Source organism: Somniosus microcephalus, chromosome 1 (genome assembly GCF_052327205.1).
Source record: "Somniosus microcephalus isolate GS21.2 chromosome 1, FLI_Smic_1.0, whole genome shotgun sequence".
NCBI lineage: Eukaryota > Metazoa > Chordata > Chondrichthyes > Squaliformes > Somniosidae > Somniosus > Somniosus microcephalus.
In genome coordinates this window covers 169,431,149-169,503,237 of record NC_140987.1, presented here as the reverse complement: position 1 = coordinate 169,503,237, position 72,089 = coordinate 169,431,149, and the positions used below count along the sequence as shown (strand labels likewise).

The window sequence follows — 72,089 nt, the reverse complement described above, 5'->3', positions numbered from 1 at the left end:
CTACGAAGGCCAACATACCATTTGCCTTCTTAACTGCCTGCTGCGCCTGCATGCTTACCTTCAGCGACTGGTGCACAAGAACACCCAGGTCTCTTTGCACTTCCCCTTCTCCCAATCTATTGCCATTCAAATAATAATCTGCCTTCCTGTTTTTGCCACCAAAGTGGATAACCTCACATTTATCCACATTATAGTGCATTTGCCATGTTTCTGCCCAATCACCCAATCTGTCCAAATCGTACTGGAGTTTCACGACATCCTCCTCACAGCTTACCCTCCCACCCAGCTTTGTGTCGTCTGCAAACTTGGAGATATTACATCCAATTCCCACGTCTAGATCATTAATATATATTGTGAACAGCTGGGGTCCTAGGACCGATCCTTGCGGTACCCCACTAGTCACTGCCTGCCACTCGGAAAACGACCCATTTATTCCAACTCTTTGCTTTCTGTCCGCCAACCAGTTCTCTATCCAAGTCAATACCTTGCCCCCAATCCCATGTGCCTTAATTTTGCACGCTAATCTCTTATGTGGGACCTTATCGAAAGCATTCTGAAAGTCCAAATGCACCACATCCACTGGTTCTCCCTTATCTATTTTACCAGTTACATCCTCAAAAAATTCCAGTAGATTAGTCAAGCATGATTTACCTTTTGTAAACCCATGTTGACTTTGTCCGATCCTGTCACTGCTTACCAAGTGCTCTGCTATTACATCTTTTATAATAGATTCTAGCATTTTCCCCACTACCGATGTCAGGCTTACCGGTCTATAATTCCCCGCTTTTTCTCGACCACCTTTTTTGAATAGTGGGGTAACATTAGCTACCCTCCAATCCATGGGTACTGTTCCAGAGTCTATCGAGTTTTGGAAGATGACCAGCAATGCATCTACTATTTCTAGGGCCACTTCCTTAAGTACCCTGGGATGTAGATTATCAGGTCCTGGGGATTTATCGGCCTTCAGTCCCATCAATTTTCCTAACACCATTTCCCTACAAATACTGATTTCTTTCAGTTCCACCCTTTCATCAGGCCCTATGTTCCCCGGCATCTCTGGGAGGTTATTTGTGTCCTCCTTTGTGAAGACAGAACCAAAGTATGAATTTAGTTGGTCTGCCATTTCTTTGTTTCCCATTATAAATTCCCCTGATTCTGACTGTAAGGGACCTACGCTTGACTTCACCAATCTTTTTCTCTTCACATATCTATAAAAGCTTTTACAGTCAGTTTTTATGTTCCTTGCAAGCTTACTCTCATATTCTATTTTCCCTTTCTTAATTAATCCCTTTGTCCTCCTTTGTTGAATCCTAAACTGCTCCCAATCCTCAAGATTATTGCTTTTTCTGGCCAATTTATATGTCCTCTCCTTGGATCTTATGCTATCCCTAATTTCCCTTGTTAGCCATGGTTGAGTCACCTTTTTTGTTTTATTTTTATGCCAAACTGGGATGAACAAATTCTGTAGCTCATCCATTCGGTCTTTGAATGTTTGCCATTGCCTATCCACCGTCAACCCTTTGAGTGCCATTCCTCAATCAATCCTACCCAACTCGCTCCTCAGACCATCGTAGTTTCCTTTATTTAAATTGAGGACCCTAGTCTCTGAGTCAACTACTTCATTCTCCATCTTAATGAAGAATTCGATCATATTATGATCGCTCAGACCCAAGGGGCCTCGGACAACAAGATTGCTAATTAATCCTTTCTCATTACATAATACCCAGTCTAAGATGGCCTGATCTCTGGTTGGTTCCTCGACATATTGGTCCAGGAAACCATCCCGTAAACACTCCAGGAATTCCTCCTCCACAGTATTGTTACTAATTTGGTTGGCCCAATCTATATGTAGATTAAAGTCACCCATGATGACTACTGTGCCTTTTTGCACGCTTCTTTAATTTCCCTTTTAATGCCATCCCCAACCTCCCTTCATCTAAGTCATTAATATAGATTTTAAATACCTGAGGCCCAAGCACTGATCCTCAGTAATGGTGACCATGAAACTACCAGATTGTCATAAAAACACAACTGGTTCACTAACATTCTTTTTTAAAATGTGTTTATGGGATGCGGGCGGCGCTGGCAAGGCCAGCATTTATTGCCCGTGCCTAGTTGCCTTTAGGGAAGGAAATCTATTGTCCTTACCCGGTCTGGCCTATATGTGACTCCAGACCCACAGCAATATGGTTGACTCCTAATTGCCCTCTGAAATGGCCTAGCAAGCCACTCAGTTGTACCAAATCACTACAAAGAAGTATAAGAGCACTATGTGAAGACAGATACAAAATATTTGTTTAAAGTCTTTGCTATTTTCTTATTCCCCATTATAATTTATCCTGTCTCAGTCTCCAAGGGACCAACGCTTACTTTTGCTACTCTCTTCCTTTTTACATACTTGTAGAAGCTCTTACAATCTGTTTTTATATTTCTTACTAGTTTACTTTCATTCTATTTTCTCCCTTTTTATTAATTTTTTGGTCATCCTTTGCTGCCCCAAAAAGCTCTCCCAATCCCCAGGCTTACTACTATTCTTTGCAACATTATAAGCCTCTTCTTTTAATCAAATACTATCCTCACCTTCTTTAATTAGCCACAGATGGATCACTTTTCCGATGGAGTTTTTACTTCTCAATGGAATGTATATTCATTGAGAATTGTGGAATATCTCTTTAAATATTTGCCACTGCTTATCTACCGTCATACCTTTTAATCTAATTTCCCAATCTACCTCAGCTAACTTGCCCCTCATACCTATGTAATTGGCTTTACTTAAGTTTAAGACTCTAACTTCGTACTTATTTCACTCTCAAGCTCAATATGAAAGTCTATCATATTATGATCACTCTTCCCCAGAAGATCCTTTACTATGAGATTACTAATTAACCCTGTCTCATCACACAGTAAAAGATATAAAATAGCAACTTGAATGCCAAAAGCCCCTTCTCAATGCAGAGCCTATAATATACAGGAACTGTAAGGAAAAGTTATCCCCAAGCTATATAAAGCATGTATCTGAGAGCAGCTCTTGATCCCTTTAAACACCATTTGAAACACTTGCCTGAGATTTTCTACCACCTGTGATTAATAAGTGGGACCAGGAAGTGGCATTATTGAAGCAGACAGATCAGGAAAATGCATCTGAGCCTTGAAGCTATCACACAACTCCAATTTGCATCCATCCATGAGGCTTCTGCTTGTTTCAGGCAGGAACTATATGCCAGAAACCCCCAACCCCTCAGAAAATGGGGCAGGACCAGAAACCAGTGTTAAGTGAGCAGGACCAAATCCTGCTGGATTTCCCAATGGCTAATGCTCCAATTTTGGGTGCAAACAACACAGTGAAGAGAACAAAATAGGTCCCATAGATTTTTCCAGCATCTCTCCTGTGCTGGTTCTCTGAAAGAGCTATCCATTTAGTCCCATTCTCCTGCTCTTTCCATGTACCCTTACACATTTTTCTTTCTCATAAATTTATCCGCTTTGGTTTTTAAAGTTATTACGGATTCTGCTTCCACCATTGTTTCTGTAGGTCATTCCTTGTCTTAATAACCCTTTGCAAAAACATGTTGGCCCGGATTTTGTGTTGAGAATAACGGTGAAGTTAACAGTGCTCACCATTATTATGGAGTAAATTGGACAGCAACTTCCAAAGTATGCATATGCGCAGTTAAACGTGGACATCTGGAAGTTGCGGTCCAATTTACCCTGCTCCTCCACAAGCTGCACTATAACAGTACCTCGCCAGTAAACTCGGCATTGAAATACATGCAACGGCGTGAAGGTGGGGTACTTACCCACTAGTTACCCACTAAACACAGCAGAAAAAGTTAGGTCTGGTACATTCAGGAATAAATGATTTTTTTTTAACAGCGTTATAAGTCATAATTACTGCCAAATAACCTATCTGGCCCTGAAAATTTAATTTTACAAGTGTTATGTCTCATTTCTTCAGAATTTAATTAGTGTTGGAGATTTTTAAAAATATACTTTTTTTTTAACTTTTTCTGTCTGTCTCTTTTATCTCTCTCTTTTAATCCCACCTTTCTTTCCCAATCTTTATTTTGCTTTCTGTACATGATTTAAATCTAATTTATACTTCCTGGTTTATACTCCCTGGTTTAAACTCTGTGTGGCTCAGTGAGGATTCTTTCATCTGATTGGTTGAAGAGCCTCACTGTTGCTTGACCTGCCCACAGACACCACAGATCCTCTGTTGAAGCCGTACACTGGATCAGATGCCCGATGACAGCAAGCCTCCGCTCAAAAGCCTACAAAAACTCTATAGGCAGCTGTCAGCATAGTGAATGGTGAGCACCGGTACTTCACTGCTGACCACAACATCTGGGGCAATGCTCCTAACCTTTCCCTTCATTCTTTTGGTGCTCTTAAGTTTATGTTCTCCAGTTACTGATTCACTGACTAGTGAAAATAATCTTTTCCTATTTACCTTATTAAACCCTCATAAAGCTGAACACTTCTATCAAATTTCCTCTTGACCTTCTCTATTCTAGTGAAAAAAGACCCAGTTTTCTAGTGTCTACTCATAATGAAAGTCTCATACCCGATATCATCTTAGTCCCAAAACTGAAAGGGCATTATACTGCATCACAGTTACTCACAACAATTTGTTCTTTATTTGTATGACACTGCAATAAAAAGATTAAAATGCTAGCATCACAAAGATTTCAAAGATATGTCATTTACTATGTTGACTATGTCCCAAAATTATATAGAAAATGCTTAGAAGTTTACACTCTAAATGATGGAAATTACTTTATCTATATATCTGACAATTTAGATGTTCTGTTCCTCTGCTTTTTTAATATTTAGAGCTTACCCGAGTGTAGAACATTACATTGTTCCATTAGGTGCTTCACTTTTAGGACCAGAATAAAGTTGTAATCACTTTTTAGAAATATTGTGTGGGTGCAATCTGGTTAGATTAATTGGTATTCCACTTACACGACACACCGAGGTGAGTCATCTAGTTCTGGAAAGCATGTGTCTGAGCAATTGGGTATGACTGAATTTCATGAGCTTGCAATGCTGGTCATCAAAGTTCCATAGCACTATTCAATCATTTCTGGTAAGAACAAAAAATAAACCTGAAAAATCATGCTGTAATTTTCAATGTTTTTTTTATTATTCATTCTTGGGATGTGGGAAAACTCGCATTTAATCTCTAGTTGCTCTGAGAAGGTGGTGATACAACTAAGTAGCTTACTAAGCCATTTTAGAAGGGAGTTCAGAGTCAACCACATTGGTGTGGGACTGGATTCACTTATAGGCCAGACCAGGTAAAGCTGGCAGATTTCTTTCCCTAAAGGACATTAGTCAACCAGTTGGGTTTTTCCAAAAATCTGACAGCCACATGGTTACTTTTACTGATGCCAGCTTTTTATTTCAAGATTTAAAAGAAAACTGAAATCAAATTCTCAAACTGCCATGGTGGGATGTGAACTCACAATCTCTGGATTATTAGTCCAGGTCTCTGGATTACAAGTACAGCAACATAACCACTACACTCCCATACCCTGAACATTTTGAAAGCATTGGGCCAGAATTTTCTGTCCAAATAATAGCAAGTCTAACTAATGGCGCTGGCCGTTATTTAGGGGTAAATGGTACAGCAACTTCAGGCAAGGAGCAGATGCACAGTTAAATGTGAACATCTAACAGTTGCTGTCCAAGTTGCGCCACTCTGCAGTTAGCTTTGTGAAAACGGCATCTCACTCTTAGTCTCTGTTTTTTTAGGAACTTGCTGTATTTGCTCATTAAACTCGCCACAGAAAGCTAAATCTTGTCATTTAAAGCGTAAGTACCCGTTTTATGACGTGATAAGTGTTAATGACTGCTAATCAATTGATCTAGCACTAAAAATTAACTATTATGAGTGTGGAGTCTCATTCCTTCAGGTTTTGAATTTTTAGGGGCGAGTTTACATTTCCTTTCTGTCTCTTTTTTCTCTCTCTCTTAATTCAATCTTTCTATCCCTTTCTTTATTTCTCTTTCTGTACCTGATTTGACATTGAATTCATCCCTTTTATTTCACCCTCCTTATTTCCCAATCCCTAAATCTCTTTGGTTAAGGAGATACCCTGTTGGTTGCCCTGTTCACTCAGGTCCCAGATGCCCCGTTTCCCAAACTGTGCCGTATCAGCTCGCACTTTCATATGACTTTGTGGGCAACAATCTTGTGAGCTGAAAGGTGCAGGGAGGGGCAAGGCTAACGAACAGCAGATGCCATTCGATGCCCTGCTACAGAAAATTCTGGCCCATTATAATATAACTTCAACTAAACAAATTCTCATTCTCTTTATTCTGCCCATCTTTTTTGAACCTTTATGAATTCATTGATGTAACTCATTGATGATTCATTGTTGTTTCTGGAGTTTTAAAGGGCAAAGCATTTATTTGGCCATTTACATAGGCAGTTGGTGCTGGTTCCTCCTTTGAGAGATAGAGCTACTCACTACAAAAGAGGCAGATATTGAAGCAGGGCTATGTAGCAAAAGCTTTAACAAAGACATCCTGAGTCCTATGATGGCTTCAGTTCCTATGAGAGTGTAATTTGCCATGAATTATTTACTCTTCCTGTATGCCCCTCCACAGATTAAAGTTCTCTTATACTTCTGTAATTCAGTTCTTCACTTTTAAGCTATTTTAAGGGGTTGAGTTCTGCTATTTTCTTCTACGAAGAACAGCTGGAACAACTTTAAAGTTTTTTAAGTAAAAGCTTCTGAATAGTATTTGTGGGTACCAGATATGCTGAGTCAATCTATATGTATATTTTAACCAAGGGACTGCCCCATTGAAGCTCGAGTATGAGTCACAGTTCAAACATTTAACTCTGATGACTTACAGGCTAATTAAAGACCTTTAAATATTTCAAGTGTTATTCAAACATGTTCTACTTAAAAGATGCGTCACTATCGGATACATGGGCTTGAACCAAATAAAAATTACTTATTGATATCTTGCAGTGTAAATGTGGTCATGTATCAATAAATGCACCAACAGTTTGTATTGGGACTTATAGCAACTCTTTTCACAAAAATGAAATAAGAAATGACTAAAATCTGACAAAAATTAAATCATGTATTATAATGGAATAACAAGTACCAAGTAATGATTTTAAGGCCTTATGGTTCCACTATTTCAGGAAAATACTATCTAAGTGTTTGCACATTTCCATGGATGCCAGTAATAATGCTTGTCGAGTGACTTGCCAGGAGACTTAGTTAAATAGTGGATGAATAAACCTGGCCAGCCTTCTCTCTTTCTCTTGCACAGTTTGTCTGAGACTGACAAAACTCATTTTCTAGGTGAAACCAAAGGGTGAAATGTCAGTCCAGATGAGAATAGTTGAGAATTCAGCATATGACTATTATAGCTGGTAGGTTGTACACCCACACTTACTAAATTTGTACTTATTCAAATGATTCATCTCTGTCTCACTATGTAAATTCCAACTTCTAAGTTTCAAATATACAATGCAGGGGAATATTGAAGAGGCAGGGGGGTGGATAAGTTCAACCTTCCCTCACTTAGGAGCCTCAACCAGACTCCTGAATCTCTGTGGAGATAAGACAGGCTTGAATTAAGATTTTTTTGTATGGTTAATTTAATTAGATTATTGTGCATGATTTGCTATATAAATATATACAAATAGATTGTTTTTCAAGGATCATATAATAAAGTTGACAATCATTTTGAATATTACTGTGAGATGCATGGTACAATTATAAAGCATTAAACACTGCACAAAACTGTTGTGAGCCAAAGCTCAGTAGTTTTGCAATAGCTAAGGCATTGTTGTAACTGAGCGCTTTATAAAGAAGATGCAGGTGTATTGATCTATTGATGTAGCATAAAAGCAATGGATGACTTCTGGATGACAAAGCCTATCGCCTGCTGCCATCAATAAATACCCTACTAAGAGTGCCTCAAAAAGCAGCCGAGGAACACTACGGGCAGGAATTTCCCTGCGGAGGCGGAATGGCGGCGGGAGAGCCGGTTGGTGGGTTCTGGTCCCGCTCCTGTCTGCAGCCGCTCTCTGAGAATGATTTTCCATAGATTGGCCTTGTTAAGCCCGCCCGACAGGGTTCCAGGCCAATTAATAGGAAACAGGTCTGATGACATCATTTGATGACGCGTCATCAGCCGGTTGCCTTAAACGGACCACGGCCACATTGATTTTGACAGTTGTGCTGTCAGTGTTCTACAACATCTACAACACTGACAAGCACTGCACAAAGGTGCACATCTGCACCCAGACTCACGCAGGGAGGTTCTCTTCCCTTCCCATGGGCGGAAGAGACCTCCCCAGGACACCAATGCAGCCTGCTTGCACATTGCACAGGAGGGCAAAAGCAGGGATGTTGTCAGGAGGACCAGGCTGCAGTGGCGCAAACTTTTCAATGGTCTCAGCAATCACGAAATGTTATTGCAAAGCCATACTCAACCTCATCCTGCTGTGCCACTCATCACATCCCCATCACTCTGCCTTCTCTACCCTACTCCTGTACATCCTTACTCACACCAACTTACCTTGCACCTCCACCCATCCCTCTCTATCTGTATTATCATAACCCCATCTCACCAGCCACCCCTCACCCTCACCCTCATCCTAGTGCAATCATACCAACTAACAACACACAAGGGTAGCACTTGGGTGTTTTGTGCAATGTTCATGTAAAGTTTCTGTTAATGTGGTGTCAAACATTGAAACCTTAATTTTTAACATTTTAGGCTGGATTTTGTCAGTCCTGAGGAGGTGGGTATGAAGGCGGGACTGCCGGTAAAGTTGCAGAATTTGGGGGTGGGTGGCAAACCCGCCCCCAACCCGCCTCTGTGCCCTCTTGCCAGGAGGCAGGAAGCTGTCCTGCCCTGGGTCCCGTCTCCTCGAGGCAGGAAAGGGATTAAATCCTATTAACTGCCTGTAAACAGGTAATTAACAGGCAGAAAATAGGATTATCCCTATTTTTAGCTCCGAAGTGCAGACTTCCTGACCTCAGAGAACCCCGCCAGGGTGTAGGAGACGAGAAGGAGGTCTGCGGGGATCGGAGAGGTCTGAAAGTGAGATGTAGAGGTGAGTGATGGGTGCAAGTGTGGCGGGTTAGTATGTAAGGTGAGTGTTAAGTGTTATACAATGTTCACTTACCTTTGTTTCTGCCAACAGCCTTCAGCCGCTGTGGATCCGGAGTCCCGACATCTTCATTGTAGATTTTACAAACTGGCTGTTGGATCCTCCAAACCAACAGCCAGGTGATTTCTGCAACGTTGAAAGGTTTAATGAGTCCTGAACACAAGGACTCATCAAACTACACAGAATGTCAGTGTTTGACAGCTTCACAGAGCTGTCAAACGCTAACATTTCTTCTTTCAAGAAATCTTGACATATGGCACATCAGACGTTGACGTGCTCTGTCAGTGACTTCCCCCTAATAGGCCTGCTGAGCCCGCTGGGTGGGCTTAACAAGGTCAATCAGGGGAAAGTCCCGTTGGTTGGCCAGAGGCTGATGGAGGCGGGATTGAAAGCCGGCAAGCAGCACTCTTACCTCCAAAAGCCTCTCATTGACAAAATCCAGCCCTTTGCGTTCTTGAACAGATTTGTGTGCACCTTTGGAAGTGATTTAGTGAGTTGCAGTGAATGGTGAGACATAACGGTACCCCCTGCAATGGTGCTGAGTGTGAAAGGAATGGCTTGGGCATTGTAGGGATGCTTTATGATGTTGGTGTTGGGGCTGATCATGGAGGGATTCAGAGGACCAAGGTGAGATTTTTTCAAGGGCACCGATGTTGCTGGAATAGAATGCAGCTGAAGTTGAGTTGGCAGAAGCGATCTGTCAATGGTGAGAGAGCTTGCTCCAAGAAGGTGACAGTGCATATAGAGTTAACACCACACACTTACAGCCTCCAGACAGATCAAACGTGTCATCCAAATTCTGAAATCAGATACCTCTGGAACTGGAAAGTGACCAGATGTGAGAGTTCAACTTTTATACTGCAGATGCAGCTGTGAACTATGTAGCTCGCTGCTACTCCCGACATACTTACCTGACGTGATCTCGGAATTCGTGAAACCCATTTAAAATGTGGAAAAATAGGAAAGGGCTGTCCAAATAGCAATTAACAAGCACTTAACAAGGAGTTAAGTGTCTTAAATCCCTCACCCGCCGCTTGGTGTCAGGTCTGTTCTGAAATTGCAGACCCGACACTCTTGAAACTCACACGGAGGCGGGGTCGAGGCGGGTTGACAACCCGCCGTCAATCATTTTGAATTTAACAGCTGACCTACCTCCGAACCCGCCCTCTGAGCGCCGGCAAAATCGCGGCCTACAAGATTGGTTATTTGAGAGGACCTTTGAGACAACCATTGAAGTATTTAAGGCATGCTTTGTTGCCTGGATAGGTTGGAAGGGGCTCTGCAGTATGCTCCACATCGTGTGTCACAAATAGTTATAGCCTGTTGTGGCCATCACAACGTCACCAATCAGGAAGGGCTGGACTTTGATATTTTTGGCAAGAAAGTCCTGGCTCCATTGGAGCTGGAACTATGTGGCAGCAAGTATCATGACCACCTGTACTCACAGGGGTCCTCAGTGACTCCTGAGATCAGCTGTGATCTAATTGAACCGGCTGAAGGGCTGAATGGCTTACTCCTGTTCCTATGTTAAGGCAGGGATAACAACTTCATCAAAACTTATTCCATTGTGACAACAATGAGTTTCTGCCTATGTTGGATTTTTTTACTTGCATTTTGTATGGCTAGAAACACCATGTAAAGGGTTAACACCCAAGGTCACACATTTTGAACAGAAAAGCAATCAGCTCAGAGTCCTGACAGGCTGCCTGCAAGGGCTTCACAAGGTGCGAAGTCTTAGGTGAATGCACAATAGGGAGTCCATGGTGTTAACTGTTTGCATGGCCAGAACCACGCTATACAATTGCTAGTTTCTTTGGAATTGTCAAATATTGGCTATCCATTCAATATTGATGGATGGCTGTTGATTAATGTAATTATGAGAAATGCAGTCATCTATTGCCTTTTGTTTCTGTAAAACTTCAAAGGAGTTTAGATCATGTTTCTGTAGGTAAGCTCGCCCAAGAAAAGCAAGTATGCAATAAGTATCAGTTTTGTAGCTAGCAGCTGGTCTAGAAAGGAAGGTAGGCCAGACTAACGCTACAGCAAGTAAACTCCAGCTTAAAATAGACGTTTGGAAAGAAAGCAAATGCCATCTTTATTATTTTATGTATCAGGAGGGCAGTGGATTGTATGTTTCATTGTTTTATATGTTTATGTATACCGTTCATTCACCTGTTTTATTTAAATAAAATCATTTGTTGGTTCAGAGTCTGTGGCCGCGATTTTACGAACCTTGGCAGGTACGTGGCAGGCCATGTTGGTGGCGGGTCACGACCCTGCTGCTGTCTCCATCTCGGCCTCTGAAATGAATTTCCCCTGATTGGGCTTGTTAAGCCCGCCCAGCGCATTTCCACGCCAATTAGAGGAAACGGGTCTGGTGACATCATTTGATGACGTGTCATCAGGCGGTTTCCTTAAAGGGACCATGACCAAATTTATTTTGACATTTGTGCTGTCAGTGTTCTACAGCATTGAGGTGCTGCAAACACTGACAAGCACTGCACAGAGGTGCAGGGCTGCAGCCAGGCTCTCCCACGACTCCCTCCATATCCTTATGCTTTAGCGACCGCCCTAGGAGATCAATACAGCCTGGTTGCACATTGCAAAGGAGGACACAAGCAGGGATGTGGTCAGGAGGGCCTGGGTGCAGTGCCGCAAACGTTTCAATTATCTCAGTAGATCACGAAACGTTAATACAAAGCCACACACAACCTCATCCTGATGTACCTCTCATCACACCCTTCTGCCCTCCCTACCCTACTCCTGCACATCCTTACTCATACCAACTTATTCCACCCATCCCTCCCTATCTACATTATAACATCCCCATCTCACTAGCCACCCCTCACACTCACCCTCATCCTAGTGCCATCATACCAACTAACAACACACAAAGGGAGGCACTTGGGTGTTTTATGTATCAAACATTGAAACCTTTATTTTCAACACTTTGGGCAGGATTTTAACTCAGGTGCGGGATGGTGTCGTGTTATCCGAATTTCGTATTTCCCACACGAATCTAAATGGATGTGGGAGATTGATGCAATTTTAACTTAAGTGGCCAATTCATTTCCAACGTGTGGGAAGCCTTTGCAAATGGGTTTTTCATGACTGAAAGTCCCCTCCGATGATGTCATCATTGCTGCTGCATTTAAGGTCTACAGCAAGCCTTGCTTCTTTTGCAGGCTTCCAAGCTTTCTCCATTTGGTGTCAGAGGGACCTGCAGGAAAGATGACAAGTGGGAGGCCCAGATCAGCTCCTCGTTTCGACGAGGTGGCCCTGCAGGCATTGGTGAATGGGGCTAGGGCCAACAGGGAGGTGCTCTTCCCTTCCTCAGGGAGGAAGAGGCCTCCCAAGCACACTAAGGCAGTGTGGATGCAGGTGGTTGAGGAGGTCAACTCCTTGGGAGTCACACGAAGAACCTGGATTCAGTGCCAGAAAAGATTTCATGACCTTCAGCGCACTGGAAAAGTGAGTATGAATTTCCCATCACCCTCAATCTGACCCCCATTGCCTTTCCTCACCAGCACTCAGCTTTAGCAATCTCTACCTCCACATCCCACTTGACACTGACATCCATGCACCCTTACCCATTCCCTCTCTCTCTATGCTCACATTCACATAACTATTTGACTATGCAGTCCTCACACTCCCTATCACTCTGATGTTATGAAAACAACTGAGAACACACAGGGAGGGCCCTTGGTCTTGCCACCTCACTCCATCTTTGTCTCCTTCTAAGTATGTATGCTATGCAATCTCTACACTCACTCCTTCATTCTCACTCAACCTCCACTTGTCTCCCTCATTGCAGGAAAAGAGAGCTCACAACAAAAGAGAGCGAACGAGGACAGGAGGAGGGACAGCCTCAATAGTCCACCTGACCCCCTGGGAGGAGGCGGCACTCGAAATAGTGGGACTGGAGGATGATGCGCATGTGGGGGACGGACAGATGGGTGCAACACAGCAAGCTGGTGACAGAAAAGTTTCCCATCTCTCTCTTTGACATTGCATGAGTCGCTGATAATGATTGTGAAGCTCTAACAGATGGACTTATGAGCATCTGCAAAAAGCAATGTGCATGTAGCCTTGGCATCACATCTCTGACTCTTTCCTTTACACCCCCACAGGACCATCACAAGCATCCTTCCCCCCTAGCCAGGAAGAAGAGGCTGAGCAGCCAGACTCCTCAGAGGAAGCTGCAACCTCTGAGGGCGCAGCGTCACCAGAAATCTGCGCATCCAGCACCAGCGCAGACACTCACAACTCGGTGGGACCATCGTGGCATACAGTAGTGTTGTCACTTGGTGTATCACAGCTCACAAGTGAGCATCAGCAGATTGTGGAGACAGGGACAGCAGTGGAGAGTCCTAGTCGGAGGGCGCAGGACTCTGTCAGCTCGGCTCCGCAGCATGTCGACCCTCTGCCTCTGGGTCCATCCATAAGATCAGCGATGATGGAACTCCAGGCACAGATGCAGGAGTCTCTGGCAGGTTTTGTCTCTAGGGTTGCTGCGAGTGTGGAGCGAATGGAGGAGTCCATAGCGACCATGACCAGAGCCTTTGTGGAGTCATTGGTGCATGAACACATCACCACGGAAAGGATGGCAACTTCCATGGAAAGGATGGCTACCATAGAGGAGAGGATGGCTACGGTAGAGGAGAGGATGGCTACGGCCATGGAGGAGCTTAGTCGCCTGGGTATGGAAAACATGGTCATTGTTCAGAATAGAATGATATCTCTTGAAGAGCGATGGGCATCTATTGAACAGAGAAACCAGACTTCATGGAAGTCCTTCTGAGTAGGACTGCCATTGCAGATACGGGACCCCATGGGCCCCCTGATGTGCAGCAAGGTGCTCTCCAGCCACTTGCAGGCGCTGAGGGGGACCTGACCCATGAGAAGGAGGTTGGTGGCAGACCTCAAGGGAGTGGAGGCTCCTCTCCAAGCGCTCACACTTCCATGCCACTGCAGAGCCCTCGGTCAGAGCCCCACCAGAGTCCACACCCAAGTAAGATAGGCGTCTCAACCCCTGCACAGCTGCAGGAGCAGCAGACTGTTGACGAGCATTCACAGGCTCGCCACCCCAGAGGACGCCCGCCAAAGGTGTCGAGACAGGAGCAGCAGCAAAGTGTGCAAGGGGCCTCCACATCTGCTGAAGCCACAGGGGAGGCACCACGTAGGAACACGCGTAAGAGGAAAATTCTGCACAAATAGTCACAAGTGTAGTCACTTGGGTGCAATTTTGTGTTTACTGCAAAAATGCCATCACTTCGGTAATGTACATAAAATTTCTGATGGCAACTTGTATCGTCTGTTATTTCGCTAGTGGGACTTCCACATTGAGGGCTTAGACATACTTGCAACTGTCAGTATGGTGGTCAGAGTACTAGGAATCTTCTGGTTCTTGGCCATTGTCAATGCTCTGGTAAGAAGCTGCGAGGCAAAAGTGTTTGTTTGACTAGGCTAAGCAAATCTGGCCAGGATGAGTGCGTCCCTTGCATTCCGGGCAGCAATGTTGTCACGTGCTGGCGCCTTCTGGCCTGTGCATCTTCAGGTGGGTGACTAGTAGCTTGCCGCTCCTGTTGATGCTCCTGCTGTTGGTGCTGCTGTTGCTCATGGTTCTGCTGCTGCCGCAGCTGGTCTGCATCCGAATCTGATGTCCAGGAGGAAAGGAATTAAATGTTTGCCATGCTTCTGGAATATGCCTCAGCTGAAGAAGCGCTGAGTGAAGGTGGCGAGAGGGGTTTCCCAGGAGGTCACACTGGAGATGAGTTTCAGGCTCCAACCTTCCATAGGTGTGGTTAAGCCTTCTAAAAGTTGCCCCAGACCTGAGACCACTAAGTCCTGCCACCTGCTGTGAGGGTGCCAGTCAGTTCCTTCTGTAACCTCTAGATGGCACCTTCACTTGTTTGTTCTCTTTTGGTGGGCCAAATAAATTAAACAAGTAAACTGTAACTAAACCAGTAAAAAATCTTTAAATAAACCTTAACAAATCAAATTAAAATTTGGTCGTTTAATCCAATTATGCACTCCAGTCCCCGCGGCGCCCACCGGTCATGGAAGTGCTCGAGCGCGCCGGCGGACACCGTGTGCTCCATCTCCAGGGCCACCCGGGCGCGAAAATGGCCACGGAAGAGAGGGAGGCAATCTGGCTGGATGACCCCCTCGACTGCCCGCTGCCTGGACCAATTGATGGCTTTTTTCGCCAGGCCCAGGAGCAGACCCACGAGGAGGTCCTCCAACCTGCCCGCTCCCCTCTGCACCGGGTGACCGTAGATCAAGAGCGTGGGACTGAAGTGCAACCAAAAATCCAGGAGCAGCCCCTTCAAATAATGGAAGAGGGGCTGCAACCTCACACACTGAACATAAACATGGAAAACGGACTCCTCCAGACCGCAGAACAAACAGACGGTCTGGGTGTCCGTGAATCTATTTAACAATATATTGCACGGGACTGCTCCGTGCAACACCCTCCAGGCCAAGTCCCCAATAGAACAAGGGAGGACTCCTGCATAGAGAGCCCTCCATTGGGGACCTCCGCCTCCGCCGGAAGGCAAAACGGCACGCCACGGCGTCTCCGGACGGCAGGCGAAGATGACAAAGTGGAAGGTGTGCAGGAGCTGCCCGTACAGGAAACCCCTCCGTGCGGAATGAAAAGGCATGGAGGGCATCTCCTCGAGACGGCTCAAGTTGTGAGGCGCCGGTACCCGAGGGGGGTTTCGGGGCAGGGCACCGATAAGGAATTCCATCCGAACGGGGGAAAGCTCAGACGGGATCGCCCCACGGGCTTGAGCCACCTCGATACACCTCGTGGCGCCGGGGTGCAGCGTCGCTTTCCCTGCCTCAATGGCATCGACCGCGAGCCGGACGTTGTCCCAAGACATGCGCCGCGCCAACTCCTCCGGTGCCATCCAGCCCACTCCTCCACCATTGAGTAGGTCCCCGACTCTAGTCACCCTGCCAGGCACAGCCCTGCGTTCCGCCAGCCACCCGAACTCGCGGACGTGGAGGTGCGGATTCCTGAACAGCGGCTCCCGGACGACAGCCGCCATTCCTGACGGGGGAGAGCTCCGCCTGGAGGCGACGTAGTTCCAAACCCATAGCAGTTCCTGGTAGAAGACAGGCAGCACCCGCAGGCTGGCACGCCTGCCGCCCACTTCCAAAAACAGGAGCTGCGTGTCGTAATTGAGGCCGTGCAGCTGGCGGAAAAAATATGTCACCAGCGCACACCATCTCGGAGGATGCTCGACGTACAGGTATCTCTGCAGCATCTGAAGACGGAAAGTCGCAGCCTGGGTGCGGAGGCACACCAACGCCTGACCGCCCTCCCTAAGCGGGAGACTCAGAACCGCGGCAGAGACCCAGTGCTTCCTTTTGTCCCAGAAGAAGTCGACGAGCTTCTTCTGTATCTTGGCGACAAACGCAGGGGGAGGGATCAAAGTGACGAACCGGTACCACAACATGGCGGCCACCAGTTGGTTTATGACCATCGCTCGACCCCTGTAGGACAACACTCGGAGCAATCCTGTCCAGCGTCCTAAGCGAGTGGTGACTTTGGCCTCCAACTCTTGCCAGTTCGCCAGCCAGGCGTCCTCGGCAGGGCGGAGGTAGACTCCCAAGTAGAGGAGGTGCGTGGTGCTCCAGGCGAAGGGCCTGAACTCCTCCGGCAGGGAGTCCACCCGCCACTGACCCACCAGGAGTCCAGAACATTTCTCCCAGTTGATCTTGGCGGAGGATGCGTCCGAGTAAATCTGCTGGCATTCCCGCATCCTCCGCAAGTCAGCGGGATCCGTGACCGTGAGGAGCTCGTCATCGGCGTAAGCCGAGAGGACCACCTCCACGCCCGGCCCTTGCAGAGCCAGTCCCGTCAACCTCTTCCGCAAGAGGCGCAGGAAAGGCTCTACGCAAACGGCATATAACTGGCCGGACATGGGGCATCCCTGACGCACCCCACTCCCGAAGCGAAGGGGCGCCGTCAAGGACCCGTTAACTTTAATCAGACACTCCGCGGCAGCGTACAGAAGTCGGATGCGGGCGACAAAATGCGTCCCAAACCCGAATGCGCGCAGAGTCCCGAAGAGATACTCGTGATCCACCCTGTCGAACGCCTTCTCCTGATCCAGGGAAAGGAAGGCGACCGACAGACCAGCCCTCTGGGAATGGTGGACCAGGTCCCGGACCAGATGGATGTTATCATGGATGGTCCGGCCCGGGACCGTGTAGGACTGGTCGGGGTGGATCATGTGGGCCAGCACGGCGCCTAGGCGAGCAGACATAGCCCTGGCAAAAATTTTATAGTCCGTGCTGAGGAGGGAGACCGGGCGCCAGTTTTTAAGGAGGCGGAGATCACCCCTCTTAGGCAGCAGGACAATAACCGCCCTGCGCCAAGAGAGGGGCATCTCCCCGGTTGCCGAACTTTCCCCCAGGACCCGCGCGTAGTCGCCCCCCAAGACGTCCCAGAACGCCCTGTGGAACTCCACGGTCAGCCCGTCCAGCCCCGGGGACTTTCCCCTAGAGAGCTGGCGGAGGGCGCCGGTCAGCTCCTCCAGACTCAGAGGAGCGTCCAATTTTTCGGCGTCCTCCAGGCCGACCTTCGGCAGGTCCTCCCACAAAACTCCGCGCGCATCCTCGCTGGACGGATCCGGAGAGAACAGAGCCCCGTAATAGGCGCGGGTCTCCGCGCGGATTCCCTCCGGATCCGAGACCAGAGATCCGTCGTCAGCCAGCAGCTCCAAGAGCTGCTTACGGACCCCCCGTCTTTTTTCCAGCGAGTAGAAGAAGGGGGAGCCGCGGTCCAGGTCCCGCAGGAACTGGATCCGCGACCTCACGTACGCGCCTCGGGACCCGACAAGCTGCAGGTCCTTCAGCACGCCCTTCTTCTCTTCGTACACCGGGTCCTCGAAGACTTGACCGAGACGGGACTCCAGGTCGAGCACCTCCTTCTCCAACTGCCCGACCCGGGCCTCCCGCCTCTTGGTCGACCCCTTCGCGTACTCCTGACAGAAGAGACGGATGTGAGCCTTGCCCACATCCCACCATAGCCTCAAGGAGGGGAAGCCCCCCCGCTTCCTTCTCCAGCCGGCCCAGAACCGACTAAACGAATCCCGGAACCGTGCGTCCTCCAGCAGCAGGTTGTTAAAGTGCCAATATGCGGACCCCCCCCGCCGTGCGCGCAGCGGAACGAGCTCCGCCCACACCAGGTGGTGGTCCGTGCACGGCACCGGCCGCATGGAAGCCGCCGGAACGCAGGAGACGTATGCCCGGGAAATGTAGAGGCAGTCGATTCTGGACGCTCCTCTCCCAGACCTCACGCAAGTGAAGGCGCTGGAGTCGGGATGGAGATTTCGCCAGACTTCCACCAAGTCGAGGGACCCGACCAGGTCCCTCAACTTCTCCATCGCCGCCGGGCATGGCAGGGTGCCCGTGCGGTCCCTCGCCTCGAGGGTACAATTAAAATCCCCCCCGAGGATGACGCACTCGCCCGCGTCGATGGAGCCCAGAAGAGTGGATACTTCTTCGAAGAAGCACACTAGCTGCGCACCGGCCCCAGGGGCGTACACGTTCACTAGGTGGAGCGGCACGCCCCCCAGGCGAACAGTGACCTGGAGGAAGCGGCCCGGCACGAGCTCCTTGACCCCCAAGATCTCCGGCTGAAAATGCGGGGCCAGCAAGATAGCCACCCCACTGGAAGCACTGGAGAGGTGACTCATGCTGACCCCTCCTTGCCACTCCAGGAGCCACGTGGCCTCGTCTCCCGGAACGGTGTGGGTTTCTTGCAGGAAGCACACCGCATACTTCCCGTCCCGAAGGACCGAAAAGTTATTAAATCTGCGGCTAGCTTCCCTGCTGCCGTTGATGTTGAGGCTGGCTATGGTTATCTTCATTTCAGAAGCATAATTCACCTTCTACTTAAGACTAACGGGGGAAGGGAGAGGGCGGCCGCTGGTCAACCGCCACTCCCTTAGCAGCCCAGTGAGGAATGACCGGAGCTGACGCCGCCCGAGCGGGCTTACGGCCGCGTCCGCGCCTGCGGTTCTGACGGCGGCGCGGGCCGACCCGATGAGCAGCGCCAGTCCCGACCATCTTTCGAGGGCCTACCGGGTCCTGTGACGACCCTGGCACGTGGCCACAAAGTCCCGGAGTTCCCCGATGGAAATGAGGTGCGTCCCGGCGAGGGGCGCGAGGTCATCCGTCGCCTGATCGGCGATGGATTCCCAGTCGTCCTCCGCCCCCTCCACCAAGTCCCCGTCCTCCTCTGGGGGGTCGCCACCGGCGGCCGACCCATTCGTCACGCAATGCGCAGTGAATGGCTTGGCCGCGACGGCCGGCCCCGCCTTCGCCCGGAGCCCACCCCCAGGATCGGTGGCGGAGGATTCCTCCCTGGGCTCCTCTAGGGGCGCCGGGCCAGAAGACGGCAGCGGTTCGGAGCCGCCCTCCGCCCCAGGCGCCGGAACGACCGGAGAGACCGGAGAGACCGGAGAATATGTAAAACCGAGCTCCTCCAAGTCGCCCGGCGCCGGAGACACAGACAGAGGGCCTTCCGCTACCGCGCCACCGGCCTCCGACCCAGCAGAAGGGGTATTTCTTGCGATATCCTCGACGAGGTCGAGCAACACCTGGGAAATGTCCGGGCCGCTTTGGGCGAGCTCATTATCCGCGAGCTCGCCCAACCCAGACTCCAGGCCGCCCGACTCGTCGAGGGGTAACACCACCGAAAGGGGATCGATTACGTCCGCGGGTTGTTCCGTGACCCCCCCCCACGGGCAGGGTCTCGTCCCCATCCCCGGGAGGCACGAGCTGGACAGACACCTCTGCCTGAGCCTCCCTAGGGACAGGCGACCCCTGCCGATCGCCCACGATGGTGACAGCGGTGGGGAGGGGCGCAGCACCCGCGGCAGGCGATGACTCCCCCTGTCCGGAGGGACCTTCCTCCTCCTGGTCCTCCTCCTCGTCCTGGGGGTCGCGCCTTCTTTTTAGAGCGGAGGGATAGTGGGAGAACTCCATTTCCACAGGGGCCTCCCCCACTCCCTCCGGTGGAGCAGGTTTGTCGGGTCCCCCGGGCCCGAGCCCGGCTGCAGGTTTTGATGCTCCCGCCTCGGCGGTCGCGGCCACAGGCTCGGGCACGGGGCCCCCCCCCCGCTCTCGCCTTCCCTGATCAACTCTGCGATGCTTTTGGGTGACAGGAGCGCCAAGTCCAGGGGCACGCCCACCACGGGGGGACCCACCCCACGGTGTTTATTTTCCGCGCCCTCTTCCCGACCGGACGCACTTCCTCCCCCTCGCCGGAGGCCTGGATGGCATCGACCTCCGACGACGACCGCACCTTGGTAGTATTTGTTTGGGGGGTGGCGCGGCCAGACCCGGGGGGAGGAGCGGCGGCGGCGCCAGCCTCGGCCACGCCAGACGACCTGGCGGCCTTGGAGGCAGGGCAGTTTTTTCGTATATGCCCCACCTCCTTGCAGGCGTGGCACCGCATGCCGTCCGTCGTCCAGAAGACGCGGTGAAGGGTCCCCTCGTGGAGGACCGAAAAAGCCCCGTCAGTCTCCCACTCCCGCGCCAGCTGAACGAAGGCCTGGCGCCGGAAGGCGAAGACATGGCGAAGGCTGGCTTCCCGGAATCCGAGCGGGATCGGCGTGATCCCCGACCTCACCTCCCCAAGTTGGAGCAAGTGGGGGAGGAGGAGCTCACTCGAGATGTAGGGCGGGATGTTCGATAATACGACACTCTGCGCGGTGGCCTCCAGAGGGTCCACCGGCAGGAAGGTCCCGCCCACGGTGAGCCCCTTGGTGATGGCCAGGGCCACCGCCCGCTCCAACTCCAGGAAGAACACAGCCTTCCCGTACATTTTTGAGGCGGTGAGTATGGCTGGAGGGCCGACAACCCCAGCCATGGCCTTCACGCACGCCTCGATCGTCATGTTGGGGTGGGTGTAGCTCTTCACCCCAAGCTTCTTTGTTATAAGTCGGAACGGCGAAGGGGCAGCAGCAGAAGCGGGAGCAGCCGTGGCTTTGGCCGTCGCTGCCGCATAGGTCATTGTCGGCCCCGTCACCGCCGAAGATGTGCAAGCCATAATGGGGTGGTTCTTTAAAGAGCTACACACACCCCAAGTCACAGGCCCTACGGTGTTAATGGCCTTGGTAAGGTAAAAAGTCTTCCCTTGAGCAGAGGGAGTTTAAAGTAACTGGCCCGCCTCTCCCCTTGATGGAATTAATTGGGAGAGGGGCCTTCCTTCCCTCTGCTCAAGTGGCAATTAATAGATTTAAAAGGATGTGCCTTTTCAGAGAGGCAAAGAGAGAGAGGGGGGGTGGGAAGGGGGGGGCCGCAAAGGCAGGGTCCCCACTCAAGGTGGTATTTGGTGGGTGGGTGTCGGCAGGGTGCACTCCCCGATGGAAAAACAAAGTCTTATGCAGATGGTCTTCGGGCAGGGGGAGAAGATGTCTTCGCCTGGGTAGGCTGGAGAAAGCCCAGGCTCAGCCCCACACCAGGTCTTCTCAATGTAAGGGAAAAAGCTTCACCTGGGCAGCTCCAGCCGACCCAGGCCAGGCTTTCCGGCCCGTCTTCTTTCCTCCCCCCGCCTAGAATACAAAGTCTTTAGGGGAATGCACAAAAGACACCCACCTGCAGATGTTGAAGGATGCAGCTCCTCCCCTCCTTCCAAGTTGGAGCTGAGTGGTGTTCCTCTCCCCTCTCTCCCCCTCCTGGACTGGAGGCCAATTTGGGGAGGCAGTGATGGAAGGCCTCTCCAGTTGTAATGCTGGCCTCCTCTGTCCTCTCCTCCTCCCTCCCCAGGCACCTCGGTAGATGAAGATGGTTGAAGTTGTAGATGGTAGGTTGCTGGTAGTGGTGGCCTGGGGTCACTCCTTCCCCTCCACTCGCAGGCCAAGGCGACCACACACTCTCCACTCAGCAGCTCAGCAGCAGCACAACCTGCACTACAGAGAGCAAGGCCTGCAATGAGGTTGTGAGGGTGCCAGTCAGTTCCTTCTGTAACCTCTAGATGGCACCTTCACTTGTTTGTTTCTAGCCCTTTGTTAATTGTTCCTAGCCTCCTGTGTTAATTCTTAACGGCCTGTTAGCTGTTCATGGGTTTCACCTGGTTTTCTTGGTATATAAGTTCTGTGGTTGCTTTCCTCTGTGCTCAGTCCTAACCGGGGACTAGCCTTTGCTCTGTGGCTGCTGGCTTTGACTAGCTGGCTGCCATGGTTCTCGAGCTCTGTATTTAAGATGTATCTAAGTCTGTGTTCTTGTTGTTCTTAGTCTTGATAAGGTGCTGGGCTGGACTAGCGTGTTGCCATGCTGGCGCTTGTCTTGAGCTCTGTATTGATAAGCCTTTACCCCTGTGGTAGCCCCTTGTGATAGCTTGTCTCGAGTCTCGTCTCGGCAAGCTGGTTGCGCTTGTGGTAAGCTTATCCCAGCTCAGTATGGACAAGTAGGTTGCCTCATGGAAGCTGTCCTGAGTTCCTATCTTGACTAGCTGTTTTGTAACTGGTCTCGAGTTCTATGTATGATGTTGTGTTCCTTGTATGAATCTAGTTATGTGTGAATCTAGTAAAGTACCTTAAAGATTGTCTACCTGCCTCTAGCCTGGTTTCTGCACTTGGATCCAGAACCTACCTTGCCTGGAGAGCACGGCCCTGTATCTACACGGCCCCGTGGCTCCCCACACCCGTGACACCTGCAAATCATGGCTGATCAAATCTCCTCTTTAATGGTTGACCTGCAGTTGATAGTCAGCAATCCAATAGTGCTCCCGCCAGGTTTCACATTCGTGATTCTCACCAGGCGTGTTTCATGTGGGAATAGGGTTAAATTCGCAAGGGCCTTTCAAAATAGGATTATAGAGGCCATTTAGTGGTTGTTAAGGGCCTTAACGACCAGTCCCGCCTGTTGGATGCGGGATGAAGTCGGGACCATCAGACACGACTGAGTTAAAATTGCTCGGAGTCAGGAACCAGGCCTGGGGGGGGGGGGGGGGGGGGGGGGTGGTGGGTCCCGCCTGCCAGTTTTTGCGATTTTAACCCCCCGCACGCCTCCAAGCCCACCTCCACGGCTCAATGAAAATCGAGCCCTTTGTGTTCTTGGACAGATTTGTGTGCATCTTTGGAAGTGGCTTAGTGAGTTGCAGTGAATGGGGAGTCTTAACTGTACCCCCCACAATGGTGATGAGTGCGAAAGGAATGGCTTAGGCAGTGTAGGGATGTTTTATTTTGTTGGTGTGGGGTGGTGCCAATTTGCCGCATCATGTGGCAACCAGGGTGTACAGCGTCAAGTGAAGTAAAGCCAGGGCAGCAATGTGGTCGGGTGCTGATGCCCTCTGCCCTGTGCAGCATCAGTTGATTGCGGAGAAAGTTGGTGTTGTTGTTGGTGCTGCTGGTGTTGGGGCTGATTATGTTGGGATTCTGAGGACCAAGGTGAGAGAGTATAAAGGGCACCAATTTTGATGGAATAGATGGCAGGTGAAGTAGAGATGACAGAAGCGATCTATCAATGGTGGGAGAGGTAATGAGGTCAGACTGGATGGAGACTTGTGTAAAGACTTGCAGCATCCTGAATCTGTAGTGGAAATGCAGTTTAGAGAAGCTAGTGGTTAAGGGAACATTTCTCAATCAGTTGGGAGCTTTCACTTGACATTTGAAGCTGTCAACTCAACAGCTGATTCAATGGCCACTGAACTCCCACCTCAGCTTCACAGACGAGATCTCGGCACAGCAGGAAACCGGTGGGCAACCTGTCAAATCTAAAAAGCTGGGAAAAAAAGCCATTGATAAGTGGCTGTAAACAAGCCACTAATGATTTTAATTGCCTCCCCTGCCGCTGCGTCCGGTCTGCTCAGCACTGACCGACCCAACATATGGTAAAGGCGCATGGTGGCGGGTTCACAGCGGGATCCTGACCCGCTGGGAATAAAAACACTTTCCGACCCGACCCGCCACCAATTGCGACCGCTGACCCCCCCACAAAATCCAGCCCAGAGTCTTGGTCTGATAACTGTGGAGAGGAAAATCATGCAGCGATACATGATACATTACAGTAAAAAGACATGCATTTCACAACCTCAGGACGTCCCAAAGCACTTTACAGCCAATTAAGTACTTTTGAAGTGTAGTCACTGTTGCAATGTAGGAAATGTGGCAGCCAATTTGCACATAGCAAGCTCCCACAAACAGCACTAATGACCAGATTGAGGGATAAATATTGGCCAGGACACCGGGGATAACTCCCCTCCTCTCCTTCGAAATAGTGCCATGAGATCTTTTACATCCACCTGAGAGCAGACGCAGCTTCGGTTTAATGTCTCATCCGAAAGACGGCACTTACAACAGTGCAGCAATCCCGCAGTAATGCATTGGAGTATCAGCCTGGATTTTTTGTGCTCAAGTCTCTGGAGTGGGACTTGAACCCACAACCTTCTGACTCAGAGGCAAGAGAGCGACGGCTGACACTTACAATAGTTGATTAAAGTGACAGTTTTCCGTTAGGATTCTTGGCTTACCTGGACATTGGGCATAAAAGGTACACTCATTGTAAAAGGACAGGAGGGCTGCTTATGTGTGGATAGTGACATTGAACCCAAGAACCTATCTAGTGTAAAAAACTCAAAATATGGCATACATCATTAAAAAAAATTGCTATACTTGTTATACAGGATAATGTTGAGAAGTCTATGAAAAATTTTACTTATATATTTTACATTAAATCATGGTAACATTACTGTCCCTTCCTGTAATACAACTGTTTTACAACATATAATACACAGTAACCCTTTTTTTTAAAAATTCGTTTATGGGATGTGGGTGTCACTGGCAAGGCCAGCATTTATTGCCCATCCTTAATTGCCCTTGAGAAGGTAGTGGTGAGCCGCCACCTTGAACCGCTGCAGTCTGTGTGGTGAAGGTACTCCCACAGTGCTGTTAGGGAGGGAGTTCCAGGATTTTGACCCAGCGACGATGAAGGATCGGCGATATACTTCTAAGTTAGGATGGTGTGTGACTTGGAGGGGAACTTGGAGGTGGTGGTGTTCTTTGCTGTGATATGGTCATAACTTGCAACAGGAAAAGATGAACATACCAAATCCAGATAAATAAAGTGGAGAAAAGAAGCTATGCTCCCATAAGGCAAAAGCCGTTGGTGGCAACAGAAGGTATGAACTGCAGTGAGAAAGCTCACAAATATACACAGAACACTGGCTGATCTACCCTCAACTTAGCCCAGGGACACTAAGAGCAATGTTAGCACCCCTACTGCTGTGGCAACTGAGATTAGTTAGCATCACTGACCAGAGATCAAATCTCAGACTTTCTGGTCTGTTTGGCTTTGTATCGAGCTACATGGTACATTTACCACCTAATAATTTGGGAAGCTTAATTTTCTCCATTAAGGTAAAAGTTAGCACAACTCAACTGATCTTATCAGATCCATGATGCACATTCATTTGTAAATGTAGTGTGAATAAATACACTTTTACCAAAATATACTCAATTTTGACTTTGAATATTTATTGAAGAATTCCTACTAAAATAAGCACAAAATAGTGTTACACTGAGTATATGGGGTATAACAGTAAAACAGTTGAAGGTCACATTTTCAATAAGACATGTACTTTTATCATAAAGCATAATCTTTATACATCTGCAAAATGCCACTAAAGTACTACTTTACTAGTTACACAACTAAATTCTAATCAAACATAAAATTTAAACACAGTAAATAATGAATACATGCATCAGCATTTAACAGTCAGAAACTGGAATAGTTCAGAACAAGCAGGAAGGCCTGCATGGAAGTAAGAGCTACAAAGACATTAAAATATTTCTTAAGGTGGGCTTTCAGACCATATCATACACAGCAGCATCTCATACTTGGTGGTTCTATATGATTTTGTTTAAAAGGGAGCAAACACAAAACAGCAAACATCCTTTTCTCTCCACTTTCCCCATTGTTCACAATGAGCATTTAGATCTTTTGTTCCTCAGCAAAAATGAAGGATAGCTTCTTTGGGAAAATTAAACCAAATCTGGGATAAAATGGATGCTACACCATCTTCGATTCCAAAAATGAGCTATGCAGTCAATTGCATTTACCGATCAGCTCTAAAGTATTTTCTTGTAGATTGGCAAATGTTACACGGTCATAATTGGTACTAAGACTATAAAGGTGTCAGCTAATTTGTTATTACATGTCATTTACAACAATAATTGCTTACCTGTCAAAGAGGAAAACCTATCAGAGATTGGCATAGACAAAAGGAAGTTGGCAACAGGAATCATATTCTATTGACTTGGTGGGAGTTCATCTGCTTGGCTCTTGAAGCCAATAGCCTTTCCCCCCAATCACCACCTTACTTTCAATCACCTCATTTTGAAATTATTGAAACATGCAAAATACTGTAGCTTACTTTAGTCACGTTTAGTGCATTTTATCCATTAAGGACGTCATTCAAAACAACAAAATGCCTGTCTCAACCTACAGCGGAGTATTAAAAAAATTATTTTTAAAGATTTCTTAAATCTATGAAAGAAGTACTTAAAAGGGAGAAAGTAATTAAAAAAGGTACGGTTGCAATGCTGCAATTGTCCCTTTTTCTCTCAGGCACAGTCGTGCACCCAGTTTGCTGCAACTCAACACTCCAGTCAACAGGTACTGCTCCTAGCCTAACAGATCCAATATGAAAGCCACCGAACATTCAGAAACAAGTCACTCCAGTCCAAAAATGAAAGCAATCAGAAAAGCATCAATACCCTCACAGAACAGGGAAAATAAAAATAAAAATCCATCAGAGCTACCTTGCCAAGGAGCATGTTTAAAATCCAAAATAGCACCATTCATCAGTGTCTCAAATCCCGTGGCAGCACCTCAATCACTTACCACAAGGAAACAATGCATTACATACTATTACAGTATTTCTATACATAAAATTTACATGGCTAAAATATGAGGTTACATAGGCAATTGAAGATTTCAGACATACGTTATAAACAAACAAGCTTAATACATTAAAATAAAATGTAAGGGACTCTCAGCCTTTGTATTCTATTAGTTAACAATGAGAAAATGACATGTAAAAGAGGAAACTCTTTGGTTGTACACTTTCAATGGAATAATGGAAGACAATGTGTTGCATGGTACGACCAGGCCTGAAGGCCCACCTGTATTGGTTGTAAAAATTGTTGTTCACAGTGTGTATATTTTAGTGTTTCCAGTTTAGTAAAACTGCTATTTGTTGTTTTGTGGTAATATTGTCCATGGTACAAATCAGCCAGCTTCAGAGTCCCCTCAATTTGTTTTATCTAAAAATTAAAAAAAAACACAAACTCTGAAACCGTGCCACTTCATCAAAACCCATACACCAAGTCAATACACATGGAAGAATAATGATTGAATATAGAGGGACTCCATCTTCTTTCAGCAAAACATGAATCTGCCTCCATTGAAGGAGTCAGGACCAAGACTTTGGTCTTATTTTCCCCTTCTTGAAGCCAGTTTTCTTTCTTCTGGTGGGAGATATGAAGCATTCCCTTTAATGAAAACACAACATTAAATTAAACTCAAACTGTTTATGTATACCATAGTTCCTCAGAATCAATTTCTGTATTACATTAAAAACTAAACAAAAAATTATACATCAGAAAAGAACATAAGAAATAGGAGCAGGAATAGGCCACTTGGCCCCTCGACCCTCGATTCAATAAGATCATGGCTGATCTTGGGCTCAAAGCCACTTCCCTGCCCGTTCCCCATAACCCTTCACTCCCTTATCTTGCAAAAATCTGTCTATCTCCACCTTAAATGTATTTAATGACCCAGCCTCCACGGCTCTCGGGCAGAGAATTCCACAGATTTATGACCCTCTGAGAGAAGAAATTCCTCCTCATCTCAGTTCTAAAAGGGCGACCCTTTATTCCGAAACTATGCCCCCGAGTTCTAGATTTCCCCACGAGGGGAAACATCCTCTCTGCATCTACCTTATCGAGCCCTCTCAGTACAGGAAACTTTGGTTTATCCGGAGGTTGTATGGCCGGAAACTTTGCTCTAACGGCAGAAATCAGCAGCCGTTTTAGTTAGTTTTTTTTTCTTCTCCTAGCATTCTGTTAACAGGCAGGCTCTGGAAAGCGTCTTTGGAGCTTCGCAACAGCTTCAGAGATGCTTCAAGGTACGGGCTGAGTGTTTACGAGCTGTTGCTGAGCAACAGTGTTTGTTGTCTTCAACGTTGACTTTGCATGTCCGGCACTTTTGATAGATCGGCAACACGCCAGTCCCGTCGGAACTTTTCCTGTACCTTATATGTTTCAATAAGATCACCTCTCATTCTTCTAAATTCTAATGAGTATAGGCCCAACCTGCTCAACCTTTCTTCATAAGTCAACCTCATCTCAGGAATCAACCGAGTGAATCGTCTCTGAACTGCCTCCAATGCAAGTGAAAGAACACAAATTAAAGCATTAATTAAAGATGGACCTTTACTTTCACATTCATCACAACACAGAAAGTGCACAAACCATCCAATAATGAATCACTGCCAGTACAAGAAATTTAGTTGAAACTAACTGCATCAACAAATAGATTTTTTGATGAATATGGCCTTTACCACAAGAATCTTCCCAGCCCCTCAAGTCTTAAAAGGCAGCATTTTGCTTCCACTACAGAAGAACAGCATAGAATGTATTTCTCCTTTGAGTGAAGTCCAGAAACCTAGTTTATTCAACATTTGATAAAAAGAAGCCTTACAAATCAGTGGCTTTCTTTTCATATTACTGCTTCATTCCCTTGTTCAAAAGCAAAATACTGCAGATGCTGGAAATTTGAAATAAAAACAGAAAATGCTGAAAATACTCAGCCGGTCAGGCAGCATCTGTGGAGAGAGAAACAGAGATAACGGACGGAATTTTCTTCAGAGAGGCGGGCGGGAGGCCAGGTTTCCCACAGACCCTGCTGACTTTACCGGCAGGGCCTAATTTGTACACGAGGCCTCGGTTTTCCCACCTGCAGCCAGTCAAATTGAGAGGCTGGCTGGTTGCGGGCAGGTAGGCCTTAGTTGAGAGGGGTCGGTCTGGAATTAGGAGGGGGAGGGATTGGCGGGGGGATTGCAGGATCAGCAGGGGATTGGAAGGCCGGAGTGGATCGACAGGCAAGCGGTGATCGCGGGGGGGAAAAATCGGGGAGAAATCAGGGATAGGGGCCGGATCAGGGATCCAGCCAGGGATCGGCAGGGGACCGGAGAATCAGGGCTGACCACCGGGGGATCGTGGCCGGCCTCATCGTCATTGTTGGGGGCAAGGGGGCCTGGGAATGCGATCGGAGGCCACATGGTGGGTGGGGATCTCTGATCGCGGGGGTGGGTATGGGTGAGACCCTGGGTCCAGGAGGTTGATATACATCCACTTACCTCCTGGATACAGCAGCCTCCACCTCGGTTTAGCTGCTAGGTTTCACAAATTGTGAAACCTGCCCCCAGGCAGTTAAATTCAAATTGGATGGGGAAAAAGAGGCTTCCAGCCTCATTATATTTAACTTGACATTCCGCCCCTGGGAGTGGGAAGGTGCCCGCCCCCTGTCTGCTTCTAGCAAAACCGGAAGCGGGCGGGATCAGCATGGGAATCCCACTTTAAAATCTTTAACTGCCCCCACGCTCCAAACCCACCCATTCTTAATGGGAAAATTTCGGCCAACGTTTCAGGTCGATGGCCTTTCGTCTGACGAAAGATCATCGACCTGAAATGTTAATTCTGTTTCTCGCTCCACAGATCCTGCCTAACCTGCTGAGTATTTCCAGCATTTTGTTTTTATTTCATTCCCTTGTTAGTCTTGACTTAATAGTAGCACTTTTACCTCTGAGTCAGAAGGATATGGATTCAAGCCCACTCTAGAGACTTGAGCACATAATCTAGGCTGACACTTCAATCCATACTGAGGAAGTGATGCACTGTTGGCGGTGCTGTCTTTCAGATAAGATGTTGAACTGAGGCCCTGTCTTCCCTTTTAGATGAACAGAAAAGAATCATGGCACTATTTCAAGACGAGCTGGGGAATTCTCCATTGGCCAACACTTCTCTCAACCAGTACCATGAAAACCATATACTGAAGTCATTTATTTCATTGCTGTTTGTGGGACCTTGCTGTATGCAAATTAGATGCTGTGTTTCCCAACATTACAACAGTTACTACGGCCTCGATTTTAATGGAGGAGGCGGGATGGAGTTGGGTTGCCTGGTGGATGGGTTTCGGACCCGCTGCCGGTTTCAGCTCCTCCCGATGTCCCATTTTAGTTTAACTGGACCAATTAGTCCAGTCGTGCGCGCTGCCTGCTGCAATGTGTGGGAGCAGGTCTGTTGGTCTGCACTGATGAGGTCATTGCTGCACTTGTTTTTAAGGGCTCCATGTAGCCTCAGCCTCTCATTTCTCATTACTGCTGCAGCTGGAATGGGCCAAGGTGACCATGAGTGCTGTGAAAGCCAAGGCTGCTCCCCGATTCACTGAGGAGTCCCTGCAAACTCTTGTGCAGGGAGTAAGAGGACGCAGGGAGATTCTGTTACCTCCTGATGGCCGGAGGAAGCCTCCTCAGCAGACAAAGGCAGCCTGGCTGCGCATTGCTGAGGAGGTCAGCGCAAGGTCGCTATATACACGCACCTGGGTCCAGTGCCGAAAACGCTTCAATGATCTGCTGCGAACATCAAAAGTGAGTTTCACATCACACTTCCCTTCAATCTGCTTCCCGTCTCTTCTCATCAGCAGCACTCTGCTTTGTAAGCCTGCTCCTCCACATCCCACCTTACCCTTACTTCCCTTGCACCCTTACCTATCCATCTCTCTCTCTCTCTACTGAATCACTTCAGCACCCCTCACACTTGCTCTTACTGTTACGCAATGACAACAACTAACAATGTACAGGGAGGCAGCTTCTTCTTGCCACCTCACTCCATCTTGGTCTCCCTCTAAGCTTCTAGGTTTTAGATTCTTCACACTCACTCCATCACTCTTGCTGAAATTCCACTTCTGTCCCTCCTTGCAGGAAAAGCTAGCCCACAATAACAGGGAGAGAGCAAAGATAGGAGGAGGCACACCATCCCTGGCCACATTAACAAATGCTGAGGAGGCTGCTCACGACATCATAGGAGGTGGCGAGGAGCTGGAAGTGGGGGACGGAGAGACGGGCGCAGTTGAGGAAGCTAGTGACAGAATAGATTTTCATCCTTCGCATTTACAATTCATGATTGACTGCAATGGCAGATGATGCTCATAGAGATTGACTTCTGATCATCTGCACAAAAGGATACGTCTGCTACCTGAAAATATGGGCCCAGAAATTCGGGTCCCAACGTGCGAGTGCGCACGGGGTACTCACGCGTAGGCCCAACGAAAGTGCTGGTTTTGTGCATGCACTGCGCATGTGCGGGAAACCGGCACTTCCGCTCCCCTGAAAGAAGGGGTTGACAGATGGAACGCGTGCGCCGGAGAGGCAGTGCGTGCGCATTGAACTTACGTTTTTTTTGCAGGGTTCTCCGGGAGGGTAAGTCTCCAGCAGTTACACTTTTAAAAAGCAGGCGCAAGGCCCACTTTTAACAAGGTAAGTGGTGAATTAATTAAAATTAAAACATTTTTTCCACAGGTTTATTATTTTTAAATACTTTAAAGAAAGGTAAGTTTATTTTTAGCCCCGTTAGAAAATGTAATTAATTTTTCAAAAATTTAAATTATTGTTTAAAATAGTTATTTCATGTAATTTCTAGTTATTTTAAAAATGTGATTAAAAAAAAAATTTATTTGAAGTTTTAGTGATGTTTTGGGGCTTAGAGTATGACAGCTCTTCCTGTCAAACTTATGAATGAAGCATTCCCTGCTACCATTGGCTCTCCATGGCCCACGTGATCCCAGGGGACGCATCGAACTAACTGCGCCCCTGGGATACGCAAGTACTGCGCGCCGGCAGTTGGAGGAGGCCCAGGATCGGAATCCCATGCGGGCCCACAGCTCAACGGCCGGCGCGCTAGGTAATTGCAGGTCAGAGGCTTGCACCCGCGGGAAGCCTCCGACCCGAATTTCTGGGCCATGATGTCTAGCTCATGCCTTTACTCTCTCACAGGACCATCGAGCGCCCCCCTCCCCACTGTTCAGGCGAAAGAGCCAGACAACTTCTCAGAGGAACCTGCAGCCTCTGGGGAAGCAGCGTCACCAGGACTCAGCGCACCCAGCACCAGTGCAGAAACGCACATCTCGGGGGTCCTTCAATTCAATTTTTTATTTGTCATATATGCAGCAGACGTGTGTACTGCACAATGAAATGTTGATTTTTACGAGTCCTCCAACATTGGAATAAATATGGCATAAATTCACGAAATAGAGTAGTGCTGTGAGCTGTGATACACCAGGTGACAAGTGAGCATCAGCAGATGGTGGAGACAGGGACAGCAGTGGAGAGTCGGAGGTCGCAGGACTCTCCTAGCTCTGCTCAGCTGCATGCAGATGCTGTGCCTCTGGGGCCATCCAGAAAGAGAGCTGTGCTGGAACTCCAGGAAGAAGTGCAGGAATCTCTGACAGGGTTTGCATCTAGGGTAACTGTGAGTGTGCAGAGAATGGAGGAGTCCATCTCTAACATGAGCACTGCCTTCGTGGAGGCAATGGCGCATGAACATTCTGCCATGGAGGACATAAGTCGCCAGACTCATGAAAACATGGTGACTCTTCAAAATAGATTGTTTGCTATGGGGAGAGATGGGCATCTATTGAGGAGAGACACCAGAGCTTCATGGACGTCCTTGTTATGAGGTCAGTACAGAGACAGGTCCTCATGGCCCCCCTGACGTGCAGCAAGGTGCTCTCCAGCCACTTGCTAGCACTGAAGTGCGGCTGACCCATGAGAGGGATGTTGGTGGCAGGCAACAAGGAAGTGTGGGCTCCTCTTCAAGCGCTCACACGACCATGCCATTGTGAAGCCCTCGGTCAGAGACCCACATTGCAGACCAAACTGAGATGGCCGTCTCAGCCCCTCCATAGCCGTAGTAAGAGCAGACTGTGGAGGAGCCCTCCCAGGCTCCCAAACCCAGAGGACACCCGCCAAAGGCGTCTAAGCAGGCGCAGCATCAAAGTGAGCAAGGTGCCTCTACATCTGCTGAAACCACAGGGGAAGCACCACGTAGAAGCACGCCCAAGAGGAAGTTAACACACAAATAGTCACAAGGGTAGTCACTTGGGTGTTTTATTGTGTTGTAAAGTATCGCGTATCCTCCTTTTGTGATGTCACTCAACAAAAGTGATGGCAAAGAGTTGAGGTTCTGGTCTATGTGTTCTGGAAAATGGAAGTTGCACAGTGAGGGCTCAGGGCTAATTCCATTTATAATGATGGTGTTGATAGTGATCGGAAAGCATTGTTTATTGATATTGTTAAGAATCTCGACCTTATATTCATCTCCATCTGCCAGCCACCTGTGTTTGAAGCGTGAGCTCACACGAACCTGGCATGGATGAGTGCATCCCTTGCCTGACGGCCAGCAATGTGGTGGCGTGCCGCTGCATTGGCCACATCCGGATCTGCAAGGCATGGCTCCTCGTCTTCCTCCTCTGAGGAGTGTGTGCACTGAGCCACTTGGTCGGCCGGAAGCACTAAGCCATGCTGCTGTGCGATGTTGTGCCGGGCACAGCAGACCACAATGATTCTGGAGACCCTGGCTACTGCACACTGCAGGGCTCCACCAGATCTGTCCAGGCATCGGAATCGCATTTTGAGCAAGCCGATGGTTTGCTCTATGATGCTTCTGGTGGAAATGTGGCTCACATTGTACCGTTCCTCAGCTTCGTTTGATGGCCTCCTCATTGGTGTCATGAGCCACTTTTTCAGGGGATAGCCCTTGTCGCCAAGTAGCCATCCAGAAAGTTGGGTTGGCGGACGGAAGAGCTGAGGCACAGTAGACTGCCGCAGGATGAAGGAGTCATGGCAACTGCCAGGGTACTTTGCGCAAACGTGCATAATGATCTTTCTGTGGTTACACACCAGCTGGACGTTCGGAGTGGAATCCCTTGCGGTTAACAAAAACAGCTGGGTTGTGAAAGGGGGCAGTCTATGACGCCTTGCACCATCGGCAGGCCTGCCATATTTGCAAAGTCAACCGCATGTGGGGTCACACTCGGGCCATCCGAGGAGAAGTGCATGTAAGTGTGCGACATTGCAAGAGGGCATCGGTGACCTGCATGATGCAGGTGTGTGCGACCGACTGGGAGATGCCGCTGATGTCTGCAGCTGATCCCTGGAAGGAGCCCAAAGCAAAGAAGTTTATTGCGGTGGTGACTTTGACAGCCACTGGTAAGGAGTGTCCACACGCTCCTCTGGGCTCCAGGTGTTGGTGCAGCATTGCGCAGATGTCAGTGACTACCTCTCTCAAAAGTCTCAGTCTCCTTTGGCACTGCTGCTCAGTCATGCTGAGGAAGCTGATCCTCTGCCTGTAAACCCTGTGTTGGAGGTATCTTCTACAGCGAGGTGCAGCATCAGGTGGTTGAGGAGGAGGTTGGTGCTCCTGGTGCTGGTGTTGTGGCTGGTTGTGCTGCTGATGCGGCTGCTTTTCCTCAGAATCTGACGACCAGAATGAGAGGGTGTAAATGGTTCCCATACCGTTGCTATAGATTTCAGTTGAGGAAAGAAGCTTGTAAGCGCAGTCAAAGTGGCCTGAGGATATTCCAAACAGGTGACCCTGCAGATGGCTCTCAGCTTGAACATTCAAGTTCAGTAGAGTTGCAAAATCTTTTCCAAACAACAGACAACAAAGTTGTGGCATTTGAATGTCAGCTATGTTGCAGGAGTGCTTTTAAGCTGCTGCAGCAACTGACAACTATTCATGACCTCGAGAAACCCGACTCATTGCAGCTGGCGTGTTTCTCGGAAGACGGGAAACATGGAAAAAATGCACCAAAATCGTAAATCCCTATTAAAATAGGATTAGAAAGGCAGTTAACAAGCTGTTAACTGCTGAACTGACCAGACACTTGCGAAAGTAGCGTGGAGGTGGGACGGAGGTGGGTTCGCATCCCGCTGACAATTTTTCCGATTTTCGCTGCCAACCCGCCTCCAAACCTGCCCTCTCAGCTGAATTAAATTCGTGACCGAAGTACTTCCTTGGCTGTGAAGTGCTTTGAAATACACAGATGTTACAACATGGAAACAGGCCATTCAGCCCAACCAATTTGTATTGGTGTTTACCCTCTACACAAGGAAATAGTTCTAATGACATTTACTCACCTCATTCCCATAGAACTTCAACCCCTTTTCCTTCATACATCTGTCTAATGTACTCTTGAATGTTGACATAAGTTTCTGCCTCAATAACTAACCCTGGAAGTAAATTCCATAGCCTCATAACTCTCTGTGCACAGAAATTTCTCCTGCACCTGTTCTAAATCTCTTACATTTAATCTCGTCTCTATGGGCCCTCACTTTAGATCCCTGTTACTGGAATGTTTGCTTCTATCTACCCTTTCCCATCCTTTCATAATTTTAAACATTGCTATCATATCGTCCCATAATCTGTTATCCCAATAAAAAAAACTTAATTATCAAGTCTTTCTTTGTATTTGTGTTTCCTCATAATATGCAGAATGTTATACCCTCTCTAAAGCTTTAATATCCTTCCTATAATGTGGAGCTCAATACTGCCTATGAACATGTACCCCCAAATCACTCTGCTCTTTCACAGCACCAGGGCCTAGAAACTCGCCAGGGCGCCGGAAGTACTGCCCCGGAAGGAGTCGCAGCCGCCCGCCGCAAATTCACTTTCAGCACCCCAGACGGAAGCGCGGCACTACTCGAGGCACCCCACATCCCTCTTGGGGCGCTGCAACTGAAAATTGCAGCGCAACGTGCCACAGCGCCACACGCTGCGGCACGGCGCACTGCAGTACTGCAGGCCTTCCTCCCCTTCTTAAAGGGGAGGGGCCTGCTGCAGCGCGCTCGAAGAGCGCGAGTGCCGGCAAAAGAGCCCGGAACCGAGGAGAAGTGCCGGGCTCTTGGGACACAGCCGGCACTCCGCTGGGGGGCGGGCGGGGGGCTCAGGAGGCCGGGGACGGCGGCACGGGGAGGTGCTGGCAGGCGGCCAGCAAATAAAAATGGCCACCCCGCACCTCTACAACCGCAGGTAGGCCCCCCTGAACCGGTCGCAACGTTAAAGCAGGGGGCGCTACTAAATTTCACGTTCGGGGCGGTAGCGGGGCGCTGCACACACCAATGACGTCATCGGTAGCGGCGCAGCGCTAACGGCTAGCGCCACCATTAGCGACCCGCTAAATTTAGCGGGAGGCGTGGCCAGTGGCACAAAACCCACTAAGTGCCCTCTTAGGGTGCTAACAGGTGGCGCAGGCCACTGAATTTCTAGGCCCAAGTCTACTTCCATTCAGAATATAATTACTGCTGTTATTTTTTCCCCCCAAAATGCATCACATCACACTTACTGATATTGAATTCTGTCTGCCACTTTTTAACCCATTAGTTCATGTCAGGACATCCACTGCATTTTCTTTGGCTTAACTAACTCATCCATCATAATATTGCTCATTTCCTCTCAGCTATTTCAAGATTCACCTGCTCCCCAATATCCTTATTAAATACCTTGCTTTTAACAATTCTCTTTGGGACATCTTGAGGTTGTGAAAAAGGCTATATAAATACTATTTCTTTCTTTTTTTGCTGCCTTCAACCTCCATGCATCTTATTTTCCAAGAATGGAGATATCTGAGATGCTTTGCCTAGGCTTCTGGTAATATCACTCCTTATTGGACAACAGCAGTTTGATAGGTTTGTCTGATAAACTTTCATTCTCTCCCACCAACTAAACTGGAACACTCCACCACTGTGACAGACCTATTTAACATCAGTCAAGAATCGACTTATATTTTACTTTAGGAGTATGCCAACTTCAAATGTCAATCAACATCATTACTTGTCGTTATACTCTTACACTGATTTCTGCACTCTGTTCATCCTTCAAAACTTCCACAAAGTAGTTGACTTTAAACGCAGAAAACAATATTGGAACTTAGGTGTTGTCAAGTGTGTCATTGAAATAACTGTTTCTCATAAAAATTCCACTTCCATTTTCAACTGTTCAAAGCATGCAGCAGACAAACTGATCACCATGAGCAACATATGCCAGAAGCAGCAGTGGCCCTGGATAAAAATTAACTTCAGCAAATGATGGAATAACTCAAATGTATAGATTATGAAATGCTAGAAAGTAAGTTAAAGGTATCTCAGGGTTTAGGACATGTTCAGAAACCACTCAAATTTCACTCAGTTTCAGATAAACTGATATCCATAGATAGATTTACTTATTTTTCAATCCCTCCCTGACATCTAATATTCCAGAACAATATCTTTTGGTTACTTTTTTTAGAAAATATTACAGTTAAGATAAGTAATACATACTAAAGTTAACACAACATGCAATGCCCTCAATGTGGTCCAACATTTTAGACTTTCTCCTAGTGATGAAACCACTCAGTCTGTGCTGTGGCAAAGTCTCACCTATAGAAGACTGAAAAACATGGTGGTAGTGTCAAAACAAAAACATTACTGCCACCACCCCATCTATCTCCCAACCTCCTACTTGTATCCTGGCTGAGTGTCATGCAGTTTCACTGGAACTTGCCTCTTTTTAGCATAGTTCATACAAGGAGAAAATACTATGGATACAAGCTCTACTAGCACAGGCACAGCTTCCTTTTGAAGCTTTTTGATACACCTTGCTGTAACAACGCCAACAGAGGCTACACATGAAGTAGATTCCACCGAGATCACTTGAATGGAAATGTGGAAGGGAGGCTTGTTGCCATGTTAATTCATTGCCATAAATTTAAGCATGGAGCACAGCAGCAACTAGTTGCTGTATACTGGCTGGAGCTGAATACAGGAAACTCTTTGATATCTGGCACCGACGGGACCGGCGCGTTGCCAGTTGATCAAAGATTCCGGATGATGGAGAGGGTTATCTACCGAGGCTATTTTTAACAAAGAAATTTTTTTTAAAAATCAAGAAATGTGCAGTATACAGTAATTGGGTACTCACCTACAGAATGTTGTGTTAAATGGATGGCGGAAGATGCTTGATTAAGTACAGTATTGCCAGTTGAGGGTAATGCAATGCAATGACTACCAGCAGCGTGAGAGACACACAGTACCCCTGTAAAATGGCGGATCAGAAGAGACTACCGGCAGCACGGGAGAGTCAGACTCCTGTTACAGGGGTATTAAGGTGTTCCGGCTTCCGACAGCGCTAAGAAGCCGAGTAGTGGCAGTTTGGAGAACTACCCCCATTAACTAACTCGGCCACCGTGGGAGACTCGGACTCGGCAACATTGCCGGTTATTGAGGTGTTGTTTTCGGAGTGGGATTTTTGCCGGTTAATAGAGAATTCCGGATATTTAGGTGCCGTTTAAACGAGAGTTTCCTGTATTAGAAAATGCAGAATGAACAAAACCTTAAGTGGATCACCTGCTTATTCACAATTCTGGAAGTTTGCAATATTTCTAGCAGCAAATGGAAGCAAATTACTCAAGGTTTTCTGATGATTCTTCTCCCATTTGCCACTAGATATAAGAATAATTCACTAATGTATATCGAGTATCATTTGCCAGGTAGTGAGTCTTTTGCGCGGAGTCTTTTGCTCTCCCCCTTTGATTGGGCTCATTTCCAGGGGGTGGAATTTCCACATGCCCTTGAGATAGATCAATGACCCCAGCAATATTTCCAGTACTGTAGTCATTTACATGCAGGCTCCTCAGCCTTCACTAGGGTATGAATACTTGCTGTTAAAGCAAGGAGTAAAATAATGCTTCAAAAGGAAGCCTTGAATGTAAGAGTACAGCTCGCGGCCATAGTATTTTCTCCTTGTTTGAACTATGCTGAGAAGAGGTAGGTGTCCTGTAACAGGAAGAGGAAGAGGTGAATTCTCTTTTAATTTTTATTTTCCACAGAATTTTTAAAATTTCAATAAGGTTCTGACAGCAACCGCATAGGTCTTGCTTTGCTTCATGTTCCTAGGGCCTCTGCTGGACACTGGGGTCTAACAGCATTCCTGCAGTGTTTTGCTAATTTTCATATGGGTGGGTGTATTGTTACCTGACAGAACCGGGCCCCAGAAAACAGAGGGGAAGCACATCCCCGAGTAGCTGTCCACCTCCACCAGCCCCAGAACAGCTGAAAATCATTGTGGGGATGTGAGGTGGAAAGCCTAGGCCAGTAATTTCATCTATGAGTTTATGGGAACTTCAGAAACTGGTCAAACGTCACTCTCAGTTTCAAGTATTCTGAATTTCCTAGATGTATTTAGGAAGGAGTGCAGCGAAGATTCACCAGGCTGATACCTGGGATGGCAGGAATGACGTATGAGGAGAGATTGTGTCGATTGGGCTTATACTCACTGGAGTTTAGAAGATTGAGAGGGGATCTCATCGAAACTTATAAAATTCTGTCAGGCCTGGACAGACTAGATGCAGGAAGGATGTTTATGATGGCCGGGGAGTCCAGAACCAGTGGTCATAGTCTAAGGATAAGGGGTAAGCCATTTAGGACTGAAATGAGGAGGAATTTCTTCACCCAGAGAGTGGTGAACCTGTGGAATTCTCTGCCACAGAGGGCGGTGGAGGCCAGTTCATTAAATATATTCAAAAAAGAGTTGGATATATTTCTTAAGGCTAAAGGGATCAAGGGATATGGGGAGAAGGCAGGGACAGGGTACTGAATTTGGATGATCAGCCATGATGTCATTGAATGGCGGAGCAGGCTCGAAGGGCCGAATGGCCTACTCCTGCTCCTATCTTCTATGTTTCTATGCCTTATCGTACCCTTCCTAACAACCCAATATTATGCAACTTTTTTACATTTTTTGGTTACTTCTTTACCCAAAGAACTTTGAGATATGGGTTTAAACCATGCCAAAAGTGGAAAATCTGGGCTCTAGTCTCTGGTAATGTTGATTTAATAAAGACAGTGAAGTGAGTTGGAGGGAGAGGAACAAGCTGTATATAAAATGGGAAACAATTTCCTGGAACTGGTTTCCAAATATTTCATGCTTTTCTAAAAATGCATTTGAAAACATTCATACACCAGAACTGTTCCATTCCTTTTCAACCTCTGTCCTTTGACCATCTCATGACAATGCCTGAATGAAAACTAACGCCTGCATGAAAAGTAACAAAGAGCACAGTGAAAATGTGCCTAATTCGATAATCATCTAATTCTATGAAAGAGAAGTCTCGGGTTTGAAGCTAATTTATGACTCTGAATAATCAAATGATGTTGTGAGGGGCAGGCTAAAATCTGGGCTAACATCCAAAAGGCATTGTGCTGTGCAGTTCCTTCCAGCTGCAAAAACATTTTTTTCTTGAATGCTTTCCATCGTAAAGAGGGTTTAAAATCCCATATGGTCAGAGATTATTGATTCCTCTGAAGGACAGGAAGTACAGCTTGTTACAGTGGTACAGTGCTACTTTTCAGTACTAGAAAGACAAAGATCAGTTTGTTTAGGGAAGATGCATTTGGAGGAGCCTTGTCCTCAACAGCAGACATTTCACATATGGAAGTCAAGAGTTTTATTAAATTAACTGTGACCCTTTGTGTCATAGCACACGAAGAACACAAGTGTGTAACATTATACAGGTTCTAAATATCTGTACAAATGAGTTTTTAATAATCTTAGTTTTATTTTGGGTGAACATTATGCTAATTGAAGGTCACTGAACAGATGCAAAATAAAATTCCCTCTACTCTGCCCCAAAAGAGAACAAGTTTCTGGAGGAAGCTAAAGCATGCCGTTAAAAGACAGTTACAAAAATTAAAACCAGTCATTTTTTTGGTCACCTGTCCTAATATCTTTTTGTTTGGTTCGGCAGCCATTGTTTCCCCATATGCCTCTGTAAAATGCTTTGGGACATTCTTCTATGTTAAATGCACGGAGTGAATTTCCACAGGTGTTCTCGTACTCAGTGCCTTTCCTACATTACTACAGTGACTACACTTCAAAAGCACTTCATTGACTGTAAAGCGCTTTGGGACATCCAGTGGTTGTGAAAGGCACTATATAAATGCAAGTCTTTCTTTCTAGCTTTCGCTCATCTGCCATAACCTCGGTGAGTGAGCCGCAGAAACCTTGAAAAATTGCGTAAGCAATATTTACTTCGCCTTTCCAGGGTTAAACTGAACATTGATTCCTAACAGCACAGGAGGCCATTCAGCCCATTGAGTCCGTGCCGGCTCTCTGTAGAGCAATCCAGTCAGTCCCATTCCCCCGTTCTATCCCCGTAGCCCTACAAGTTTATTTCCCTCAAGTATCTATCCAGTCTTCCCTTGAAAACATTGTCCGCTTCAACCACTTCTGTCGGCAGCGAGTTCCAGGTCCTCACTACTCGCTGTGTAAAAAGGATATCTCTTGCCCAAAACCTTAAATCTGTGTCCCCTAGTCCTTGTACCATCAACTAGTGGGAACAGCCTTTCCCCGTCTAGCCTATCCAAACCCTTCATAATCTTGTACACCTCTATCAAATCACCCCTCAACCTCCTTTGCTCTAATGAAAACAAATCCAGCTTCTCCAACCTGTCCCTGTAGCTAAGATCCCCCGTCCCCTGGAACCATTCTGGTAAATCTCCTCTGCACCCTCTCAAGGGCTTTCACATCCTTCCTAAAGTGTGGTGACCAGAACTGGATGCAATACTCCAGTTGTGGCCTAACTAGTGTTTTATAAAGGTTCAGCATAACCTCTCTACTTTTGTACTCAATACCTTTATTTATGAAGCCCAAGATCCCATGTGCTTTGCTAACCACCCTCTCAATATGTCCTGCCACCTTCAGGGACCTATGCACATTAACTCCCAGGTCCCTCTGTCCCTGCACACTCTTTAAAACTATGCCATTAAGTGTATATTGCCTCTCCCTGTTCCTACTGCCAAAATGCATCACCTCACACTTCTCTGTATTAAATTCTATCTGCCACTTGTCTGCCCATTCTGCTAGCCTTTCTATGTCCTGTTGCAGTTGATTGGTATCATCCTCACTGTTTGCCACACCCACAAGTTTGGTGTCATTGACAAATTTAGAAATTCTACTTTGTATTCCAATATCCAGGTTATTTAGATATATCAAAAAAAGCAGTGGCCTCAGCACTGACCCTTAGGGAGCACCACTGTCTACCATCCTCCAGTCTGAAAAACAGTCATTTACCATAACTCGCTGTTTTCTGTCCTTAAGCCAATTCCTTATCCAAGCTGCCACTGATCCGCCTATTCCATGAGCCTCAATTTTGTTAACCAGCCTTTTATTTGGTACTTTGTCAAATGCCTTCCGAAAATCCATGTAGACAACATCCATTGCATTCCCTTCATTGATCCTCCCTGTTACTTCATCAAAAAATTCAATTAGATTAGTCAAACATAATCTGCCTTTTACAAATCAGTGTTGGCTCTCCTTAATTAGCTTAAACCTCTCCAAGTGCCCGTTAATTTTTTCTTTGATTATTGTTTCTAAAACTTTACCCACCACTGATGTTAAACTAGTTACTAGGATTGTCCTTACACCCTTTCTTGAAAAATGGTGTCACATTTGCCACTTTCCAATCCTCAGGTGCCTCCCCCGCATCTAGGGAAGATTGGAAAATTAGGGCAAGCCCTTCCGCTATCTCATCCCCAATTCCCTTTGCAATCTGGGATGCAAGCCATCTGGTCCAGGTGACTTTTCCACTCGAAGCATACCCAGCCTTTCTAGTACATCCTGTCTATCAATTTTCACCCCTTCCATTGCTTCTACCTTTTCCACTTCTACCGATATTTTGTCAGCATCAACCTCCTCAGTAAACACTGATACAAAGTACTCATTGCGTATTCTAGCCTTGCCCTGTGCCTCTAAACATATATCACCTTCTTTGTCGTTAATAGGCCCCATCCCGCCTCTTACAACCCGCTTACTGTTTACATGCCGCTAGAAGACTTTTGGGTTCATGTTAACCTCCATTCTACTCCCATATTCTCTCTTTGCCAATCTTATTTTCATCTTCACTTCCCCTCTCAACTTATTGTATTTGGTCTGGTTCTCCCTTGAAGAATTCACCCGACATGCATCATACACCCTCTCTTTTGTTTCATCATCTTCTCTATCTCTCCTCGTCATCCAAGGAGCCCTTCCGTTGGTTCCCTTACACTTCCCTCTTGTTGGAATGTACCTAGCCTGTACTTGGAACATCTCCTCCTTAAAGATCACCCATTGTTCCATTACAGTTTTTCCTGTCAGTCTTTGGTTCCATTTTACCCTGGCTAGATCCTTTCGCATCCCACTGAAGTTAGCCCTATTCCAGTTTAGAATTTCCACTCTAGATTGTTCCTTGCTCCTCTCCTTTGCTAATCTAAATCTTATGATATGATGATCACTCATACCCAAGTGTTCTCCCACAGACACTTGGCCTCGACCTGGCCCACCTCATTCCCCAGCACCAGATCCAGCAATGCCTTCTTCCTAGTTGGGCCAAGAACATACCGGTCAAGGAAATTCTCCTGAAGACATTTCAGAAATTCCTCCCCTTCCTTTCCCTTTACCCTAGCATTGTCCCAATCAATATTTGGGTAATTAAAGTCCCCCAATAGCACCACTCTATAGCTCTTGCATATCTCTGCGATTTCCCTGCAGATTTGTTCCTCTACCTCCCTCTCACTATTTGGAGGCCTGCAAAATACCCCCAATAACGTGATCATACCCTTTTTGCTCCTCAACTCTAACCAAATAGATTCTGTCCTTGTCCTCTCAAGAACATCCTCCCTTCCCAACACTACGTCTACCTTAATCAGCACTGCCACCCCACCTCCCTTTTTTCCTTCCCTATTTTTTTTGAACCTTGTACCCATGAATATTAAGTGCCCAGTCCTCACCGTTTTTAAGCCATGTTTCGGTTATTGCCACATCATATTGCCACATGGCAAATTGTGCTTGTAGCTCACCAACCTTATTTGCCACACTTTGTGCATTTACGTACATGCATTCTAAACCCATTTTTGAATTTTTGTAGTCTTTCTTTGTCTGCTCCTATCCAATATGGTACTACTTCTGCCTCTAGTAGTACTTTCTTCTCTAGTACTATCCAACATACTCACTCTTTTATGCACCTTATTCCTCTTTTCTACTCCGATATGCTGGTGCCCATCCCCCTGCCAAGTTAGGTTAAACCCTCCCCAACAGCACTAGCAAACCTCCCTGCGAGAATATTGGTCCCGGCTCTGTTGAATTGTAACCCGTCCGACTTGTACCGGTCCCACCTTTCCCAGAAATGGTCCCAATGCCTCAGGAATCTAAAGCCCTCCCTCCTGTACCATCTCTCCAGCCACGCATTCATCTCTTCTATCCTCCTATTCCTGTGCTCACTAGCACGTGGCACTGGGAGTAATCGGGAGATTACTATCTTTGAAGTTATGCTTTTTAATCTCTCTCCTAGCTCCCTAAACTCTGCCTGCAGGACCTCATCCTTCTTGATAAGCATCCTTCCTGGTTCCAGATGCTGATTAGAACATTGTGTTACAATTGAAGTCAATGGAAATGAAAATCGGGATAGACGTATAACAGGTGGCTGATTTGATATCGCTCGTTTTACACTATTGCCTAAAGTCAAAATTAACCCCAGTGAATGAAGAGGACTGCTGAATTTCTCAACTAGTAGCACAGGAAGCACATGCAAGCAAGTAAGAATGCAGCCTTCATATTATGGATTTACAAAAGGTAAATCGTGCTTGACTAATCTACTGGAATTTTTTGAGGATGTAACTGATAGAATAGAGAAGGAAGAACCAGTGGATGTGGTGTATTTGGACTTTCAGAAGGCTTTCGATAAGGTCCCGCATAAGAGATTAGCATGTAAAATTAAAGTACAAGTGATTGGGGGCAAGGTACTGACTTGGATAGAGAACTGGTTGGCAGACAGGAAGCAAAGAGTTGGAATAAACGGGTCTTTTTCTGAGTGGCAGGCAGTGACTAGTGGGGTACCGCAGGGATCGGTGCTAGGACCCCAGCTATTCACAATATATATAAATGATCTAGACGAGGGAACTAGATGTAATATCTCCAAGTTTGCAGACGACACAAAGCTAGGTGGGCGTGTGTGCTGTGAGGAGGATGCCGAGAAACTCCAGTATGATTTGGACAGGTTGGGTGATTGGGCAGATGCATGGCAGATGCAGTATAATGTGGATAAATGCAAGGTTATCCACTTTGGTGGCAAAAACAGGAAGGCAGATTATTATCTGAACGGCAATAGATTGGGAGAAGGGGAAGTGCAATGAGACCTGGGTGTCCTTGTGCACCAGTCGCTGAAGGTAAGCATGCAGGTGCAGCAGGCGGTTAAGAAGGCAAATGGTATGTTGGCCTTCGTAGCAAGAGGATTCGAGTACAGGAACAAGGATGTCTTGCTGCAGTTGTACAGGGCCTTGGTGAGACCACACCTTGAGTATTGTGTGCAGTTTTGGTCGCCTTATCTGAGGAAGGATGTTCTTGCCATGGAAGGAGTGCAGCGAAGATTCACCAGGCTGATACCTGGGATGGCAGGAATGACGTATGAGGAGAGATTGGGTCGATTGGGCTTATACTCGCTGGAGTTTAGAAGAATGAGAGGGGATCTCATTGAAACTTATAACATTCTAACAGGATGCAGGAAGGATGTTCCCGATGGTGGGGGAGTCCAGAACCAGGGGTCACGGTCTAAAGATAAGGGGTAAGCCGTTTAGAACAGAGATGAGGAGGAATTTCTTCACCCAGAGAGTGGTGAACCTGTGGAATTCTCTACCACAGAAGGCAGTTGAGGCCAATTCATTAAATATATTCAAGAAGGAGTTAGATATATTTCTTAAGGCTAAAGGGATCAAGGGATATGGGGAGAAGGCAGGGACAGGGTACTGAGTTTGGATGATCAGCCATGATCTCATTGAATGGCGGAGCAGGCTCGAGGGGCCGAATGGCCTACTCCTGCTCCTATCTTCTGTGTTTCTATTATGTACTGTTAATATTATTGATTTTGACTTGACTAAATGGATTGGGTTAACTGAAGCCTCAACTGAACAGATAATTTGTTGGCCAAATAAATTGGTTCAATAAAGTAAACTTGACCACTAACAGAAATGGGAGAACAGTAAATAGAATGCAAGTCCTCAAGGATTTTATTTTGAATGCATTTATTTGTAGTCTGTGGTTCCCTGCATAAATGTCCAGGCCAAGGTTTGTTAACTTTGGAGCAGTGCCTTGTTTGGCAGCATGTGAACGAAGCACTTTGAACAAATCAAGGGAGCCTCTAAAAGGTGACAGCTACAATATATTACACTCACACTTAAATTTCTTACCGAAGGAACACTTCCATCCTTGTAGCTGGTCTTCAGCAGTCTCTAGGTGACATGGGTGACACCAGGTCAAAACCTTGCCAGGCTTTGCAAAAAAAAGAGAAGACAAACGTATTATTTTTTAAGTATTAATATAATAACAAAAAGACATAAACTTAATCAATTTTACATGACTGAAAAGAGCAGATATATAAAACATTTATTGAATACAATTTAATAACATGCAAACTTTAGCGGCTGTTACAGCACACAATAGAGATGCATCACTTTGTGGGCTTTGAAACTTTGCGCTGTTTGTTTGAGCATTCAGAGTTGTAGGGAATACGTTGTGCGATGGGATAATACAATCAGCGATAGGGTACCATGAAGTAACAACGTTTCAAACCTAATGTAAGAATATCAAAAAAGTCATTATAAACAAATGAAAACAACTTATGATTTACCCAACAATAAGGGATGTTGCTCTGTGGTTTCAAGTAAAGGGCTCCAAGTAGTGCATTAAGCATTTTTCACTTCCATTTTGAGATTCATTTTGGTGACACTTTCACCAAAGCATTTCTAGCCAAAATAGTCCTTTACAACAGAAAAGAGGCCAATAAATAACAACGTGCCATTTAAGCTGGTAGTTGGAGCAAGCATTAGGCTACAAAAAAATCTCATGCTTGACCTCTGGCACCCAGTACAATGCCTTCAAGTATTTCTATACTTCTAGAAACAACAAAGGTCAAATTCATAAAACACCCCTCCTCATAGTTACCTTGGCGACACCTGTTATGCCACTTAATATAAAAAAGAAATCAAGTCTTCTCATATTGTGTAGCCAAAACTTATGGAATGCATCATGAATGGAATTAACTTAATAGACCCAAAATTGAGTAATAGTGTACTAAAGTGTATTATAACACTCAAAGTTCCATTATGGAATACCACATCACACCCACTTAGCTAAAAAGCGAGCCTCCTGAACTAGTTGTGAAGGACTTTCCACAAACGTTTTGCTACAAATGCAGTTGGTGGTAAGGGCATTTGCCTAAAAAACTGGAGTGGCGCCAACACAGCACATGGCAAAGATGATGCATCTGCAAAAGAATTACATAACAGCAACTTTCTGTTTAAATCAGCTGAGTTTTCTTTTTTTACACTGAGAAAATGAAGCATGCAACACTTATCTCAGTACAGTAGTTATTCTTGAGAAGAAAAAAGGTACATTACTGTTCCATAAGGATTCATTCCAGAATATAGCGACAGCAGCCCAGCCAGTTAGCTGCAGCAAACTTCACTGACGTAATTCTAAAATTTACTCCAGGCCTGGATGATATCAGGGGAGCACTGAGGAAGTAAAAATATGCAGAGTGTTGGCATTTTGTTAGATGGAGTACAGGGAGAGCATAGTAAAGAGGAAGAGTGCAGCTGCAATGAAATCCATCCCATATGGAGAAGGATGTTACTTACAGCAGTAGAACTCCAGGACTATGATAGTATCACTAGGTATAATCTGTAGTCATTTCATCCCAACTTGTCCGGTTTTACACAGAAATATCAAAGCATACTTCTAAGTTTAAAGGTGGTTGTACAGCACGGCTGAAAAGGCAACAGTGCAGTTACTCCTTTATTACTGTTGTACAATTTAGGTGTGCCCGGTTTTCAAGGAGAGGAAAGATTAATTTTTTTAAACTAATGCCAACATCATGGATAGCTGGATTTAAAAATTTGCATTCAAAGCTATACCCAATATCGACAAAAATGGAAAGCTAAATTTCCAGAAGTCTGGGCATCACAATCTTACACACAGCCCTGACATCCAAGCCAGAAAACAACAAGAACAATGTGCACTTATATTGCAGCTTTAACATAAATAATTGGGCAAAAGGGGGGGGATGCACAAGTGGATGAACTCAATGAAAAGAAGAAATTTGGGGAGAGGAGAAGTTGTCAGGCTGGATAGGGAGGGACAAGGCTATGGCGGTTACATAAAATGTACAGCACAGAAACAGGCCATTCGGCCCAACTGGTCTATGCTGGCGTTTATGCTCCACACAAGCCTCCTCCCACCCCTCTTCATCTAACCCTATCAATATATCCTTCTATTCCCTTCTCCCTCATAAGCTTATCTAGCCTCCACTTAAAATGCATCTATGCTATTTGCCTCAACTACTCCATGTGGTAGCGAGTTCCACATTCTTACCGCTCTCTGGGTAAAGAAGTTTCTCCTGAATTTTTTAAAATTCATTCATGGGATGTGGTCGTCACTGGCAATGCCAGCATTTATTGCCCATCCCTCGTTGCCCTTAAGAAGGTGATGGTGAGCCGCCTTCTTGAACCGCTGCAGTTCGTGAGGTGAAGGTACTCCCACAGTGCTATAAGGGAGGGAGTTCCAGGATTTTGACCCAGCGACGATGAAGAAATGGCGATATACTTCCAAGTCAGAATAGTGTGTGACTTGGAAGTGATCTTGCAGGTGGTGGTGTTCCCAAGCACCTGTTGCCCTTGTCCTTCTACGTGGCAGAGGTCATGGGTTTGGGAGGTGTAGTCGAAGAAGCCTTGGCGAGTTGCTGCAGTGCATCTTGTAGATGGTACACACTGCAGCCATGGTACACCAGTGGAGGAGGGAGTGAATGTTTAAGGTAGTGGAAGGGGTGCCAATTAAGCAGGCTGCTTTGTCCTGGATGGTGTTGTGCTCTTGAGTGTTGTTGGAGCTGCACTCATCTAGGCAAGTGGAGAATATTCCATCACACTCCTGACTTGTGCCTTATAGATGGTGGAAAGGCTTTGAAGGTGTGTCAATCGCCACAGAATATCCAACTCTTTAAGCCATAATATTTATTTGGCTGGTCCAGTTAAGTTTCTGGTCAATGGTGACCCCCCAGGATGTTGATGTTGGGGGATTTAGCGATGATAAGTCCATTGCATGTCAAGGGGAGGTGGCGAGACTCTCTCTTGTTGGAGATGGTCATTGCCTGGCATTTGTGTGTCGAAAGTGTTACTTGCCACTTATCAGCCCAAGCCAGAATGTTGACCAGGTCTTGTAACATGCAGGCACGGACTGCTTCAGTATCTGAGGAGTTGCAAATGGAACTGAACACTGTGCAAACATCAGCGAACATCCCCACTTCTGACCTTATGATGGAGGGAAGGTCATTGGTGAAGCAGCTGAAGATGGTTGGGTGTAGAACACTGCCCTGATTAACTCCTACAGTGATGTCCTGGGACTAAGATGACTGGCCTCCAACAACCACAACCATCTTCCTTTGTGTTAGGTATGACTCCAGCCAGTGGAGGGTTTTCCCCCCGATTCCCATTGACTTCAATTTTACTCAGGGTCTTTGATGCCACACTCAGTCAAATGCTGCCTTGATGTCAAGGGCAGTCACTCTCCTAGGATTTATTAATGACTATCTCATATTTATGGCCCCTAGTTTTGATCTTCCCCACAAGTGGAAACATCTTCTCTATGTTTACCCTATCAATCCCTTTCATAATCTTAAAGACCGCTAATAGGTCACCCGTCAGCATTCTCTTTTCTAGAGAAAAGAGCCTCACTATCGTTTTTAAAAATCTTCCAAACACAAGGACGAGAATTTTAAATTTGAGGTTCTGGGGATACGGGAGTCAATGTTGGTCATTGACAGGTATGATAGGTGGGTGGGGTTTGGTACCGAATAGGACATGGGCAGCAGAGTTTTGAATGAGCTGATGTTTGCGGAGGGTGGAGTATGGGAGGTCGGCCAGGAAAGCATTTAAGTAGTTGAGTCTGGAGGTGAAAAAGGAACGTACAAAGGTTTTAGTGGCAGATGGGCAGAAGTTGGCAATGATGGAACTAGGCAGTCCTTGTGAGGGAGAAGATATGGGTCCCGATATTTACAGGGAGGGTGTAAATGAGGCCGAAAACGGCCGAAGAACCCGGCAAGGCCAGGGACGTGGCACAACTTAACGGCAGATCCTCATTATCTTTATAACTTCCGTTTCCTGCCCGGCAGCCGGCCAAGTTGACAGCGGCGGGAAAACCAGCTGTAGGAGACTGCAGCCGGGGACAGTCCACGGCATTCGAGAGGTGGGGGGGTGTGGTGGGGGGAGTTGGCGTTCAGGGCTTTGGGGATGTTGGCCACAATCGCAGCATAGAGAGGTCAGCGATCAGGGCTTGGGGGTGGGACTGGCTGGAGGGAGAGGCCATTCGGGGCTGTGAGTGGATGCAGAGGTCAGCAAATGCGGTGGGGTGGGGTGGGGGGGTGGTGGAGAGCGGGGAAGAGAGAGGCCGCGATTGGCAGAGGGGAGGCCAAATGTTTCTCCTGGCCCACAAAGAGTGCTGAAAAAAGCACTTACCTTGTGGAGACAGCAGCCCCCACTTCTCTTTCAATGCTGGGTTTCCCGATCCTTTGGCAATTCACACAGCATCTGTAAAATTTAAATCAGCCTCCCAATTGCACTGTGGGAGCCCGACTTCAATATGTTAATGAGGTATCCCACCTCTCCATGGAACGTGACGGCATAAAAATGTAGGCGGTGGTTTGGGGTCGCATTCCCTGTTTTTCATTTTAACCGCCCTCCACTGAACCTTTCTCACCCGTCGTGGGGGGGACCGGTCGTGGGGGGTTTCTACTTCCTCAACCCATCCCCATTAGACTGCTGATCACTCAACTTTCCACTTGGGCCCCATGTTAGCTGATATTGTAAATAGTTCTGTCTCCTCGGGCACTATTCCCCCTCCTATTCAAAACTGCCAGCATACCCCACTCCTCAAAAAAACCCACCTTCAACCACTCTGTCCGCACCAACTACTGCCCCATTTCCTCTCCAAGGTCTTTAAGCCAGTTATCGCAACCCAGATTCATGCCCACCTCTCCCCCCCAACTTCCCTTTCCACAGCATTGAAAAAGCCCTGACCAAAGTCACAAATGTGCATTGTCTGTTATATCCATGGTGCATTCTGCCTCTTTGTCCCCCTCTACCGCTCTGCAGCATTCAACCCGGTTGACACACCATCCCCCTATAATGCTTTTTATCTGTTGTGCAGCATGGCAGCACTGCCCTCACTTGGTTCCTCGCTTGCCTATCTGATTGTAGCCAGAGCATCTCTAGTAATGGTTTCCCTTCATAACCACTGCACTGTCACTTCCAAGAATCCATTCTTGCCCCTACCTTCCTCATCTACATGTTGCCACTTGCCGATATCCTCTGCAACATGGGGTCAACTTTGACATGTAAGCTACTGACACCCAGCTCTACCTCTCCAGCATCTCTCTGAACCTCTCCACTGCCTCTGTACTATCAGACTGCTAGTCCGACAATTCTCATACATTCTTGTATGAGGTATAATTTCCTCCAGTTAAACATTGCTAAGACCAAAGCCATTGTTTTTGATCCTTAGCACAAACTTTGCACCCTCACGAGCTGCTCCATTCCCTACCTTGACCACTGTCTCAGGTTGAACCATACTGTTTGCAAACTTGGCGCACTGTTTGACCCCGAGTTAAGTTTCTGACTCCATGGCCTCGATATTATCACACACGCCACCCCACTTCATGTACAGGATGAGCTTGGTAAGGGCATGTGGGGAGAAGGGGGAAAAACTAGAGAGAGGGGTTCATGGCTAGGCTAGGGGGAGGTTTTGGTTTGATGTGCAAGTGGAAAGTGGGAAAGCAGCAGAATGGATGAACGCTATCTTGGTAACAAAGAAGTTCATGAGCTCCTTGCACTTATTAATAGCAATGAGGGTTCCGGGTGCAGCATAGAGGTGTTTAATGAGGTAGTTGGTAGTGGAACAAAGGAACTTGGGGTTATCTTTAACCTCGAGGATATTCCTGGAGTCAAGGTAGTTTTGGCAGAAGAGAGAGAGGCCCAGTGGAACTTTATGTGCTTGAGCCAGATCTGATGATTGATGGGGCCAGGTATGCTCAAGTTTGTGCCTCTTGGACTTGAGGGAGCAAAGATGGAAGCCGTTACAGGGGAACAACGAGGATACAAAATGATAAAGGCTTTACTCGTAACAAAGACATTGAAGATGGAGGTGAGGGAATGGGGCAAATCACCACTAGTTCTAATCCTAGCCTCAACTGACATTCATACACATGGTGGTCACTATATACTTATTGCTATTTCTCAGTTTTGCTAAATAAAGCACCTTGGAACAGAAGAGCACTCACATCTCTGGAAAAAGAAACTCCTCTCCTGTAAATATACACCTTTCATTTCTTAATCAGAGAACATTTTTGGTGGTGCTTCAGACTTCCCTACACCGGTTAGATAAGCAAGTATGGTTCCAAGAAGAAGCAAGGGCATTAAAGAAGCAGCTTTTTAAAATTGTATTATCAATAGACTCACAGCCAAATTTATTATACTTCGATTCGATCATGTATCAGAATGGCTTTCATAAAGATAAATCAAAGGGGCCAAAAGTTCTGTGGCAGGAGAGGGAAGAACCTGAGCAGATCACCTACATGGTGCCGAGAATTTGGGTGGGCAGGGTTTCCATTCCATGTTAAAAAGTGTCCCAAATTCCAGTGAGGGGTAGGGGAGCTGGCATGGTTTCTGCCGGCACTTACCCAAGTCCACTGTCAGCTTTGGGGATATGTCTGAGGGTCTTGGCCTGCCCCAGGAATTCTGGGTAGCACAACCTTATTAGGCCCAGCAGAATCCACAACTGCTTTGAGCAGGCATGGTTTGTGTTGTAGGCCTTGTAAAGACCCCAGAAATGGATAAATGCAAAGCTATATTGATCTAGAGATAACTGATTACCTTCTGAATGGAGACATTTTGGCCCTGATATTTATGGGGAAGCAGGGAGGGAGCACGGTTGCCGGGGGGGGGGGGGGGAGTCGGGGAAAAGAGAATGAATCTGGAAATCCCGCAAACGCGAAGGTCCTGCCAAATTTAACGGCAGGAACTCGTTATCATTTTTTAAATTGTTCCCCACCCGACAGCCAGCCAGTTTGACCACAAATATATTGAATACCTTATTATGATGCATACTGCATGCCACCTCCCAGTCTGTCCAAGTTCCAGAATATTATTTCTACAGTAGCCTTTACAGATATACATGTCTCATTCTACCAATGCTCTACTCCATTTAGTGCATTATAAGTTGGTGCCGTGATCAAGGATATTGGAACATACCTGTGGTCACATAGGAGCCAGCCAAAATTACAGATAGCAGTGTGCATCGGCTGAAAAGTTATTTTAGGTTGATTCCAATAAATTGGCAATTGCACACTATCATATTTTGGACATTGCATTCAATTTCCATGATGGTCTTTAGGTAATTTAAATCTGGCATGGCGTTGCACAATGCTGCACAAATTTTCATGTGTGCACCTAGAGACCATGGAAATTTTAATGCATTTAGACAGGTAGATAAAGTGTGTCTGTGACTTCCTGGATGCAATCGGACATCATGTGCTAAGGAATAGCAGTCTCATTATTTCTTGGTGCTTAGAAGGAACCTGCAGCATAGAAATTCATGTTACCCTCTCAGCTGTAAGTAATGCAGTGACTGTCAAAAGATGGGGATCCTGGGTTAGCAGTTAATAGATAACAAGTATGATTAAACACATCTCTGCTAAAACCAGCGATAGAAGGCTGCAGCTGGGGACCGCTGGTGACAGTCCCCAGCAATCAGGAAAGATTGGGGTTTGGTGGGGTGGGTTGGAGCACGGCAATCAGGAGGGAGAGGGCAAAGATTGGGGCATGGTGGGGTGGGTTGGAGCACGGCAATCGGGAGGGAGGGGGGCAAAGATTGGGATTTGGTGGGCGGGTTGGAGCACGACAATTGGGAGGGAGGGGGAAAAGATCGGGGCATAGTGAGGTGGGTTGGCGCACGGCAATCGGGAGGGAGTGGGGCAAAGATTGGGGCTTGGTGGTGGTGGGGGCGAGTGATCGCGGCAGTGAGGAGAGGCCGTGATTGGCAAAGGATTTGCTCAAGGGGCCGGGTGGAGCACTCCTGCTCTCTCACCATAAATTCAGTGGGAAACCAGCAGAATCTTCAGGGAACAGCACAAACTGCTATTACCCTGGGGGTTCTGCTGGTCTCCCATCCAAGTTGTAGCAGGACACCGGGAGAACCCCTGCAGAATGACAGGGGCAATATTTTTCCATAACCTTAATAACAATGCAGTCATTCCATATGGAGTACTTCAGTTTTTATTGCTCCTTTAATATCACGCACAAAAAACAGGCAACAAGAAGCCCCCTGCTTTTTATTTGTTAGGAACATTGGGAGCTTGCTACAGATGGCCTAGGGTTTATTAACCATTTCACATTCTTTTTATATTGGGGATATTTGGGAATTTGTAACATATGGATGTGTTGCTATTACTCTACCAATGTGCTTAACAGTATATCTCTATATATAAACGGATCGTTCTGTCTGTCTGTCCTCACGTGTGCGTCTGTCCGGCTATGCACTCGAAAGTTATAGGGCGTACCTACGCGTGCGTTACGTCGAAAGAAAGCTTACCGTTCCAAAACGGTCGTAAGCGTATTTACGTTTCGGCCGGACGAAAATCGCGCCCGCGGTATCCGAAAAACGTTCAAAATTCCGCTCATTAGCATCTCATTATCCGCTCATTAGCGATAGAGTGACCTCGAGGTCGACCAATCGTATGCCGGGTTCCTGGCGCGTGCGGCCGGGCCCTCCTACAGTCGAGTGACGGGACGATTGACCAATCCTACGCTTCGGTCACCTGATGGTTGACCAATCGGTGCGTGTGTGGGCGGGCCTTATCGTTCTGAACCGAGGTGAGTCGCCGCCATCTTGATTCCAAACTTTTCCTTTCTTTTTCCCGCTTTCTGCGGCTTTAAAAAAAAAAGTTGCTTTTAAAACACATTCTTTTTTAAAAAAGTTAATTACTTTCTAAATCTTTTATCTAATCTCATTAATTTTCCTACCTTTCCCTGTTTTTCCAGGTAGGCCTCGAAGCCTCGGCCTCTCCTCCACACCCATGCCCCAGCTAGGCACCTCCCGGCCCCTGTCAACAAGCGGCTCCCGATCGCCGCCATCTTTGTGAAGGCTGGAGGGGCGGGCCTCAGCCGAGCGCCGCCATCTTAGTAAAGGCTGGTGCGGCGGTGGCGTCACGGAGCTCCGCGGAGCAGGTGCGCGGCGGCGTCTAACTCGCCCCCCGCCAGTCTGTCTCTCTCTCTCTTCCCCGCGCCTCCTGAATGCGCGGGGGAAGAGGCCCGGGGCAGCGTGGCCGCTTTCGGAGACTTCAACTCCGTGACAGGTGAGGAGGGTCTTTGTTCACGCAATCGGCCGCTCAGGCCCAGAGATCGGGAGGCGGAGAGGGGAGGAGGGTTACCAAGGCAACCGGAGCTCGGGCGGGGGGGGCGGGGCTCCAGAGATCGGGCCTCCGGAGATCGGCGGGTTGGGGGGGGGGGGGGGGGAGGCGAGCCTCGGGAGATCGGGGGGGGGCGAGCCTCGGGAGATCGGGGGGGGGGGCGAGCTTCAGGAGATCGGGGGGGGGGGCGAGCCTCGGGAGATCGGGGGGGGGGCGAGCCTCGGGAGATCGGGGGGGCGGGGCTCGATAGATCGGGGGGGCGGGGCTCGGGAGATCGGGGGGGCGGGGCTCGGGAGATCGGGGGGGCGGGAGGAGCCTCGGGAGATCAGGGGGGGCGGGGCTCGGGGACTCCCCCCCCCCCCACCCCTCCCCCCCGCTCCCTCTCCCCTCCCCCTCCCCTCCCCCCCTCCCCGCTCCCTCTCCCCTCCCCTCTGCCTCCTCTCCCCCCTCCTCCCCTTCCCCCCCCCTCTTCCCCCCCAGTCGCGCTCTCTCTTCCCCCCAGTCGCGATCTCTCTTCCCCCCAGTCGCGCTCTCTCTTCCCCCCAGTCGCGCTCTCTCTTCCCCCCAGTCGCTCTCTCTCTTCCCCCCCCAGTCGCTCTCTCTCTTCCCCCCCCCCAGTCGCTCTCTCTCTTCCCCCCCCAGTCGCTCTCTCTCTTCCCCCCCAGTCGCTCTCTCTCTCTCTTCCAACAATAACATGCCCTCGAAAATGCCTCGGCACCGCCGGGCACTGCAGCTAGTATGAATATAAATCTGTTCCTGGCTTTATAATGCCAGCTTTTTCCACTAACATCAATGAACAAAGAATTTCACCGTCATGATTTCCTCACTGTTAAGTCCATCTGGTTCAAATGTACAATTTTGCAAATAGTGAATCCAGTTCACCAACTGTATTAAACAATATGGTCTACTGCTTCATGTCTGCAAGTTAAAGCTTTGTCAAACACTGGTTTTAAAGCAGTAGTCCAATGTAAATTTTGTCTGCTAGTTTTTACATTAAAATGTGGAATTAATTAGTGCCTGACTAGATGTTTTACTTTATTCAAATTCTGCCATTTAGCAGCTTGCCGTCTCGGGGCATGTACGGAATTAACACATTTTAAAGTGATTGTCTACTGTGCATTGCTTTAAGGTTAAGAAAAATCAAAAATCTTGAGTTGCATTAAAAAAAGCCTTCTACCGTTTCTGAAAAAATTTAAAGCTTCCTCACATACTTATTAACAAGATAATCCTGAACCTATAAAATATACTATTTTTGCAGTGCAAATTTAATCATATAAAAGAATGTTGTGCAAGACATTATACTGTATCATATTTAGCCCACCCTCATTCCTGTGGAGGGCATAAAGAATGTACATTTTTGCGCACAGCACTCCTTTCAAAGGGCGGTCTGTCAGCCTCTGAGGTCATCCAAGGACAAGTACAAGAACAGACGTGAATCTATCCAATACATCCAAGCACCATGGGTAATGGATTCAGGCTGCAGGTGGCAGGGAACATTCAGATGCAGCTCCTCAATCTGGCTTAGTGCCAAGATGGTAGGCCTGCCAGAGGTTCAGGTGCATTTCTCTGTTTGTTCTTTTAGAAAATAGTAAGCATTTTTGAATTTAACTAAATTGCTGTTTATTTGTTATGTACCATTAGCAATTAGTCACTTTATTATATGGTTCTTCCTGCAAGGGAGTATATTCACAGTATTGTCTAGGTATTCATAATCAAGTATTCTGTTCAGGTGCAGGTGCGCTACTATCAGACATATATAGCTGAGGAAAACTGCATGGACTATAAATTCAGCTGCACAGCACCCGTTTTTCTGAGGTTAACTGGCGTACTAAGCCCCCAATATGACAGGCGGGAGGCGCGCACAGATTTCCGGCTGGAAGTGTGTCCCATACCATAATGGGAAAAAAATTGTCTTGCAGTGCCCCCGCCTGAAACAGGCGTTAGGCCTCTTGCATATACAAATAAGGAGTCTAACGGCGGAGGCCCCCACTGCAGAATTGGTTTGCCCGAGACAGCAAGCTGCGCTAAGGAAAACCATGCCATAGGACTGCCTGTTGCCAACAAGGTGTACAAGGTATTGGTGAGACCGCACCTGGAATACTTCGTACAGTTTTGGTGTCCATATTTAAGAAAGGACATACTTGCTCTCGAGTCAGTACAAAGAAGGTTCACTCGGTTAATCCCGGGGATGAGGGGATGGACATATGAGGAGAGGTTGAGTAGATTGGGACTCTACTCATTGGAGTTCAGAAGAATGAGAGGCGATCTTATTGAAACATATAAGATTGTGAAGGGGTTGGATCGGGTGGATGCGGGGAAGATGTTCCCGATGATGGGTGAAACTAGAACTAGGGGGCATAGTCTTAGAATAAGGGGCTGCTCTTTCAAAACTGAGATGAGGAGGAACTACTTCACTCAGAGGGTGGTAGGTCCATGGAATATGCTGCCCCAAAAAGCTGTAGAAGCTACATCATTACATAAATTTAAAACAGAAATAGACAGTTTCCTAGAAGTAAAGGGAATTAAGGGTTACGGGGAGCGGGCAGGAATTTGGACATGAGTCTAGGTTTGGATCGGTCATGGCCCTGTGGGTAGTGGAGCGGGCCCAGGGGCCATGTAGCCTGATCCTGCTCCTATTTCGTGTGTCTAATTCTGTTAGATTCAGGAGATGGTTCTGTGATAGTGGATTGGCGGTTAGGATCAGATCAGCCATAATCTTATTGAATGGCGGAGCAGGCTCGAGGGGCCGATTGGCCTACTCCTGCTCCTATTTCTTATGTTCTTATGTAAAGTAAGTTTTTGAAATATACTTACTTGAATGTGGAGCCAGGAGGAGCGCGAGTGTTCTGACCCCACATTTAAAGATTCCCCCCACTGGGCTCCAATCTCCCTCTCCACACCAGCCCCCCCTACCCCCAAGCTAGCAGCAGCGCGATCTTGGCCACACCGGCTGCACTGAAAGGCCTAATATTTGGGGTGCCTCCGGAGGATGTAACTAGCAGGGTAGGGTAGATAAAGGGGAACCAGTGGATGTAGTATATTTGGATTTCCAAAAGGCATTCAGTGAGTTGCCACATAAAAGGTTGCTACGCAAGATTAGCGCTCATGGGGTTGGGGTAATATATTAGCTAGGATAGAGGATTGGTTAACGGACAGAAAATGGAGAGTAGGGATAAATGGGTCATTTTCAGGTTGGCAGGCTATAACTAGTGGGGTGCCACAAGGATCAGTGCTTGGGCCTCAGCTATTTACAATCTATATTACTGACTTAAATGAAGGGACCGAGTGCAATGTATCCAAGTTTGCTGACAATACAAAGCTACATTAGGAAAGCAAGCTGTGAGGAGAACACAGAGCCTGCAAAGGGATATGGACAGGTTAAGTGAGTGGGCATAAGGTGGCAGATGGAGTATAATGTGAGGAAATGTGAGGTTATTCACCTTGGTAGGAAGAATAGAAAAAGAGAATGGGGGAAAAATTGGGTCACGTCCCCTTTGGGGAGTAGCGCCCCGAAACAATTAGCGCCCCCGCACCCGAAATTCACTGGTAGCGCCCCAAGAGGGATGCGGGGCGCTACTGGAAGCACCCCGCCTCCCTCTTGGGGCGTTGCGAGTGAATATAATGGCGCTACGTGCTGCAGCACGACACGGTAGTGCAGGCCTTCCTCCCTTATTAAAAGGGAGGGGACTAGTGCAGCGCAATCCGGGGCCCAGCTGTGCCACCAGGGATCAGAGGGCCGGCAAAAGAGCCCGGCACTCAAGAGAAGTGCTGGGCTCACGGAGCACAGCCGGCACCCCGCGGGGGGGCTGTAGAGGAGGCCGGGGACAGCAACGGGGGCAGGTGCTGGCAGGCGGCCAGCAACAAAAGTGGCCGCCCGGCACCTCCCCTTTACTTTGCACCGCCCTGGCTGCAGGTAGGCCCCCCGACCCTGTCGGACATAACGTACGGCGGTAAGTCAGGGGGTGCTACCGAAGATCGCAGCCGGGGCACGAACGGGGCGCTGCACACGGCGATGACGTCATCGCCAGCGGCGCAGCGCCGTGGGGCACTAACGATTACCACCGCCGCCGCTAACCTCCCACTGAATTTCGCGGGAGGCATTGGCAGCGCCGCGCCCAGGTGCTAGTTGCTTTGTGCCCCATTAGCGTCCTCTTAGGGAGGCACAAATCAACCAAATTTTCCCCCCAATGTTTTTTAAATGGTGAGGAACTATTAAATGTTGGTGTTCAGAGAGATTTAGGTGTCCTCATACAGGAAACACAGAAAGTTGGTATGCAGGTACAGCAAGCAATTAGGAAGGCAGATGGCATGTTGGCCTTTATTGCAAGGGGGTTGGAGTACTACAATTGTACAGGGCTTTGGTGAGACCACACCTGGAATAATGTGCACAGTTTTGGTCTCCTTATCTGAGAAAGGACATACAGAGGCAGTGCAACGAAGGTTCACAAGATTGATCCCTGGGATAAAAGGGTTGTCTTAGGAGGAGAGATTGAGTAGATTGGGCTGGTGCTCTCTGGAGTGCAGAAGAATGAGAGGACTTCAGGAAAGCTCTGGCTGGAGGATCTCGTGAAGGTATTAACACCACCACCTCCTACCTACTGCAAGTTACTCTGGCATTTCCACTTTTAGCCTGGCATTAAACTCAAAGAAGATTTGCCTGGGATTGTGGCCAAAAAGTATCACCTGAGGGTCTCTTGTAAAGAAACTTTTTTTTTGCCTTTGCCAATATGCTTCCCTAATCCCTGAGATTCCGAGTTATAGTTGACTGGACTACGATCTCTATCTTGGATCACTAAAATATAGTGGTCAGGTGCAAAAAATAATCAAAAAGACTAATGGGCTAGAGGGCTAGAATATAAAAGGGCTAGAATATAAAAGGGGAGGAAGTTTTGCTACAGCTAAACAAAGCCCTGGTTAGACCACATCTGGAGTACTGTGTACAGTTCTGGGCACCACACCTTAGAAAGGATATACTGGCCTTGGAATGAGTGCAGCGCAGATTCACCAGAATGTTACCAGGACTACAAGGGTTAAATTATGAGGAGAGATTACATAAACTAGGCTTGTATTCCCTGGAATATAGAATGTTATAAGAACATATAAGTAGTATAAGAGCAGGAGTAGGCCATACGGCCCCTCAAGCCTGCTCCGCCATTCAATAAGATCATGGCAGATCATCGACCTCAACTTCACTTTCCCGCCCGATCTCCGTATCCCTTGATTCCCCTAGAGTCCAAAAATCTATCTATCTCAGCCTTGAATACACTCAAAGACTCAGCATTCACATCCCTCTGGGGCAGAGAATTCCAAAGATTCACAACCCTCTGAGTGAAGAAATTCTTCCTCATCTCAGTCTTAAATGGCCTACCCCTTATCCTGAGACTATGCCCCTAGTTCTAGACACTCCAGCCAGGGGAAAACAACCTCTCAGCATCTACCCTGTCAATCCCCTTCAGAATCTTATAAGTTTCAATGAGATCATCTCTCATTCTTCTAATCTCCAGAGAGTACGGGCCCATTCTACACAATCTCTCATCATAGGACAGCCCTCTCATCCCAGGAATCAATCTAGTGAACCTTCGTTGCACCGCCTCCAAGGCAAGTATATCCTTCCTTAGATAAGGAGACCAAAACTGTGCACGGTACTCCAGGTGTGGTCTCACCAAGGCCCTGTACAGTTGTAGCAAGACTTCCTTACTCTTATACTCCAACTCCCTTGCAACAAAGGCCAACATGCCATTTGCCTTTCTTATTGCTTGCTGTACCTGCATGCTAGCTTTCTGTGTTTCTTGCACGAGGACACCCAAATCTCTCTGAACACCAACATGTGAAAGTTTCTCACCATTTTAAAAATATTGTTTTTCTATTCTTCCCACCGAAGTGAATAACCTCACATTTCCCCACATTATATTCCATCTGCCACCTTACTGCCCACTCACTTAGTCTATCTATATCCCTTTGCAGACTCTTTGTGTTCTCCTCACAGCTTACTGTCTCACCTAGCTTATGGGGTGTTGATTAAGGTTTTTAGGATTTGAAAGGAATTGATAAAGTTTCTCTCTAACTACCCTATCAGCTGATGGGGGGTGGGGAGCGGGGGAGTCTAGAACAAGGGAACATAACCTTAAAATCAGAGCCAGGCCATTCAGGGGAGAAGTTAGGAGACATTTCTTCACACAAAGGGTGGTAATAATGTGGAACTCTCTCCCACACAAAGCAGTAGATGCTAGCTCAATTAATCATTTAAAATCTGAGATCAATAGATTTTAGCTAGCCAAGGTAATTAAGGGATATGGAGCCAAGGCAGGTGGATGTAGATAGGATACAGATCAGCCATGATCTCACTGAATGACAGAACAGGCTCTAGGGGCTGAATGGCCTAGTCCTGTTCCTACTGTATATGGTCATGAATACTGTGGCTCCAGCCCTATTGGAACCATGGGAATGTCATCTGTGCAACTTAAGTAATGTAGGATACAAACATTAGATGAATTTCAGGAGCTTTTGCTGGATTGCTATTGAGGATTGGAGGGAAAAATCAATTTTCTCTTCCTGCACCATAAATTTAGCATGACAACAAGTCTCTTATGCATTGTGTATTTTTGCATAATTTTATGCCTTTGAACCTGAACATGGAGAGAAAAAAATGCTTAGTGCATCAAGCCAGATCAATTTCCTCCAAATGACATTTTTATTGGTTTTCCCTTGTGGGATTAGGGAAGATGAAGATGTTGAAAACCCCTCAATGCTTCTTGGGCTGGACCCAATGACAGATATCCATCAACAATTCTTGATTTTATTTGTTCTAGAGGTCACTGGGGCCGTTTCTATTTGAATTTCCCTTGAATTTCTGGCAGAATCTGAAAAAATGCAGTCAGACATAAAAGATCCCATGGCACTATTCGAAGAACAGCAGGGGAATTCTCCTGGTGTCCTGGCCAACATTTATCCCTCAACCAACATTGCTAAAACAGATTATCTGCTCATTTATTTCATCACTGTTTGTGGGAGCTTGCTGTGCGCTAATTGGCAGCCATGTTTCCTACATTACAACAGTGAATACATTTCAAAAGTACTTCATTGATTGTAAAATGCCTTGGGGCGTCCCGAGGTCAATCTTTCTTTATGCAGAAATTAAAATACAAATATTGCAGCCTTTACTTTACATTTCAAATTTTTCAATCTGTTAGCTTATGGAAATGCATAAATTGTTATGAGAAACCATATTTAATCCTGTACAGACTGGTAATTTTGTAAAAACATCACAATTAAGATTTTTTTTTTTAAAAAGGGGATTCACAATATTTTCATATACCATGAGAATACAGGAAAGCCAATGTGGCAGACCTTAGCCTTGCTGAATGAAGTTTGCCAATAACATCTACACCTGTCACTTTTGCAGAAAAAGGTGCTGTCCAACAGCAAGACTCACTGTGGCACTGCCCCCAAGAACATCTTAAATATGGATGCTGACCTAGATTGATATGGAGACAATGGATGACACTCCTACTGAGGAAGTGGGAGGGAGACACACACCAGCTGATATGCTCCAAATTCATTCTACCTCTCCAGATTTGCGAAGTAATTAACATGAATGACTCAATGCTGTTACACATCATTGGGTACAGGCACAGGAGAAGCCATAAAAACCCAACTGGCTCAATAATGTCCTTTAGGGAAGGAAACCTGCCATATTTACCCAGGCTGGCCTATATGTAACTCCAGACATGAAGTGTACATTTTCCTTTGTATGTAAAAGCAAAGAAAAATTGTTTATCTAAAATGCCATTTACATAGGATTACACAGGCCATTCAGCCCAACTAGTCCATGCCGGCGTTTATGCTCCACTCGAGCCTCCTTCCAGCTTTCCTCATCTAAATCTATCAGCATAACCCTCTATTCCCTTCTCCCTCATATGCTTATCTAGCCTCCCCTTAAATGCATCTATACTATTCGCTTCAACCACTCCCTGTGGTAGCGAGTTCCACATTCTCACCACTCTTTGGGTAAAGAAGTTTCTTCTGAATTCCCTATTGGATTTCTTGGTGACTATCTTATATTGATGGCCTCTAGTTTTGCTCTTCCCCACAAGTGGAAGCATTCTCTCTGTATCCACTCTATCAAAACCTTTCATAATTTTAAAGACCTCTATTAGATCACCCCTCTGCCTTTTTTCAACAGAAAAGAGACCCAGCCTGTTCATCCTTTCCTGATATGTATACCCTCGCATTTCTGGTATCATCCTTGTAAATCTTCTCTGTACCCTCTCCAGTGCCTCTATATCCTTTTTATAATATGGCGACCAGAACTGTACACAGTACTCGAAGTGTGGTCCAACCATGGTTCGATACAGGTTTAGCATAACTTCCCTACTTTTCAGTTCTATACTTCTAGAAATAAACCCTAGTGCTTGGTTTGCTTTTTTTATGGCCTTGCTAACCTGTGTCACAACTTTTAGTGATTTGTGTATTTGTACTCAGAGATCCCTTTGTTCCTCTACCCCCCTAGACTCGCACCCTCCAAGTAATAAGTGACTTCCCTATTGTTCCTACCAAAATGTAATACTTCACATTTATCTGTGTTGAACTTATACTGGCAGTTTAATCAAAGAATGTTGCTTTAACTTTACACAAGAGAAAAGAATATCCATGGATAGCTTCACCTCTGGGAGTAGATTACCAGGTCTGACTGAGGAAGAATATTACCCTTTTCAAACTGTTTCAAAGTTGAGAAAAGTACCACCTGTTTCGATGCGAAAAGATTCAACAAGCACATTCCTGATAATAAGAAGTAGTGAACAAGCCCTTAATGAGTTTTTAAAAATCTTTTTTCATTATTTACATTCGCAGCACTTCGCAAACAGAGGCTAAGGGTTGAATTTTGCCAGTGTTCAGAGTGCGGGTTTGGAGGCAGGTCCGTTGTCAAAATTGAGATGATTGACAGCGGGTTGGGAGTGGGCTCCGAACCTGCCTCCATATAAAAGTTTCCAAAGTGTCGGGTCTGCAATTTCAGAACAGACCAGACACCAAGTTGCGGGGGAGGCATTTAAGACAGTTAAATGCTTGTTAAACGCTTGTTAACTACTATTTTGCCAGCCTGTTTCTATTTTACCACTTTCTTAACGAGGTTCCCATCACTCGGAGATCACGTAAGGTAAGTAGGTCGGGTTCTCTGTGTCTCCCCATTGCTGTGAATAGGGACAGCTGCAAAAATGGCATGAAAGCTACCATTTTACAGCTGGTCACTTTCCAATGTCAGAAGCTTGAGCCTTCAGGACTTAGAAGACACTTTTGAGTTGTATGCAGTTTGGAAGTGTTTGGAGTAAACTCTCTATCCACTGTCACCTCCTTGGAGCAAGCTATCTCACCATTGACAGATCGCTTCTGTCATCTCAACTTCAGCTGCCATCTATTCCAGCAACATCAGTGCTCTTGAAAAAATCTCACCTTGGTCCTCTGAATCCCTCCACGATCAGCCCCAATACCAACATCACCAGGCACACCAACAACACCAACCTTCTCCGCACTCACCTGATGCTGCACAGGACACAGGGCATCAGCACCCGACCACATTGCTGCTCGGGAGGCCAGCGATGGCCTCACCATGGCCAGATTTACTTCACTTGACGCTGTACACCCTGGCTGCCACATGATGCGCCAGGTTGACACCACCCCACACCAGCACCATAAAGCATCCCTATAATGGGCAAGCCATTCATTGCACACTCAACACAATTGGGGGGGGGGGGGGGGGGGGAAGAGGGGCAAAATTATGTCTCAACATCCACTGGAACTCACTTCCAAAGGTGAGCACATGTCCTTCCAATAAGGTAAAGTGTTGAAAATATAGATTTCAATGTTTGACAACACATTAACAGAAATTTTACATGAACATTGCATAAAACACCCAAGTGCCTACCCTTGTGTGTTGTTAGTTGGTATGATTGCACTAGGATGAGGGTGTGTGCGAGGGGTGGCTACTGAGATGGGGAATTGATAATGTAGATAGAGAGGGATGGGTGGAGGTGCAAGGTAAGTTGGTGTGAATAAGGATGTGCAGGAGTATGGTAGGGGAGCCAGAATGATGGGGATGTGATGAGTGGCACAGCAGGATGAGGTTGGGTGTGGATTTGCAGTAACGTTTCGTGGTCTACCGAGATCAATGAAAGGTTTGCGCCACTGCAGCCAGGTCCTCCTGACCACATCCCTGCTTGTGCCCTCCTGTGCAATGTGCAACCAGACTGTGTTGGTCTCGTGGGGAGGTCTCTTCCACCCTTGAAAGGGAAGAGAACCTCCCTGCATGCTGTGACTCCCTCCATAAGCATATGGAGGGAGTCATGCCGGAGCCTGGGTACAGCTGTGCACCTTTGTGCAGTGCTTTATAGCACCTCAATGCTGTAGAACACTGACAGAATGACTGTCAAAATGAATGTGGCCATGATCCCTTTAGGGAAACCGGCTGATGACATGTCATCAAATGACATCATTAGAGCCGCTTCCTTTTAATTGGCCGGGAACCTTGCAGGGCGGGCTTAACAAGCCTAATCAGGGGGAAATCCTTTCCACAGAGTGGCTGGAGCTGGAAGCTGGACCGGGACCCACCAACAACCTTTCCCACTGCAATCCCGCCTCCGATGGCAAAATTGTGGCCTAAGAATCCATTTTTAAGGGAATTTATAAAAATAGCTTTCTTCAACAGTTTACACAATGCACCTTTTTCCCCAAGAGATTACACCAGGAGGAAAACATAGGCCACTGGATTTAGGCTACTCTACCATTTATCATTCCCACTGGTAAGGTTCCTTCGAGTCCAAGGGCCTCAGGCATAAGCATATCTGGTCCAGAACTAGTTCAGCCATCCATCACGAGACTGGCTGGACCACATCAAGCGCTACCAAGCCTCACTCTCCATTGGAAAACTACCCACTACTCCAGAAGAGCCTGGAGAGCCAAGCTAAATCCAGCTTCTTTATTCTACCACCAACCATCTCCTTAAATCCATCTCCCCTGCACCCTCACTACCAAGTCCAAGGTGCTCATGGACTTCTTTGTCATTAAAATTAAGACCATCTGTTCAGCTGCTGCTGGTGCTTCTCCACCATTCCAAACCTCCTCCCCAGCTATCCTAGCCCTGAACCTGCATCTTTCTCGTTTCGCTCCTATTTCCCCTCATGGATAAGGGGAGCGTGGAGAGGCCCGAGACCCACCTGCTGCTCCCTTAAACCCCATTCCTACTAAAATGCTGACCACTCAACTTCTCATCCTGGCCCCCATGTTAGATGATATCGTAATTGGTTTCCTCTATCTTTCAAAACCGCTGTCATCACCTCATTTCTGAAAAAAAGACAACCTTGACTCCTCTGTCCCTGAAAACTACTACCCCATCTCCAACCTCTCTTTCCTCTCCAAGGTTCTTGAATGCACTGTCATCAACCAAATCCATGAGCATCTTTCCCACCACTCCATGTCTGAATCTCTCTAAACAGGTTTAGCATTGGGAAGACTGAAGCCATTGTCTTTGGCCCACACTACAAACTCTGTACCCTCGCCATCGAGTCAACCCCCTCCCCGGCCACTATCTCAGGTTGAACCAGATTTTTTGCAACCTCTGTGTCCTATTCAATCCCAAGCTGAACTTCCGACCCCATATCCCCTCTGTCATAGACCACTTACTTCCTCTGTAACAATGCCCATCTCCACCCCTATCTCAATCCATCTGTTGCTGAAATCATCATCTGTGCCTTTATCACCTCCAGACTCAACTACTCCAATGCTCTCCTGGCCAGCCCCTTTAGCTCATCAAAAACTCTGCTGCCATATTCTATCCCATACCAAGTCCCACTCACCCTGTCCTTTCTGACCTACATTGGTTCCCGGTTATCCAATTAAAAATTTTTGAGTTGGCCATCAACAAATGCTGCGCGCAAAGTTGGCGGCAGTAAATTCAAATCATTCACTATTACAGGCACCAGTTGGCATCAACTTCCAGTGTTACCTCTGGTCCCAGGATGAAACTTTTTTGACAGAGTGATTATGATCTAGGGCAAGTGCTATCTTAATTGGATGTGAATTAAAATTAATTTATGAAAAGGATGGTCCATTTCAAGAGAGGTTTACATTTAAGAGTAAAAAGCAGCATTGTTTTGCACTTTATATCACTCAGATTATATCTTTCATTACAAGCAAAACTATATTGGCAGCGGTGTCTTCATCTGCCTAGGCTCTAAACTCTGGAATTCCCTCCCTAGATCTCTCCGCCTCTCTTTCCTCCTTTAAGACATTCCTTAAAACCTACCTCTTTGACCAACCTGTCCTAAAATCTCCTTATATTGCTCAGTGTCAAATATTGTTTAATATTGCTCCTGTGAAGCACCTTGGAACATATTACTCTGTTAAAGATGCTTTATAAATGCAAGTTGTTGTTGTATTCCCATTTATTCTAAGTAACAAAACAATTTCCACCCATAAAGTGTAAGCTACAAATGCCTATAGCTTTTGATTTTAAAGGAACAAATCATTACAGATTTTTGACACCATTAGTGAAATAGCAGACTCGAAAAAAATATCCATGCCAAGTTCAGAATTTGTGAAAGGACACCAAGTACAGTATATTACAGTGGAATTACTTTAATACTTAAACTTTAATACTTAATAGTTTTCAGTTTAATTAATCAATTAGTCATTAGACTTTATTTACACTTTACAAATTGATAAGAGTTAAAAGTTAAAAAATAATACTGTACAATTTACTGACTATTCAAAGTTATAGAATTTTGTATTGTAAATGGAATATGAAAACACAATGAAAAAATAAACAAGAAACAAAAATGATTCAGGTAGCACCTTTTAAATATTATAAATGTAAATAAGAACCTTATATGGAGAAGTTTAGAAAGATGTGCTTAAAGGCTGAGATGAGGTAGATGGAATGGGAGGAGACTCGTGTGGACTACAAACACCAGCACAGACTATTTGGGCCGAATGGCCTGTTTCTGTGCTGTATAATCTATGTAATTTAAGATGTAAAAGAGTTAAATTTAACAACATTAAAGCCTCTACTGAATACAGATACTGCATAAGGCATTCACACCATTGTAAGGTCCAAAATCCATGATATTTTACTAAATATATACAGAGACATTGGATCAAATTACTGGGAAATGACCCAATAGGTCCATTTGTTTGGAAAACTGCAATGATATATTTGTTGTATTGAAAAACAATCATGTAGATTTTCAAAAAGATTATGATTTCAAAATTTATTGTTTCAGAAAAGACAAATTAACACTAGATGTTTTACCTCAGCTCTTTGTCTGAAATTATTTTCCTACTTTCTAAAGGAGTTTAGATAATATAAATCTAAAACTGCACATGAATATTTTAAACTGTAATTAAACGCATACATGTTTCCATTAAGATGTACAATCTACGGCATTGGTTTACACCAGTGTACAAAGAAGCATGTTACTCGTTTTGGTGATTTATTAACCACGAACCCACTGAATCATAACTACACATTTTTGTCTGAGACGGTCAATCCTTACCCTTATCTGCATGGTTTTCTGGCAGAGGCGGGACTGTAGGCAGGTCTCCCCAGTTCCTAAAAGGAGAGCAAACTATAAGGGAAAGAACATGCATAACTTTTATTTATAATTATTTGCGATGTACGTAACAAATGATTTTTCAAGCACATTGTTAACTTCACAATTTTAATATCTGCAATACCAAGTAAATTAGCTGTAATTTTAGACAACTTAAATGTGCCAGTTACCCAATATAAAACCACTTTCTAAATCTGCAAAGGCTGAAAGAAAATTAAGTCGGAGTATTAGGTTCTAAGACTGTAAGACTGAAAGAACAAAAGAATGCTTGTATGGATAGCTCTGCACAACGCTTACCACGCCAGCTACTACAGTACTAGCTGACCAGAAACAAAATCGATATTCTTAAATATAATTATTTTTTTTAAAGATTGAACTGCAGAACAGATTGCTTCACGGTACAATACTTACAGACAAAGCCCTTTGCCCGCTCCACCTTCTACCTACATACAGATTTGCATGTAGCTCCCAAAATGGGGAGCAATTTTTTTCAAAAATGCAATAATGACTGCACTCCAAAAATGAAGTACAGTCAGCTTTTGAAAAGCTCCCAAAAAAAGCTGGTTTACTGTCTACCCTAGTGCCCGTAGTTGGAGTGTATCGAACAATGAGCTAATTCTGTAGCTTGCTGGCATTAATCCAACCCTTCAGTGGTGGTTAGTGGTGCTGCTGCAAAGCCAGACTGCTTACTCTGCATTAATAATCAACTCAAAGTCCCTGTCTGGGAGAGGCAACCAATCAAGGCGCAGAGAACCCCAGAATCCGCCGCTCAACCGAACCTGGTTCTCCGGCCCAGCCTATCCCCGCCTCCCATTGGTCCGCTGACGTCACTGGGATTCTATTTTGGAATGTTGCTAGCCTTGAAGGGCGTCGCGCGCAGTGGCGTTTGCTGTCAATCAGCCGGCGTGAGGCTCCAGCAAGGTAGGATGCGAGGCGCTGTCTGGATACTGCTGTGTTGACTCATTGCCAGGGACGCTGAAGCTGGGAGTCGTGCGTCTCACGCAGCCTATGTTATATAAGGTGGTGGAACAACATTTCGGACCCCAGCCAAAAAAAAACACCAAAATGCATACAAATAATCTATAATAACAACAGAAAATGCTGGAAAAACTCAGCAGGCCAGGCAACATCCGTGGAGAGAATTTAGAATCGACGTTTTGGGTCTAACCCTTTTTCAAAACTGGAAAGGAAATGAAATAGATCGAAAGGCAGGGCTGGGGAGGGAACAAAAGAAGTGAATAGACATTAAGAGGTATTCAAAACGAGATGAGATGGTGATAGGACTAGGAAAGAGACAAAAGACGACTCAGATTAGGTGTGAAATGTACTGGCAGAATGAGAGACAGCTGCCATGTAAAACAAGAGGAGGGGGGGGGCGGGAAACCCAAAACAAAGGGGTGGGAAAAAAAAATAAGTAAAAATGTGATAGGGGCCATGGTTATGATCTGAAATTGTTGAACCCGATATTGAGTCCGGAAGGCTGCAAAGTGCCTAATCGGAAGATGAGGTGCTGTTCCTCAAGTTTACGTTGAGCTTCCGTGGAACAATGCAAGAGGCCGAGGACGGTGAGGTCCGAGTGGGAATGGAGCGGTGAATTAAAATGACAGGCGACCGGAAGCTCGGGGTCACCCTTACGGACTGAACGGAGGTGTTCCGCAAAGTGGTCACCCAATTTGCGTTTGGTCTCCCCAATGTAGAGGAGACCGCATCGTGAGCAGCGAATACAGTATACTAGATTGCAAGAAGTACAAGTAAATCGCTGTTTTACCTGGAAGGGGTGTTTGGAGCCCTGGACAGTGGGAAGGGGGGAGGTATAGGGGCAGGTGTTACATCTCCTGCGCTTGCACGGGAAGGTGCCAGGGGAAGGGGTGATAGAGGAGTGGACTAGGGTGTCTCGGAGGGAGCGGTCCCTACGGATAGCTGAAAGGGGAGGGGAGGGGAAGATGCATTTGGTGGTGGGATCACTTTGGAGGTAGCGGAAATGGCGGAGGATGATCCGTTGAATGTGGAGGCTGGAGGGGTGAAAGGTGAGGACAAGGGGAACCCTATTGTGCTTATGGGAGGGAGGGGCAGGGGTGAGGGCAGAAGTGCGGGAGATAGAACGGACACGGTCGAGGGCCGTGTCAACCACGGTAGAGGGGAATCCTCGGTTGAGGAAAAAGGAAGACATGTCGGAAGCACTGGTGTGGAAGGTGGCATCGTCGGAGCAGATGCGGCGGAGACGGAGAAACTGGGAGAATGGAATAGAGTCCTTACAGGAGGTGGGGTGGGAGGAAGTGTAGTCAGTGGGCTTGTGGTGAATATTGGTCAATAACCTATCCCCAGAGATGGAGACGGAGAAGTCGACGAAGGGAAGGGAAGAGTCAGAGATGGACCATGTGAAGGTGAGGGAAGGGTGGAAATTGGAGGCAAAGTGAATGAAATTGTCTAGTTCGGGGCGAGAGCAGGAAACGGCACCGATACAGTCATCAATGTATCGGAAAAAGAGGTGAGGGAGGGGACCTGAGTAGGAATGGAACAAAGAGTGTTCCACATATCCCACAAAAAGGCAGGCATAGCTAGGACCCATGCGGGTACCCATAGCAACACCTTTGATTTGGAGGAAATGAGTGGAGTTAAAGGAGAAGTTGTTCAATGTGAGAACAAGTTCAGCCAGGCGGAGGAGGGTAGTGGTGGATGGGGACTGGTCGGGCCTCTGTTCAAGGAAGAAGCGGAGCGCCCTCAGGCCATCCTGGTGG

The 72,089-nt window shown here is 46.8% G+C and overlaps 1 long non-coding RNA gene across 2 annotated transcripts; it reads right to left on the bottom strand.

The window, feature by feature from the left end:
- Nucleotides 1–25,629: 25,629 nt before the first annotated feature.
- Nucleotides 25,630–70,050, bottom strand: LOC147124455 (uncharacterized). Of its 2 annotated transcripts, none has more exons than XR_015078328.1 (5): nucleotides 69,763–70,050; nucleotides 69,295–69,366; nucleotides 47,697–47,813; nucleotides 46,488–46,569; nucleotides 25,630–27,669 (listed from the first exon to the last, which is right to left on the bottom strand). It is a non-coding gene; the product is annotated as an uncharacterized LOC147124455 (long non-coding RNA). The 2 variants fall into 2 exon arrangements; XR_015078327.1 differs by having other exon boundaries at nucleotides 69,295–69,350; nucleotides 69,763–70,048.
- Nucleotides 70,051–72,089: the final 2,039 nt, after the last annotated feature.